The 72,089-nt window shown below is 42.9% G+C and overlaps 1 protein-coding gene across 1 annotated transcript; it reads right to left on the bottom strand.

Annotated features, from left to right (window-relative positions):
- Window positions 1-28,535: 28,535 nt before the first annotated feature.
- On the bottom strand, window positions 28,536-35,821 carry LOC139155598 (serine/threonine-protein kinase PDIK1L). Its single transcript, XM_070730798.1, has 3 exons — window positions 35,730-35,821; window positions 32,786-33,087; window positions 28,536-31,869 (listed from the first exon to the last, which is right to left on the bottom strand). The coding sequence occupies exons 2-3, from the start codon at window positions 33,068-33,070 to the stop codon at window positions 31,129-31,131; spliced, it is 1,026 nt and encodes a 341-aa protein (XP_070586899.1). The 5' UTR covers window positions 33,071-33,087; window positions 35,730-35,821; the 3' UTR covers window positions 28,536-31,128.
- Between the last annotated feature and the right edge of the window lie 36,268 nt (window positions 35,822-72,089).

The raw sequence follows: 72,089 nt of genomic DNA, 5'->3' as shown, positions 1-72,089 counted from the left end.
GCAAGGTATATTTGTGTATATGTTGGGCTTTTAATAAGGGTTTTTAGTTCTTTTAAATATTAGATTTGTTATATGTTGTTTTATTGTTGTTGTTAGACACCCTGAGTCTACGGAGAAGGGCGGCATACAAATCTAATAAACAAATAAATAAATAAATAAAATATTTAATCTTGGTGGGGAAGCACCAACCATGGAGAACAGAAATTTACTCTTCTCCCCCTCCCCTTTTCTCTTTCAGCCATGGAGCCACAAACCGATGTAGTCTTCAAAGTCACAATTGTCATCCTGATTGGATACCTGTTCACCTGTCTCTGGCACCTATTGCGCTATTGCAAATAAGTGGCTCCTGATCGGGGTAGTGGCGTCACCACAACTGAGGGAGGCCTGGGGCCCTGGAAAGCCCCCCCCCCCCCCACAAATCCTGGTTGGGCTAATAGCAGGAAGGATAGACTCCCTCGGGGCTGGAAGGGACCCTGAAGGTCTTCTAGCCCAACCCCCAATCTATAAGAATGAACTTTGTTATCCTTTTGAGAAAGCAATGGAGCACTCACTGATATTTTGTTCTTTTTGTCTTCTTCAATCCACAGAAGGCGATGGGACCAAGTGCCACCAGAGACACCAATTGAAGATGTGGAGGCCCACATCATCTTTGTTGCCCCCTACATCCCGGATCCCTCCCAATCCCGCATCTCCCTGGTTCAGGAGTAGGATGACAGTCCCCCTTCTGTCAGTCTTCCCTCTGTCAGTCTTCCCTCTGTCAGTCTTCCCTCTGTCAGTCTTCCCTCTGTCAGTCTTCCTTCCGACAGTCCTCCTCTTGAAACACCCAACAATGCAATGGTCGGTAAGTATTTGCATTAATTTGGTCATCAATTTTCCTTTATTTTTCCATTTGAAATATCTTCCTGTTTTTATTGTTGGTGTTATTTAATTCTTCCAGCATTTTGTGCATTTGCACTTCCTGTTTTGGGTAGGGGTGCTTGGAGGTGGAAGCTAGCGGGAAAGAAAAGTAGGAGCCTTTAATGTGAATGTGGTTGCTTATTTATTCTTTTGTTTCTTTCTCCATTATTAAATATTCAATCTGTGCTTTTTTTGCCCAGGATCTGATGAAAGCGACCATTGCATTGTCGAGCTGGGAGTTGCGGGAATTGGAGGCTTCCGGGATGAGGTTTTAATTGTTTAATAAATTATATCCAAGTTGTTTAATAAATTATATCCAAATTGTTTAATAAATTATATACAAATGTAAAATATGGACTAATGTGTTATTTGTTATAGATGCATTTATATGGGTTGAAAATCCTTACTCTGACTATTGTATTGGCAGTTCTGTGTTAGCAATACTTCAGAAGAGAAGGATTTAGGGGTAGTGATTTCTGATAATCTCAAACTGGGTGAGCAGTGTGGTCGGGTCATGGAGCCAGAAAACGATAGATTCTTCATAGTCATAATTGCAATACTTGTGACGTACATTTTTATCTGTCTCTGGTACTTATTGCGCTACTGCAAGTAAGTGGCTCCTGATCGGGGTTTTGGCATCACCACAACTGAGGGAGGCCTGGGGCCCTGGAAAGCCCCCCCCCCAAATCCTGGTTGGGCTAATAGGAGGAAGGATAGAGCCACCAGTTGAAGATGTGTAGGCCCACGTCATCTATGTTGTCCCCTACATCCCGGATCCCTCCCAAAACCGCATCTCCCTGGTTCAGGAGGAGGATGACAGTCCCCCTTCTGTCAGTCTTCGTTCTGTCAGTCTTCCTTCAGACAGTCTTCGTTCTGTCAGTCTTCGTTCTGTCAGTCTTCGTTCTGTCAGTCTTCCCTGTGACAGTCCCCCTTCTGTCAGTCTTCCCTCTGTCAGTCTTCCCTCTGTCAGCCTTCCTTCCGACAGTCCTCCTCCTGAAACACCCGACAATGTAATGGTGGGTAAGTATTTGCACTAATTTGGTCATCAATTTTCCTTTATTTTTCCATTTGAAATATCTTCCTCTTTTTATTGTTGGTGTTATTTAATTCTTCCAGCATTTTGTGCATTTGCACTTCCTGTTTTGGGTAGGGGTGCTTGGAGGGTGGAAGCTAGCGGGAAAGGAAAGTAGGAGCCTTTAATGTGAATGTGGTTGCTTATTTATTCTTTTGTTTCTTTCTCCATTATTAAATATTCAATCTGTGCTTTTTTTGCCCAGGATCTGATGAAAGCGACCATTGCATTGTCAAGCTGGGAGGTGTGGGAATTGGAGGCTTCCTGGATGAGGATCAAAATTGACAGATGTCGCTTCCACATCGTCACTTGCTGGTTCTGGTGACACTTACTACCCCTTCTCTATTTTGTAAATAGTTTTTGTAAATATTTCAACTGTTAAATAGGGAAATTGTAAATAGTTTTAATTGTTTAATAAATTATATACAAATTATTTAATAAATTATATACAAATGTAAAATATGGACTAATGTGTTATTTGTTATAAATGCATTTATATGGGTTGAAAATCCTTACTCTGAGTATTGTGTTGGCAGTTCCGTGTTAGCAAAAGCTTCAGAAGAGAAGGATTTAGGGGTAGTGATTTCTGACAATCTCAAAATGGGTGAGCAGTGTGGTCGGGTCATGGAGTCAGAAAACGATAGAGTAGGAAAACGATAGATTCTTCATAGTCATAATTGCCATACTTGTGACGTACATTTTTATCTGTCTCTGGTACTTATTGCGCTATTGCAAGTAAGTGGCTCCTGATCGGGGTAGTGGTGTCTGTCACACTGAGAATTGCCAGCCAACAGAGACATTCAGTATTTGAAGGATTTGATGTGTGCCTTCCCCGTCTGATCACACCCCCTCATACATCACTCCCACAATTCATATCTTTTCCTACATGTCACATCCGCCTGCTTACATAGGCAAGCATTCCAATCTATTCTCCATTCTCTGTTCAGCCATGTTCTGGCTACTTGATAAGTGCCGCTCCTGGCACAATTTACTTGTTTACTAAATAAAGTTTGTTTTACTTTGATTCCTGTCTGCCGAGACTCATTAAAAATCTATCCATCCCAACAGTGTCACCACAACTGAGGGAGGCCTGGAGCACTGGAAAGCCCCCCCCCCAAATCCTGGTTGGGCTAATAGGAGGAAGGATAGACTCCCTTGGGGCTGGAAGGGACCCTGAAGGTCTTCTAGCCCAACCCCCAATCTATAAGAATGAACTTTGTTATCCTTTTGAGAAAGCAATGGACCACTCACTGATATTTTGTTCTTTTTGTCTTCTTCAATACACAAGAGGCAATGGGACCAAGTGCCACCAGAGCCACCAATTGAAGATGTAGAGGCCCACGTCATCTTTGTTGCCCCCTACATCCCAGATCCCTCCCAATCCCGCATCTCCCTGGTTCAGGAGGAGGATGACAGTCCCCCTTCTGTCAGTCTTCGTTCTGTCAGTCTTCCCTCTGTCAGTCTTCCCTCTGTCAGTCTTCCCTGTGACAGTCACCCTTCTGTCAGTCTTCCCTCTGTCAGTCTTCCCTGTGACAGTCCCCCTTCTGTCAGTCTTCCCTCTGTCAGTCTTCCCTGTGACAGTCACCCTTCTGTCAGTCTTCCTTCAGACAGCCTTCCTTCCGACAGTCCTCCTCCTGAAACCCCCGACAATGTAATGGTGGGTAAGTATTTGCACTAATTGGGTCATCATTTTTCCTTTATTTTTCCATTTGAAATATCTTCCTGTTTTTATTGTTGGTGTTATTTAATTCTTCCAGCATTTTGTGCCTTTGCACTTCCTGTTTTGGGTAGGGGTGCTTGGAGGGTGGAAGCTAGCGGGAAAGAAAAGTAGGAGCATTTAATGTGAATGTGGTTGCTTATTTATTCTTTTGTTTCTTTCTCCATTATTAAATATTCAATCTGTGCTTTTTTTGCCCAGGATCTGATGACAGCGACCATTACATTGTCGAGCTGGGAGGTGCGGGAATTGGAGGCTTCCGGGATGAGGATCCCCCAACCCCCAATCTATAAGAATGAACTTTGTTATCCTTTTGAGAAAGCAATGGACCACTCACTGATATTTTGTTCTTTTTGTCTTTTTCAATCCACAGGAGGCGATGGGACCAAGTGCCACCAGAGCCACCAATTGAAGATGTGGAGGCCCACGTCATCTTTGTTGCCCCCTACATCCCGGATCCCTCCCAATCCCGCATCTCCCTGGTTCAGGGTGAGGATGCCAGTCCCCCTTCTGTCAGTCTTCCCTCTGTCAGTCTTCCCTCTGTCAGTCTTCCTCCTGAAACACCCGACAATGTAATGGTCGGTAAGTATTTGCACTAATTTGGTCATCAATTTTCCTTTATTTTTCCATTTGAAATATCTTCCTGTTTTTATTGTTAGTGTTATTTAATTCTTCCAGCATTTTGTGCATTTGCAGTTCCTGTTTTGGGTAGGGGTGCTTGGAGGTGGAAGTTAGCGGGAAAGGAAAGTAGGAGCCTTTAATGTGAATGTGGTTGCTTATTTATTCTTTTGTTTCTTTCTCCATTATTAAATATTCAATCTGTGCTTTTTTTGCCCAGGATCTGATGAAAGCGACCATTGCATTGTCGAGCTTGGAGGTGTGGGAATTGGAGGCTTCCGGGATGAGGATCAAAATTGACAGATGTCGCTTCCACATCTTCACTTGCTGGTTCTGGTGACACTTACTACCCCTTCTCTATTTTTGTAAATAGTTTTTGTAAATATTTCAACTGTTAAATAGGGAAATTGTAAATAGTTTTAATTGTTTAATAAATTATATACAAATTGTTTAATAAATTATGTACAAATGTAAAATATGGACTAATGTGTTATTTGTTATAAATGCATTGATATGGGTTGAAAATTCTTACTCTGAGTATTGTATTGGCAGTTCTGTGTTAGCAAAAGCTTCAGAAGAGAAGGATATGTAATATTTCTCTTAGAATTCTTGCCAATAAATAAATAATTATATTATAATTATAAATTAATTGCCCACTCCTTCCTTCCTTCCTTCCTTCCTTCCTTCCTTCCTTCCTTCCTTCCTTCCTTCCTTCCTTCCTTCCTTCCTTCCTTCTCCTGGAGAAAAGCTTCTATCTCTCTGATTTTCTCTGCCTTTTATTTCTGCTTTTGGGTAGTTCTTTACTTCTCTTTCAAAATATTCCTTTCAGGTGCCTCTCTTCAACTGACCTACATTGTCAGTTGAGAAAACATAGTGGAGGCTTTGCCTGAAAGTAGCTTTGGTTTCCTTTTCTTCCTCCTGCTTCCCTTTCCCCCCCTGAGAGGTGGGGGGGGGGTTGCTTAAATTTCTTGGAAAAGCCAATGAAACCAATGAACAATTAAAAAATGGGAATTTATTGGACTTTTGCAAAAGGGCATGGAAAGAGAATTTCTTCTTCCTTCCTCCATTTCTCCTTCTTCTTTCTTTCCTCCTTCCATTTCTCCTTCCTTCCTTCCTTCCTTCCCTCCTTCCTTCCTTCCTTCCTACCAACCTCCACGGGCCGGTCACAAACAGCGGGCGGGCCACATCCGGCCCCTGGGCCACACTTTGCCCAGGTCTGCATAAGACAGTGATGCCGAACCTATGGCACAAGTGCCACAGATGGCCTGCGGAGCTTTATCTGCCCTCTGGAGGCTGGAAATGGCCTCTTTCCCAACTTCTGGTGGGCCCAGTAGGCTCGTGTTCCGCTCTCCCCAGGCTCCAAAGGCTTCCCCCAAAGGCTCTCTGGAAGCCCCCTGATTCAGGTGACCTGGCGAGTGCAGATAAACCCCCAGGTGTCTTCATGGCCTCCCAGAGGGCTCACGACTGACCTCCCAATGCTCACCACCCAACGATTCTGCAAAGAGGATAAACCTTTCCATTCAACCCCCCACCCCCACCCCAAGAAAACCGGGCTGCCTTTTGAAAAGCCCCTTTGGGATCTGGGCTGAATGGGGCTTCTGGGTCCTTACCATCCCAGAAGAAGGAAAAGGGGTGAAGGGGAAAAGCCGTTCTTTTCGGCTGCCCCTCGGGTCTGGTGCCTGAGCTTCCCTTGGCAAATAGGAGCGGAACCTGCCAGGCCTGTTTGGGAGGAATTTGGTTTTTGCCATGGGGGGTGGATATGATTGGATGGCCTAGTCCAGTGTTTCCCAACCTTGCCAACTTGAAGAAATTTGACTTCAACTGGAATTCTGGGTGTTGAAGTCCAAATTTCTTCAAGTTGCCAAGGTTGGGGAACACTGGACTAGTCCATGGACACAGGTGGGATTGAACCAAGGCTTGGGTGGTCGCTTCTGGGGAAGCCCCACAGAGCGTGGCCCTCCGAGGGTCCACATTGGGGGCTCTGCTTCGTGACCCAGGCGAGAACACCAAAGGGGGCTTATTCTTGGCCTTCCATCCCTGAGCAGGAGGGGGATCTGAGCATTGGCTGCCAGGGCTGGGACAGAGTTGGAAGGGGCCTTGGATGTCTCCTAGTCCAACCCCCTGGTTAGGCCGGACCACCTTCACCTCTGCTGAGTGCCCCTCAACTCTTCCCCTTCCCTTGGGAGCTGAAGGGTGGGTGGGGGGATTCCAAGAGAGGGGGGGTCAAATGTTGAGTAGAGGCAGACTTGTTGTTTGGTCTCTAGGTTAGCTGGATACCCGGATTCTATTGGGATTCTTGTCAGTTACTCACTTCAACTGATTTGCTCGAGGAGTAAGGAGCTGGAGCAAAGAGCTGGAGTTGCAGTTACAGTTTTTGGAGTGAAAGAAACAATCCCATCGAAAAAGAAAGACGACTGAGTGGTAAGCAGGACTTTATACCCAGATTCTTTTGGGATTATTTTCAGTTACTCACTTCAACTCATTTGGTGGACAAAGAAGCAGCTTGGAGAAAGAGCTGGGAGTTGAAGGTGGAGTTTTTGGAGTGAAAGAAACAATCCCAGAGAGAGGAAAGACGACTGAGTGGTCAGCAGGACTTTATACCCGGATTCTTTTGGGATTATTTTCAGTTACTCACTTCAACTCATTTGGTGGACAAAGAAGCAGCTTGGAGAAAGAGCTGGGAGTTGAAGGTGGAGTTTTTGGAGTTAAAGAAACAATCCCAGAGAGAGGAAAGACGACTGAGTGGTCAGCAGGACTTTATACCCGGATTCTTTTGGGATTATTTTCAGTTACTCACTTCAACTCATTTGGTGGACAAAGAAGCAGCTTGGAGAAAGAGCTGGGAGTTGAAGGTGGAGTTTTTGGAGTTAAAGAAACAATCCCAGAGAGAGGAAAGAAGACTGAGTGGTCAGCAGGACTTTATACCCGGATTCTTTTGGGATTATTTTCAGTTACTCACTTCAACTCATTTGGTGGACAAAGAAGCAGCTTGGAGAAAGAGCTGGGAGTTGAAGGTGGAGTTTTTGGAGTGAAAGAAACAATCCCAGAGAAAAAAAAGACGACTGAGTGGTCAGCAGGACTTGATTTTTAGTCCTGGCAATTTTTTCCCCTTCTTTCCATAGGAGTTCCACCTTGAGGGGGTTTAGGACATTTTGCCTATGCCAGATGGACAAAGCTCTTTCCTCCGCAGCAGCTGACCGACCGCTGCCTTCTCTCCCTCGGCCAAAGGCCCCTAGCTTTTGGCCCCAGACCTTTGGTCACAAAAATCCACATTGAGCCACAGCCAATTTAGCAGCCCAAGAATTTGACCGGAAGACCAATTCTCCTGCTTGTGAAGAGGGTTGGACTAGATGGTCTCTGAGGTCTCCTCCCTGTTTTTTATTGTTGTTGTTAGACGCCCCGAGTCTAAGGAGAGGGGCGGCATACAAATCTAATAAACAAATAAATAAAAAAAAATAATAAAATAAATATTTAATCTTGTTGGGGAAGTACCAACCTTGGAGAACAGAAATTTACTCTTCTCCCCCTCCCCTTTTCTCTTTCAGCCACGGAGGCAGAAGATTCGGCAGTCTTCATAGTCACAATTGCCATCCTTGTGACATACATTTTTATCTGTCTCTGGTACTTATTGCGCTATTGCAAGTAAGTGGCTCCTGATCGGGGTAGTGGCGTCACCACAACTGAGGGAGGCCTGGGGCCCTGGAAAGCCCCCCACAAATCCTGGTTGGGCTAATAGGAGGAAGGATAGACTCCCTTGGGGCTGGAAGGGACCTTGAAGGTCTTCTAGTCCAACCCCCAATCTATAAGAATGAACTTTGTTATCCTTTTGAGAAAGCAATGGACCATTCACTGATATTTTGTTCTTTTTATCTCCTTCAATACACAAGAGGCAATGGGACCAAGTCCCACCAGAGCCACCAGTTGAAGCTGTGTAGGCCCACGTCACCTTTGTTGTCCCCTACATCCCGGATCCCTCCCAATCCCACATCTCCCTGGTTCAGGAGGAGGATGACAGTCCCCCTTCTGTCAGTCTTCTCTCTGTCAGTCTTCCCTCTGTCAGTCTTCCCTCTGTCAGTCTTCGTTCTGACATTCCTCCTCCTGAAACACCCGACAATGTAATGGTCGGTAAGTTTTTGCACTGATTTGGTCATCAATTTTCCTTTATTTTTTTTATCTGAAATATCTTCCTGTTCTTATTGTTGGTGTTATTTAATTCTTCCAGCATTTTGTGCATTTGCACTTCCTGTTTTGGGTAGGGGTGCTTGGAGGTGGAAGCTAGCGGGAAAGAAAAGTAGGAGCCTTTAATGTGAATGTGGTTGCTTATTTATTCTTTTGTTTCTTTCTCCATTATTAAATATTCAATCTGTACTTTTTTTGCCCAGGATCTGATGAAAGCGACCATTACATTGTCGAGCTGGGAGGTGCGGGAATTGCAGGCTTCCGGGATGAGGATGAAAATTGACAGATGTCGCTTCCACATCTTCACTTGCTGGTTCTGGTAACACTTGCTACCCCTTCTCTATTTTTGTAAATAGTTTTTGTAAATATTTCAAATGTTAAATAGGGAAATTGTAAATAGTTGTAATTGTTTAATAAATTATATATAAATTGTTTAATAAATTATATACAAATTGTTTAATAAATTATATACAAATTGTTTAATCAATTATATACAAATGTAAAATATGGACTAATGTGTTATTCGTTATAAATGCATTTATATGGGTTGAAAATCCTTACTCTGAATATTGTATTGGCAGTTCCGTGTTAGCAAAAGCTTCAGAAGAGAAGGACTTAGGGGTAGTGATTTCTGACAATCTCAAACTGGGTGAGCAGTGTGGTCGGGTCATGGAGTCAGAAAACAATAGAGCAGTATGGTCGGGTCAGCCATGGAGCCAGAAAACGATAGATTCTTCATAGTCACAATTGCCATACTTGTGACGTACATTTTTATCTGTCTCTGGTACTTATTGCGCTATTGCAAGTAAGTGGCTCCTAATCGGGGTAGTGGCATCACCACAACTGAGGGAGGCCTGGGGCCCTGGAAAGCCCCCCCCCAAATCCTGGTTGGGCTAATAGGAGGAAGGATAGAGCCACCAGTTGAAGATGTGTAGGCCCACGTCATCTATGTTGTCCCCTACATCCCGGATCCCTCCCAATCCCGCATCTCCCTGGTTCAGGAGGAGGATGACAGTCCCCCTTCTGTCAGTCTTCCCTCTGTCAGTCTTCCCTCTGTCAGTCTTCCCTGTGACAGTCCCCCTTCTTTCAGTCTTCCCTCTGTCAGTCTTCCCTCTGTCAGTATTCCCTTTGACAGTCCCCCTTCTGTCAGTCTTCCCTCTGTCAGTCTTCCTTCCGACAGTCCTCCTCCTGAAACACCCGACAATGTAATGGTCGGTAAGTATTTGCACTAATTGGGTCATCAATTTTCCTTTATTTTTCCATTTGAAGTATCTTCCTGTTCTTATTGTTGGTGTTATTTAATTCTTCCAGCATTTTGTGCATTTGCACTTCCTGTTTTGGGTAGGGGTGCTTGGAGGTGGAAGCTAGCGGGAAAGAAAAGTAGGAGCCTTTAATGTGAATGTGGTTGCTTATTTATTCTTTTGTTTCTTTCCCCATTATTAAATATTCAATCTGTGCTTTTCTTCCCCAGGATCTGATGAAAGCGACCATTGCATTGTCGAGCTGGGAGGTGCGGGAATTGGAGGCTTCCGGGATGAGGATCAAAATTGACAGATGTCGCTTCCACATCTTCACTTGCTGGTTCTGGTGACACTTACTACCCCTTCTCTATTGTTGTAAATAGTTTTTGTAAATATTTCAAATTGTAAATAGTTTTAATTGTTTAATAAATTATATACAAATTGTTTAATAAATTATAAATAATTGTTTAATTGTTTAATGGTTCTGGTGATGCTTGCAACCCTTTCTCTCTTTTTTGTAAATAGTTTGTAATTTAATTTAAATATAGTTGATCAAGTTTCAAATGTTAAAAAGGGAAAGGGGGAAAGGGGGTCCATAAATTGTAAATAGTTTTTATTAAGTTTCTGATTTAATAAATAACGATATAGAAATGGAAAATATGGACTAATGTACTATTTGATATATATGCATTGACATTTGTATGGATATGTGTTGAAAATAAAATCCCCCCCCAAAAGGTGGCAAGACCTGGCTTGAAAAGGGTGTCACCCAGAGGGGGGCTGCTAAGGTGTGTTCGCTCTGAGTGCTGGGAGAGCCCAGTACAATTACACTACTGCACCTGGGCAGGTAGCAAAATTGCGCGCCGACATGCAGGTGCATGTCCCTCTGTGCTGTTGGGGGGCAAAGGGGAGACAAACAAGGAGAGTGTCTTGGCCACCCAGAGTGGTTTTTTAAAAAGAACAAAGGAGGCATTAAAAATATAAAAATAAAATGTTGTGGCAACCGGTGGAAAGATGCCCAAAATGAGGATGGTGGCAACCATGACATTGTCAAGCAGGGAGGTGTGGGAATTGATGTCTTCTGGGATGGGGGTTCCATAGTGATGGGGGCCGCCTCCTCAGCTTCACCTGCTGGTTCTGGTGACACTTGCAACCCCTTGAAGGCAAAGACCAAGGTGGGTACAGACCCCAAGGACAAACAAGGTCAGTATCCAGGATCTCCAGGGACGTTCTTGGATGGCCGCAACAGACTGGAATATTTATATATTGGACTTGTAGGCCGATCACAACCGATAAGAAAGGACAGCAATATTTTCTTTGCATTTATTTTTGTTGACTATAGATTTGGTTTTGTTGCTTAGGTAGAATACTCAATATTAACTAGGTGGCAGATATTTTGATAGATCGATAGATTAATAAGATTGTTAGATAATATTATATATATATATAATATAATTTTTTAAAATTGTTATTGTGATATGTTCAAGTACATAATGCAATGCCTCATCTTAACCATACGATTCCAAACTGCTGTTGTTCAACCATTTTTTAAAATTAAATAGGGGTTTATGAATAAAGGGCAAAAATATAGTTATGAAATTTATATGATGCATGCAATACTGGAAGGTATATACTTTATTTGTGCAATCTGTATTTGTGAAGGTGGAGAAAAATAAACAACTCAAAAAGAGAATAAATCAGCATCTAAACACCAATAGCTTATTGGACCCAAACCAGCATGGCTTTACTGAATGCAAACATGTCAGACTAATCTCATTGATTTCTTTGACTATGTCACAAAGGTGTTGGATGAAGGTGGTGCCGTGGATGTTGCCTCTCTGGACTTCAGCAAAGCCTTTGATACGGTTTCAAGAGAAGCCTTGCCAGCTGTGTCCACCTCTTCATAGCATAGCAAAGCTTCCCTGTTGTTTCTTCCTCCTGGGCAGTTCATCCTGACCCGGGCCTCCCTTGCTCCTCTTTTTCCCCCTGGGGGCCACCACAGGAAAGCCAGTGCTGGCCTTCCTAGCTGCATACTTTGGATTTCCCCAGGGTGCCCACCTCCCTTTCCCACCTTCCCTTCTCGACTTCTCCAGCCCTTCTTTGCTTCCTGGGCATCGGCTTAGCCAGGGCACCCCATGGGGGAGAACCTGAAGTTTTAGGCCCAGTCCCCCAATCCCCAAGCCTCTGTTTTGGGCCCAGGACTCCTCAACATCTCCATCAATGACTTAGACGAGGGGATATCAAATTTGCAGATGACACCCAACTATTTATTTGTTTGTTTGTTTATTTAGTTCAATACACAATGAGGGTTTTAGTGGGTATGTATCTATATACACATAGTAAAATACATGATGAAGGTTATAGAGGAGATACTCATAGTAAAATATATCTAAGAAATAATAGAAAAGAAGATATAGTAATAGAACATATCAATGAAAGAGTAGAAGAAGAAATATAGGACTAGAAGAAAGGAATAGGAGATATAGGAGAGCAATAGGATTAGTGCACTTGTACTCGCCCCTTACTGACCTCTTAGGAATCTGGATAGGTCAACTGTAGATAATCTAAGGGTTAAGTGTTGGGGTTAGGGTTAGGGTTAGCAATGATAGCCAACACTCCAGAAGATAGGCGCAAATATGAGGTGACCAGACGTCCTGCTTTCAGCGGGACAGTCATGATTTTTAACTATTTGTCCCGCTGCATTTTTTAAAAGTCCTGATTTTTGGAAAGAATCACCTTTACTTTTGATGCACATAATCAGGCTTTCTTTTGAGAGAGCGCGGCCTCGCAAGGAGCCAGTGCCTCTCCAGGGCCTAGCTTCTAGGAATTGTAGTTTGAATGTCCTGAGGCCACGATTGTTTTGAGTTGACAAGAAACTACAGCTACCAAAATGCTCTGCAACTTAATAGGAAAAGTCAGGCTGTGTCCGTTAATTAAAGGCGTAGGCGCTTAATTTTAGCTCTGCATGTTTTTTCCCAGTCAGATTCCTTATAATTATGTTGGATCACAACATAATTGTGATTAAATAGGGGTTTATGAATAAAGGGCAAAAATATAGTTATGAAATTTATATGATGCATGCAATACTGGAAGGTATATACTTTATTTGTGCAATCTGTATTTGTGAAGGTGGAGAAAAATAAACAACTCAAAAAGAGAATAAATCAGCATCTAAACACCAATAGCTTATTGGACCCAAACCAGCATGGCTTTACTGAATGCAAACATGTCAGACTAATCTCATTGATTTCTTTGACTATGTCACAAAGGTGTTGGATGAAGGTGGTGCCGTGAATGTTGCCTCTCTGGACTTCAGCAAAGCCTTTGATACGGTTTCAAGAGAAGCCTTGCCAGCTGTGTCCACCTCTTCATAGCATAGCAAAGCTTCCCTGTTGTTTCTTCCTCCTGAGCAGTTCATCCTGACCCGGGCCTCCCTTGCTCCTCTTTTTCCCCCTGGGGGCCACCACAGGAAAGCCAGTGCTGGCCTTCCTAGCTGCATACTTTGGATTTCCCCAGGGTGCCCACCTCCCTTTCCCACCTTCCCTTCTCGACTTCTCCAGCCCTTCTTTGCTTCCTGGGCATCGGCTTAGCCAGGGCACCCCATGGGGGAGAACCTGAAGTTTTAGGCCCAGTCCCCCAATCCCCAAGCCTCTGTTTTGGGCCCAGGACTCCTCAACATCTCCATCAATGACTTAGACGAGGGGATATCAAATTTGCAGATGACACCCAACTATTTGTTTGTTTGTTTGTTTGTTTGTTTGTTTGTTTGTTTGTTTATTTAGTTCAATACACAATGAGGGTTTTAGTGGGTATATATCTATATACACATAGTAAAATACATGATGAAGGTTATAGAGGAGATACTCATAGTAAAATATATCTAAGAAATAATAGAAAAGAAGATATAGTAATAGAACATATCAATGAAAGAGTAGAAGAAGAGATATAGGAATAGAAGAAAGGAATAGGAGATATAGGAGAGCAATAGGACTAGTGCACTTGTACTCGCCCCTTACTGACCTCTTAGGAATCTGGATAGGTCAACTGTAGATAATCTAAGGGTTAAGTGTTGGGGTTAGGGTTAGGGTTAGCAATGATAGCCAACACTCCAGAAGATAGGCGCAAATATGAGGTGACCAGACGTCCTGCTTTCAGCGGGACAGTCATGATTTTTAACTATTTGTCCCGCTGCATTTTTTAAAAGTCCTGATTTTTGGAAAGAATCACCTTTACTTTTGATGCACATAATCAGGCTTTCTTTTGAGAGAGCGCGGCCTCGCAAGGAGCCAGTGCCTCTCCAGGGCCTAGCTTCTAGGAATTGTAGTTTGAATGTCCTGAGGCCACGATTGTTTTGAGTTGACAAGAAACTACAGCTACCAAAATGCTCTGCAACTTAATAGGAAAAGTCAGGCTGTGTCCGTTAATTAAAGGCGTAGGCGCTTAATTTTAGCTCTGCATGTTTTTTCCCAGTCAGATTCCTTATAATTATGTTGGATCACAACATAATTGTGATTAAATAGGGGTTTATGAATAAAGGGCAAAAATATAGTTATGAAATTTATATGATGCATGCAATACTGGAAGGTATATACTTTATTTGTGCAATCTGTATTTGTGAAGGTGGAGAAAAATAAACAACTCAAAAAGAGAATAAATCAGCATCTAAACACCAATAGCTTATTGGACCCAAACCAGCATGGCTTTACTGAATGCAAACATGTCAGACTAATCTCATTGATTTCTTTGACTATGTCACAAAGGTGTTGGATGAAGGTGGTGCCGTGGATGTTGCCTCTCTGGACTTCAGCAAAGCCTTTGATACGGTTTCAAGAGAAGCCTTGCCAGCTATGTCCACCTCTTCATAGCATGGCAAAGCTTCCCTGTTGTTTCTTCCTCCTGAGCAGCTCATCCTGACCCGGCCCTCCCTTGCTCCTCTTTTTCCCCCTGGGGGCCACCACAGGAAAGCCAGTGCTGGCCTTCCTAGCTGCATACTTTGGATTTCCCCAGGGTGCCCACCTCCCTTTCCCGCCTTCCCTTCTCGACTTCTCCAGCCCTTCTTTGCTTCCTGGGCATCGGCTCAGCCAGGGCACCCCATGGGGGAGAACCTGAAGTTTTAGGCCCAGTCCCCCAGTCCCCAAGCCTCTGTTTTGGGCCCAGGACTCTTCAACATCTCCATCAATGACTTAGACGAGGGGATATCAAATTTTCAGATGACACCCAACTATTTATTTATTTGTTTGTTTGTTTGTTTATTTAGTTCAATACACAATGAGGGTTTTAGTGGGTATATATCTATATACACATAGTAAAATACATGATGAAGGTTATAGAGGAGATACTCATAGTAAAATATATCTAAGAAATAATAGAAAAGAAGATATAGTAATAGAACATATCAATGAAAGAGTAGAAGAAGAGATATAGGAATAGAAGAAAGGTATAAGAGATATAGGAGAGCAATAGGACAGGGGACGGAAGGCACTCTAGTGCACTTGTACTCGCCCCTTACTGACCTCTTAGGAATCTGGATAGGTCAACTGTAGATAATCTAAGGGTTAAGTGTTGGGGTTAGGGTTAGCAGTGATAGCCAACACTCCAGAAAATAGGCACAAATATGAGGTGACCAGATGTCCCACTTTCAGCGGGACAGTCATGATTTTTAATTATTTGTCCCGCTGCATTTTTAAAAAGTCCTGATTTTTGGAAAGAATCACCTTTTACTTCTAGTAATTGTAGTTTGAATGTCCTGAGGCCACGTTTTTGAGTTGACAAGAAACTACAGCTACCAAAATGCTCTGCAACTTAATAGGAAAAGTCAGGCTGCGTCCGTTATTTAAAGGCGTAGGCGCTTAATTTTAGCTCTGCATGTTTTTTCCCAGTCAGATTCCTTATAATTATGTTGGATCACAACAAACTGTCCCAAAAGCTGAATGGGGTGACTGGGATTTTATCTCAACCTGTTTGGAACATACTGGGAAGGAGAATATTGAAATACACAATCACATCTTAAATGGGGCCGAAAGACAAATAAAAGATGCTGTTTTGTTTTAAAACTTTATCTTGGAAATGGGTGGGATGGTGATGGACGATGTCAGAGTGTTACTCATATACTTTTCCAACAATTGCTGGATTTTCAATAAGACAAAGTAGGAAAATTAGAATCTTACAAACAAGACGGTTTAAGAAATGAAGTCCACTAGTCTGGGAATCCAAATTCCTATATTACCTCAGACAGTTGGCCTTTGCTTAAATACACCCAATGAAGAGCAGAACATCAATATATAATTGTTGAAGTGGACACAATTGAAACGATGTCTTTGTAACTCCAGCGCAGGTACCAAAACCTCTCTTTATCAACCACTAACCCTAACCCTATTCAGTTGTGAGATCAGGACAGATGAAATAAACGGCCATTTTTAAACTCACTGGAGAGCAAAAACGGAACAAAAGCAGGGGTAAAATCCAGCAAGCTCTGACAGATTCTGTAGAACTGCTAGCAGAAATATTGAATAGTTTGGAGAACCTCCAAATCTCTCTTCTGTCTGGCCCCAGAGTGAGGGGGGAATAAGGATTTTGAAGTATCCTACTCCTGCCATGTCTACCAAGCCACTTCCATGCCCACCAACCCATGCCCACAGAACAGATATTTTTAAAAAATGGATCTCAGCAGTGAACAACAGCCCTCTTTTTAGATTGTTTGTTTGTTTCTTTGTTTGTTTGTTTAATAGACCGAGTTTTTAACCAAGGAACCACCACCCCCATCAATGATGTCCCACTCTACCAATGTTAAAATCTGGTCCCCTTATAATCTAGGCTGCATTAACAGAGGGAGAGGATCAAGATCATGTGAAGCGTTAATACCACTTTATAAGTGTAATAAAGGCTCAGACCGATTGAATTAGCAGTCTTTTATTGCTGACAAAGGGCAGTCTCTAAACGTTAGGAAGCTAACGAACTCTAGGCGGGAAATTTCTGAGGTAAAGTGGGGCGTGTCTAACTGTTTATACTATCTTCCCTCAGCAACAGGCTCAGCAGCCAATCAACACAGAGTATGTAAAACTGAACTTTCCCCTTTTACAAGAAGCATGTTTACATATTTAACAATAAGGCCTTGGTAAGGCCACACTTGGAATCCTGCATTCAGTTTTGGTCACCACAATGCTAAAGGGTGTTGAGACGCTAGAAAAAGTGCAGAGAAGAGCGACAAAGATGATGAGGGGACTGGAGGCTAAAACATGGGAAGAACGGTTGCAAGAACTGGACATGTCCAGTTTAATGAAGAGAAGGACTAGGTGAGACATGATAGCAGCCTTCCAACATCTCAGGGGTTGCCACAAAGAAGGAATCAACCTATTCTCCAAAGCACCTGAGGGTAGAACAAGAAGCAATGTGTGGAAATTAAACAAGGAGAGCTGCTAGTTAGAACTAAGGAGACATTTCCTGACAGTCAGAATGGTTGGCCAGTGGAACAGCTTGCCTCCAGAAGCTGTGAATGCTCCAATACTGCAGGTTTTTAAGCAGATGTTGGATAACTATCTATCTGAAGTAGTGTAGGGTTTCCTGCCTAGGCAGGGGGTTGGGCTAGAAGACCTCCAAGGTCCCTTCCAACTCTGTTGTTGTTGTTGTTGTTGTTGTTGTTGTTAAGTTACTTTTCCACTAAAAATGGGCCCTGGTGTTTTTCAACCTCAGCGGCTTTAAGATGGGTGGACTTCAACTCCCAGAATTCTCCAGTCCGCCTTGATTGCTAGGGAATTCTGGGAGTTAAAGTCTATTAAAGTTGCTGAGGTTGAGAAACACTTGTTCTGCGCTCTTAATTTTTATCCTATTTTGCTTTTATGTCGTGGAACCCAAGGTTAGAATATAATATGTGGAGTCAGCCTTTGGAAATGTCTGTTTGCCTGAATTCCCGGCCCAGAGTGACTGGTTTGGCCATTTATCCCTGATTTGGGCAGTTCAATTGGAGGAGAGATTCCTGGGGTGTCGGTCCGGAGGGGGGGGGGGGCTTTTCATGGCTGATTCAAAGCTGCCCGAGCTGCAAAGGCTTCAGGTGGATTATGGGGAGACTTTTTATTCCCTGAACCGGGAGGCCTTGAATGAAATCTGGGAATGGGAATCTTCCAAAGCAGCTCTTGAATCCCTGCAGAGGGACTCTGGGTGATGTACAATCAAAACATTCCAGGCATAAAACATTTTAATAAATATAACCTTAACCTTTGGTCTTCTCCAGACAGGACGCACCTGGGCACCTGGTGCAACGGCATCTTTGGGGAAGGCAGCTGGTAAGTCCAAATGGCAGCTATGACTAAACAGCCCTCAATCTTAAGAGCTGGCATGGCACAGTGCTTAGAGTTCAGCACTGAAGGCTCCTTCAGCTACTGCAAGCTGTAGTTCAGCAGTTCAAATCTCACCACCGGCTCAAGGTTGACTCAACCTTCCATCTTCCGAGGTGGGTCAAATGAGGACCCAGATGGTAGGGGGAAAGAGGCTGATTCTGTAAAACGCTTAGAGAGGCCTGTAAAAGCACTAGGAAGCGGTAGATAAGTCTAAATGCTATTGCTATTTTTCCGGCTCTGCCTTAAATGCACCAAACTTGCTGGAATTGCGTGGCCGTTTTGGTGGCACAGGTGTGGCGGTCATCTTGATTTTTGTGACTTCCCTATTGGTATGCCCACTTTCCCTTCCCCCACTAACATTCTACTTTCTTCTCTGCCACCAGAGTTCTGGAGGGGCCGGCAAATGTTGTTGAAGTCGAGGCCCCATTCGGGTCTTTCCTGCTGGTCCTTAAAAGGGTGCAAGCCACAGCTTTATCTCAGAGGGTCTGCAGCTGCAGAGTCAGAGGTGAGCTGCTCAGGGGGAATGGTGAGGTGGGCTCGCCCCCATGGCTCTGAGTGCTGGCGCAGTCCAGTGCAATTCTACTACCGCACCTAGGCAGTGTCTGCACGTGATTTTGTTACCTGCCCAGGGGCCATGGCAGAATTGCCCTGGACTCTGTCAGCACTCAGGGCCACGGGGGCGAGCACACCTGACCGTTCCCCCTTAGCAGCCCATCTCTGGGCAGAGTCTCTGCCAAGATCAGATGAGTTGGAAAGGTGGGGGCTGGTGAGGGGGGAGGAAGAGAGCCAGCAGTGGGCTGTCAGTCTCGCCCTCTTTCTCCATCTCGGCCTCTTTAAGAGGAGGGCTCGGCTTCCCCTCCCATGATGGATTAGGGCAGGGATGGCCAACCTTTTTTTCCTCAGGTGCCAAAAGGCCGTGGATGCACGCTATTGTGCATGTGCGAGTGCCCCCCCCCCCCCCATAATTCAATGTATGGGGAGGGCGAGAACAGCTCCCCCTGCCTTCCGGAGGCCCTCTGGAGGCTGGAAATGGCCTCTTTCCCAACTTCTGAGGGCCCCAGTAGGCTCGTGTTCCGCCTTCCCCAGGCTCCAAAGGCTTCTCCCAAAGGCTCTCTGGAAGCCCCCTGATTCAGGTGACCCAGAGGGTGCAGATAAACCCCCAGGAGTCTTCAAGGCCTCCCAGAGGGCTCACGACTGACCTTCCCATTGCTCACCACCCAAAGACTCTGCAAAGAGGATAAACCTTTCCATTCCCCACCATTCAGTCAGAACTGAAAAAGTTTCTTATATGAGAAGCAAAAAGTTTTCAAGGGGAAAAACCCCCAAAAATCCCTTTTTTGAAAAGCCCCTTTAGGATCTGGGCTGAATGGGGCATCCCTGAAGAAGGAAAAGGGGTGAAGGGGAAGAGCCGTTCTTTTCGGCTGCCCCTTGGATCTGGTGCCTGAGCTTCCCTTGGCAAATAGGGGAACCTGCCAGGCCTGCTTGGAAGGAATCCGGTTTTTGCCATGGGGGGTGGATATGATTGGATGGCCTAGTCCATGGACACAGGTAGGATTGAACCAAGGCTTGGGTGGTCGCTTCTGGGGAAGCCCCACAGAGCGTGGCCCTCCGAGGGTCCACATTGGGGGCTCTGCTTCGTGACCCAGGCGATAACACCAAAGGGGGCTTATTCTTGGCCTTCCATCCCTGAGCTGGAGGGGGATCTTTGCGTTGGCTGCCAGGGCTGGAACAGAGTTGGAAGGGGCCTTGGAGGTCTCCTAGTCCAACCCTCTGGTTAGGCAGGACCCCCCTCCCCTCTGCTGAGTGCCCCTCAACTCTTTACCTTCCCTTGGGAGCTGAAGGGTGAGTGGGTGGGAATCCAAGGGAGGGAGGGGTCAAATGTTGAGTAGAGGCAGACATGTTGTTTGATCTCTAGGTTACCTGGATAACGGGATTCTATTGGGATGCTTGTCAGTTACTCACTTCAACTGATTTGCTCGAGGAGTAAGGAGCTGGAGCAAAGAGCTAGAGTTGCAGTTGGAGTTTTTGGAGTCAAAAAAACAATCCCAGCAAATTGTTGGCGTGAGAAGGAAGGAGTTGGAGGAAAGAGCCACAGTGTTGGAGTAAAAGGAAGAATCACAGTGAAAAAGAAAGAAGACTGAGTGGTAAGCAGGATTTTTAGTCCTGGCAATTTTTTTTTTCTTCCTTCCATGGGAGTTCCACCTTGAGGTAACCGCCTTCTGCTGCACGAATCCCAGCGACCAGTTAGGTCCCACAGAGTGGGCCTTCTCCGGGTCCCGTCAACTAAACAATGTCGTCTGGCGGGACCCAGGGGAAGAGCCTTCTCTGTGGCGGCCCCGACCCTCTGGAACCAGTTCCCTCCAGAGATCAGAATTGCCCCCACCCCCCTTGCCTTTCGTAAGCTCCTTAAAACCCATCTCTGTCGTCAGGCATGGGGGAATTGAATTATTCCTTCCCCCCAGGCCCATACAATTTATGCATGGTATATTTGTGTGTATGTTGGGCTTTTAATAAGGGTTTTTAGTTCTTTTAAATATTAGATTTGATATATGTTCCTTTATTGTTGTTGTTAGACGCCCCGAGTCTACGGAGAGGGGCGGCATACAAATCTAATAAACAAATAAATAAATAAATAAAATATTTAATCTTGGTGGGGAAGCACCAACCATGGAGAACAGAAATTTACTCTTCTCCCCTTCCCCTTTTCTCTTTCAGCCATGGAGCCACAAACCGATGTAGTCTTCAAAGTCACAATAGCCATACTTGTGACGTACATTTTTCTATGCCTGTGGTTCCTGTTGCGCTACTGCAAGTAAGTGGCTCCTGATCGGGGTAGTGGCGTCATCACCACACAAGGGAGGCCTGGGGCCCTGGAAAGCCCCCCCCCAAAAAAAATCCTGGTTGGGCTAATAGCAGGAAGGATAGACTCCCTCGGGGCTGGAAGGGACCCTGAAGGTCTTCTAGCCCAACCCCCAATCTATAAGAATGAACTTTGTTATCCTTTTGAGAAATGGACCACTCACTGATATTTTGTTCTTTTTGTCTTCTTCAATCCACAGAAGGCGATGGGACCAAGTGCCACCAGAGCCACCGATTGAAGATGTGGAGGCCAACGTCATCTTTGTTGCCCCCTACATCCCGGATCCATCCCATTCCCGCGTCTCCCTGGTTCAGGAGGAGGATGACAGTCCCCCTTCTGTCAGTCTTCATTCTGTCAGTGTTCCTTTTGACAGCCTTTCTTCCGACAGTCGTCATCTTGAAACACCTGGCAATGTGATGGTTGGTAAGTATTTGCACTAATTTGGTCATCAATTTTCCTTTATTTTTCCATTTGAAATATCTTCCTGTTTTTATTGTTAGTGTTATTTAATTCTTCCAGCATTTTGTGCATTTGCACTTCCTGTTTTGGGTAGGGGTGCTTGGAGGTGGAAGCTAGCGGGAAAGGAAAGTAGGAGCCTTTAATGTGAATGTGGTTGCTTATTTATTCTTTTGTTTCTTTCTCCATTATTAAATATTCAATCTGTGCTTTTTTTGCCCAGGGTCTGATGACAGCGACCATTGCATTGTCGAGCTGGGAAGTGCGGGACTTAGAGGCTTCCGGGATGAGGATCAAAATTAACAGATGTCGCCTACTCATCTTTACCTGCTGGTTCGGGTGACACTTGCAACCCCTTTTCTTTTTTTTTGTAAATAGTTTACATTTTAATTTAAATATAGTTTCAAATGTTAAAAAGGGAAATTGTAAATAGTTTTTATGTAAAATATGGACTAATATGTTATTTGTTTTAAATGCATTGACATTTGTATGGATATGGGTTGAAAATCCTCGGAGTGCTGTACTGCAGGCCATTGAAGCTGACTTGACGGTCAGCGGTTCAAATCTCATCACCGGCTCAAGGTTGACTCAGCCTTCCATCCTTCCGAGGTGGGTAAAATGAGGACCCGGATTGTGGGGGCAATAGCCTAGCTCTGTTAAAAAAGTGCTATTGCTAACATGTTGTAAGCCGCCTGGAGTCTAAGGAGGAGGGCGGCATAAAAATTGAATAAATAAAATAAAAATAAATAATAAAAAATATTATTTTACTGAAAGAGTAGTAGATCCTTGGAACAAACTTCCAGCAGACGTGGTTGGTAAATCCACAGGAACTGAATTTAAACATGCCTGGGATAAATATATATCCATTGTAAGATAAAATACAGGAAATAGTATAAGGGCAGACTAGATGGACCATGAGGTCTTTTTCTGCCGTCAGTCTTCTATGTTTCTATGAAAATAAAAATAAAAAAATCCCAAAAAAAGGTGGCAGAACCTGGCTTGAAAAGGGTGTCACCCAGAGGGGGGCTGCTAAGGTGTGCTCGCCCCCATGGCTCTGAGTGCTGGCGTGGCCCAGAAGGGGTCCCCTTGCAGGCTGTACCTTTCCCAGGTGATGCTGAGCAGGCTCACCTCTGCGGGCTTCCTTGGACGGCCCCCCCTTCTCCTCTCAGCTTCCCTCCCGCCAACTGGTCCTCCTGCCTCCTTTGGGAGGTCCCCTTCCCACATTTAACCACAGGTTGTGTTTCCAGCAGCTGTTGCAACTGAGGCAAATGACATCTTCCTTGTGCCAGCTGAGAGGAGAATCTTCTTGTCAGTCCCCCCCAGAGGTTTTCTTTGCTGGGAGCCTAGTGGGTGGAGCAGCTCCACAGCTTCCAAAGTTGGCGTTTTTGGGGGTGGGGGGACAGAAAAGATGAGGAACCAAGCTAGAAGGGAAGAGGGCGGCATACAAATCTAATAAATAATAATAATAATAATAATAATAATAATAATAATAATAATAATAATAATAATAATAAAAATAAAATATGGATCATCGACATTACAATCCCAGGAGACAGCAGAATTGAGGAGAAGCAGCTAGAGAAATTAGAGAAACACAAAGATCTAAAAATCGAGCTGCAACGACTCTGGCATAAGCCAGTGAAAGTGGTCCCAGTGGTCCTTGGCACGCTGGGCGCAGTGCCAAAGGATCTCAGCGGACATTTGAAAACCATCGGAATTGACAAAATCTCCACCTGTCAATTGCAAAAGGCCGCTTTACTGGGATCGGCAAACATAATTCGCCGCTACATCACGCAGTCCTAGGTGCTTGGGAAGCGCCCAACTGGTGATGAAATACGAAATCCAGCATAGTGATCTCGTTTGCTGTGTTGTACTGACATAATAATAATAATAATAATAATAATAATAATAATAATAATAATAATAATAATAATAATAGGCAGCAGCCAAGACGGGCGATTCTGCTCTGCGTTGGTGGAGAAAGAAGAGAAGCTGGGGATCCATGCCAGCTGTCCTCCCTGTCCTCCCCACATCCTGGAGGGCCTCAGAAGAGACTTCAGCTGACCATGGGCTCCCTGTGTGGCTCTAGGTGCCACAGAAACAAGATCGCGGCTGCCCAGGTCATCTCCGTCTCTGGCCCATCAAGCAGACGTCAGGGTTCCAAATAGCATCCAGAACTAAATCAGAGTCCAAGGCAAAGGATTCTCCAAAGTTCCAATTTATTATTAGAGCCATGTTGGCACATCTGGGAGAAACTCAAGTTTTCTCCATCCAGCTGAAAGTTCAAGCCCTTATTCCCACCCCCCCAAGTCCATCACGTTGACCAATCTTCATCTGCTAACTTGGCAGAAACTCCCATCTCCTCCAGTGCAGGTGCAGGAGTGCAAAGATAAAGGATGACCTTTAGTATCTAGAAGGAATTTGTTATGGCTACATACATACAGCCAGAGGTGGGCTGCTAAGGTGGAAGAGAGATGTGTGCTCACCCTTTGGCTCTGAGTGCTAGCGGAGTCCAGCGCAATTCTGCTACTGCACCTGGGCAGGTAGCAAAATCACACGTGGACACACACACACAATGTATAACATGTGCTCAGTGATCCCACCACCAGAAAATCAATCATACCCCATCACCGGTGATTTTTATTTATTATTTTTATTTATTAGATTTGTATGCCGCCCCTTTCCGTAGACTCGGGGCGACTCACAACATAATAAAACAATTCATAACAAATCTAATAATTTACAATTTAAAGTATTTAAAGTAGTTAAGAAAACCCCATTATTAAGCAGATATACATACAAACATACCATACATAAATTGTATAGGCCCGGGGGAGATATCTCAGTTCCCCCATGACTGACGACAGAGCTGGGTTTTGAGGAGTTTATGAAAGGCAAGGAGGGTGGGGGCAGTTCTAATCTCTGGGGGGAGCTGGTTCCAGAGTCGGGGCCACCACAGAGAAGGCTCTTCTCCTGGGGCCCGCCAACCGACATTGTTTAGTTGACGGGACCCGGAGAAGACCCACTCTGTGGGACCTAATCGGTCGCTGGGATTCGTGCAGCGAATTGGGGGTATTTCTTGTATAAATCATTTAAACCCAAGAGTAAAATATTTCTTGACATATTATAGAGTGATTCCAACTTGTTTCTTACAGCTTGGTCTCTGATCCTACTCGCCATATATCGTCTTACCTTGTCCCATCGCCCCATCAGCTGTTGCAAATCAGTTTCATTCATCAAATTCATCCTTTTATCCATAATCTCGAATCGAATGTGGTCCACCATATACGTATACCAATTTTGCATTGTCCATTTTGTCGCGTCTTTCCACCCCAAGAGTGCGAGTGGAATCCAGCACAATTATACTACTGCACCTGGGCAAGGAGTGAAATCACCTGTGAGGTGCTGGGCTTCCACCTTTCGGCCTCTCGCGCAACTGCAGTGCTGCACCCGGCTGGAGCTTCCCTGGCAGCGGTGGCAGGTGAGCTTTGGGGCCCAGCAGAGGGCGTCCCAGCTGCCTAACCTCCGTCCCGGCCCAGCCAGCGGGCCAGTGCCAGCCCCTCGGCCATGCCCAGCGCAGTGCCAGCTGCTGCCATCAGTGCCTCCCACTCGCAGCCGCTCAGAGCTGAACGCCTCACCGCCGCCCCGCAGCTACTGCCCGGTGCCCTCCTGCTCCTACTTTGATGCCTGCTTTGCAGCACCGCCTTCACTGCCTGCCCCGCTGCCCTGCGCCTGCCACAGCTGTCCGGTCCCCGCTGACCCTGCGTGCCCAGCTCGTCCCCGAGCCCTTCTGGGTGCCCAAGAGCTGCAACGGAGGAGGTGGCAGCATGGTGTACAAGAGAGAAAAAGAAAAAGAGAGATAGCAAGAGAGAGAGAGAAAGAAAGAGATGGAGGGAAGGAGAGAGAAAAAGAGACAAGGAGGAAGAGAGAAAAAGAGGAAGGGATGAAGAGAGTAAGAAAGAGGGAGGGAGGGAAAGAGAGAAATAGAATTTTTTTGCGGATTTTTTTTTGCTAAACTTTTTTTGCCGCCGCCCCCCCGCCCCCCCCCCCCTCTGCTCAATGGTGTCCCTCTTTCCAAATCTTAAAATCTGGTCACTTTAGCCTAGTAGGCTAGGGTTTTGCCTTCCCCAGGCTCCAAAGGCTTCCCCAATCCCCCAGAGGCTCTCTGGAAGCCAAAAACGCCCTCCCAGAGCCTCTGTGCAAGCCAAAAATCAGCTGGCCAGCACACACATGCACGTTGGAGCTGAGCTAGTTCAAGGACTCATGTGCCAGCAGATATGGCTCTGCGTGCCACCTGTGACACCCATGCCATAGGTTCGCCATCACTGTTATAGATCATCAAGCAGAGGAAAATAAAAGTTGAAACGAATTCTAGAAAAATGTACCACCTAGGGGCTATAAACGGTACTGCAACAATCCCCAGCTCAACCCCTAAATTGCTCAACCCCTAAATTATGAAAACAACACTTTTGAATCATCCACCTCCTCCTCTCTTCCCGTTTTTGCATTAACCCAGCTTGCTTAACATGCCATCTTGAAAAGCAAAGACCTCCCATTTCTTTTTATCATGCCTACTCGTCTATTGATTTTATAGGTTGTCCAGCTGCAAGAATTCAGAGGAACATCACAATTTCTCAAAGCTTTGTGATGTTGCAGTTTATCTTGGTGGAGAAAATGTTTCTTGGTTTTAAAAAGGAATGACTAGATAACCTGTCAAAATACTGTCTCACAGTAGCATTATTAAGTAGGCGTGAGAAAGCAAACTACGTATGAAGATCTCCAGGAAATAGAGCATAGATTTCATTATGGATGAAGTAGATTTCAACATAAGGCTGCACAAAGCTACATATCATCTTAAAACATAACATTATTTGTTCGGATTTGAACCCAGTCACTCTGATTATAAACATGGTTTATGGTTTAGGTCATTGTGGGTTAACAAACTATGATTCAAATGAACAATACAGGTTGGAGAAACTGTTTAAAATAGATTAAACTGCTTGTAGTTTTCTTAGTAGCAACATGGAAATGTTTGGAGTCGTCTTCTTCCAGAATATTTTTCTTACAGTACAGTGGTGCCTCTACCTAAGAATGCCTCTACTTATGAAGTTTTCTAGATAAGAACCGGGTGTTCAAGATTTTTTTTGCCTCTCCTGAAGAACCATTTTCCACTTACAAACCCAGATGTCTGAAACTAACTGGAAAAGACAGGGAGAAGCCTCCATGGGGCGTCTCTAGGAATTTCCTGTGAGAAAACAGGGCCGGAAAAGGCAGGGAGAAGCCTCCATGGGGCCTCTCTAGGAATTTCCTGTGAGAAAACAGGGCCGGAAAAGGCAGGGAGAAGCCTCCATGGGGCCTCTCTAGGAATCTCCTGGGAGGAAACAGGGCCAGAAAAGACAGGGAGAAGCCTCCGTGGGGCCTCTCTAGGAATTTCCTGTGAGAAAACAGGGCCGGAAAAGGCAGGGAGAAGCCTCCATGGGGCCTCTCTAGGAATCTCCTGGGAGGAAACAGGGCCAGAAAAGACAGGGAGAAGCCTCCGTGGGGCCTCTCTAGGAATCTCCTGGGAGGAAACAGGGCCAGAAAAGACAGGGAGAAGCCTCCGTGGGGCCTCTCTAGGAATCTCCTGGGAGGAAACAGGGCCGGAAAAAGTGGGGAGAAGCCTCTGTGGGGCCTCTCTAGGAATCTCCTGGGAGGAAACAGGGCCGGAAAAGGCGGGGAGAAGCCTCCGTGCGGCCTCTCTAGGAATCTCCTGGGAGGAAACAGGGCCGGAAAAGGCAGGGAGAAGCCTCCGTGCGGCCTCTCTAGGAATCTCCTGGGAGAAAACAGGGCCGGAAAAGGCAGGGAGAAGCCTCCATGGGGCCTCTCTAGGATTCTCCTGGGAGGAAGCAGGGCCTCTACCCTCCCTGTGGTTACCTCAATTGCACACATTATTTACTTTTGCATTGATTCCTATGGGAAAAATTGCTTCTTCTTACAAACTTTTCCGCTTAAGAACCTGGTCACAGAGCAAATTAAGTTTGTAAGTAGAGGTACCACTGTACTATCTAGTCTAGCCTTTAACAGGAGTATTTTTCGGTAGATTTAAGTACTAAATAGAAATTTTCTGGTATATCCCTAATAACTAACCCAGTCTGATGCTACTTGGTTTGAAGACAGCCAGGTACTCTACCGGCATATGCAAAAAAACTGTTTAAAAACCTACTTTTTAAAGCATTCAAAATACAAACCTAACATGTTTAACAACAATGAGTTGTGCGGGTACCTTCAACTGGATTTTGAACTGAACAGTCTGACTTTTCATGCGGAAAGTGTTCAAAGGACATAAACTTCAGATGTTGTTTAGCTTCCTCTATGAAAAATTTATCTAGCTAACCGCACCAGGCAACGGTCTATCGTTACGCTGCAGTTTCAACCAGAAGCCCTCATTGGCTGGTGAACCAGGAAGAGCAGAATTTGAAATGTTCTCAGAAAACAAACGAAAGTAAAAAAACATGACACTGAAATTCTGCAGGCTGCTACACAAAGCTGCATCTCCGACTGGTGTAGATAAGCACACAAGCGTTAGGGCAGGGGCAAGTACGTTGAGGCAGTATAAGCAAGAATTTATGAAACCTGAGCTGCAAAAAGCTAGCGTTCAGTTCCACAGACCGAATTCACAAGTTTCAAAAGTGAAATGGACCAGCTCCTTTCAGATACTAGAAGTAGGGAGTGCTAATTTAATGTCAGAATATACTCTTATGTCATAGACAGAACTTGATTTTTGGGAACAGTGTTGCAAATCAGGGTGTGTACATTAAGCTCTGTATTTTTTTCAGATAAATTGAACAGTGAACAAAATTACTCATCAATTTTTTTACAAACAGAACTACTATCAGAGAGTCTATGTTACGCTAGCTCAGGTGTCTTCAAATTTGGCAACTTGCGGACTTCAACGCTGGGGCTGAAGTCCACAAGTCCTAAAGTTGCCAGGTTGGGGGACTCGTGCGCTAGCTAAACCCGAACAGGCAATCAAATTAAGCTTTGTGCCTGTTGATGAGGCACAATAAGGACATTACTTGAAGAACAGGTATTTAAGAAGCAGAACAGTAATCCTAACAATGACAGAATGCTTGAGAATTAAGAGTGAAGCCAAGCTTGTAGACTAATTGACAACAACTACTCATTGGTCAATTCAGACTTTTATTTTATTTTTTAAAAGTTATGAACTCAATAAATTACACAATAATCCCCCCCCCCCGAATAAATTTTTCACAAAATAAAATTTACAATTTATAAGAGAAAGCTTTGAAACTCCTTTCTCTTTGAAGTGCTGATGAGTTTTTTTATTTTATTTTATCTTACGCTGGTGGATTGTTCTGTGACTGCAACAATGGATTTCAAATATTTTACAGGAAATCAAACCAAACACGATCAACAACAAAAATCACACACAGAGATTTTAAGGGACAATTATTCAGTAGATAATAAATGGAACAATCAAGTTGACATTCAATGCCAACATACTAAGCACCAATAACAGAAGTGACCAGAGAAGTTTCCCCAACTTTTAAAAATAAGAAACAAGTGCACTTTTAACATGAACTGTGTAACTGGGCAATATGTAATTTGCTCTGTTTGTAGCTTCTGCACTGCACTAAAAAGAACACCAAATAATATGTCCAAAAATCTGAAAGACTTGTTAGGTGCCAAGAAACTGTATGTAGTAATCAGACTAGTTAGGACATATGTGGTTGAGAGTTGCTGGTTTTTCTAATATATAAGGACTGTAAGTATCCTGCACTCATTCTTTATGTTTGACACAAAAAGTACGTAACTGTTCAGTTGATGGTACATAGTGTCATTGAGCACAGGAAACCACAGAAGTGTCATCCTATGTGCAATGCAATCTTGTCTCTAAAGGCACAAAACGGTGCTTTAAAGAATGAAGACGTTTGTTTACTTTGAAGCGTTGATATTCTAAACGTATGTAAGTCAAGCTCTTGTCTTATCCTCTCAGTTAAAGGGCAAACATTACCAGGATCTTCAGCTAAAACAATTTAGCAATGCAAGCCAGTTATATGTTACCCTAGTTGAAATTTTCTTAAAATAGATCTGTTATACTGATATATGTTATTTTAATGAAAAAAATTGATTTCCCCCCCCAAAATTGCATCAACTATTAAAGTAACAATCCTATGCATACTTACCTCACTGAACTGTGAGACTTGCTTACTATTAGCAAGAAAAGGATTATACTACATGACTGATAACTACACTGAACAACCCCTCCCCCCATCATTTATTTTTCAAGTTTTAGAAATATATCCTCTTGAATGTCCCCTTGTTTAATGTGGACATAGCAGCTAAGGAGTAAACAAATACCTTTCTTACCTAATTTTCAGATTCTAGGAATATCAAACAAGGATTTTAAAACATAATTTCTACAGTGCTTCTCTTAAGAAAACATAGGACAATTCACTTTCTGGTTTCTGTGCTGTAGCTGATGGCATTGGGACAGTTTCAACCTGTACAATAAAATATTTTTGACATGAAGACATATACTACACTATTTCCTCTCATGAAATTTAGCTACCAGTATTTATTCATAAATTGAGCCTTCATTTGCTTATTGCACCAGATTTGTCATTCTTTTCAACTGTATGTATGAACAGGATGCTGCAACCTGCAAACCAGTAGCCTGTGAGAGAAGCCGGTTGCTGACCGCTTCAGACGGAAACAAAAAGAGATATTCAGCTTAGCAGTACAGACTCCAGTTAGGATCCAGTACAGTGGGCAAAAGTAATGCCATTAATGTCACATCAGTGGCTTTATCCACTACAATGGTAGTGGGATGAACATTTAGGCTTTGAGTTGGGACTAATTATACACGATGCTCTCCTTGTATGTATTTAAAAAACAGTGGCCAATTTTCTCTAATTTTCACCCAAACAGAAGTAATGAATCTCTGCCAAACAACAAACTAAATCTTGAGGGAACCATAATTTGAAGATTAAAAAAACCCCAAAGCCTTTTTTTTTTAAAAGAAAATGTCAAATACAAAATAATTATCTGGTTATCCTTGAAAAATATACCTAAATATATGGTATCATGACAAAATGTTGGCACCTCAACGGGAATGAGCTATCAGCTTATTTAATACAACCTTCCAAACTACGATTTTCCCTACAGTGCTTGAATCAGAGGTGCCTTGTGCATCATACTGTAGACCTCATTTTGTGTCATCACACTGTTTTAAGGGGAAGGGAATGGGCACAGAAGCTGGGGCATCAAAGAATGGGTCACAATCATTCAATTCTACGAAATCTATAAATTTGGAACATATCATTTCCATATTGGAAGGGGTTACATCACTCACAGTGACATAAATATATATACATTTACTCTACAAAGTTGACTGATGATTTGCATTGCCAGCATGCAAGTCTTCTCCTTCAAGGGCATTCAAGATTCTGCAGTAAGAAACTGGAATGTTTGAAATATTCCATAAAGTATTCCTAGAAAACCATTGCCCAACTTGTTAATTTTCCTGATAAGTTGGAAAGCTTTTTACAGATGTAGCTCGGGAATATACATATTTGGATACTGAAACAAGAAGAGCAACCTTTTTGCTTAGCGTACAAAAATAAAGAGAAATGCAATGGGGGAAACATATGGAGCCCTGACTCTTAAAATGTGGGTTAGTCTGGTTTTTGCTTCTTTAAATGCTGCACCATTGTTACACACATTTCTGCCAAAAAAGCAAAGTACTTCAGAAGTCACGTGTCCCAACTGCTGTCTTTAAAAGCAATTTTGACTAACCGGAGTTCGAGTTCAAAAGCATCTGGCCGGTCTTGTGGGTTAGCAGCAAGCATTTCCTTAATCAGCTGTTTCATGCAAGCATTCATTTTCTTTTTCTTAACAGGTATGAGTAGTTCCATTTTTGGATTTTCCAGCAATGCCTCTCCAACAGGTACAATCTCAGTCCCTTGTTTCACGTAACTGCCCAGGAGTTCTTTCTTGGTCTCTGTGTCCACAAAAGTGATCCTTTCTAGCATTGCCCAGATTATAATCCCCAATGCAAAAATGTCTGCTTTGGCAGTGTAGTGCCCTTCCCAAACTTCAGGAGCCATGTAGAAGTCTGTGCCACAAGCAGTGGACAGAAAACATTTATTTACATTCACAGGCTCTTCTGGGTTTTGTCCTGATGCTGAACAAACCTTGCTGAGGCCAAAGTCAGCTACTTTCAAAGTAGGTTCCAAGTCACTCGCATCCATCCTGCTTTGAGAGATCAAGATGTTGTCAGGCTTGAGGTCACGGTGGATGATCTGGTTTTTGTGCAGGAAAGCCAGGGCACTGCTGAGCTGAAGCATAAAACTAGTGTTGGTCTTACGGCTGGGTTTTCGGGCCAGGAGGTATTCATTCATATCGCCTCCGTCACAAAAATCCATCACAAACCAAAGATAGTAGGCACTTCTGGGGTCAAAGGCAATTTCACCCTTCAAGGAGGTCTCTACAAGCTACAATACAAAGATAGTTCATGAATATATCGAACAAACATTATTCAAATCCCAATGTACAGCACACTAGTCAAACCGTGAGTGACAATTTTTTTTTTGAAGTGGTCTAACATAAAAGCTATTGAAAGTATTAATGTACCTTTTCCAAGGAGATCAATTTTTCTTTACAATGCTACAAAATTTACTCAATGTATAACCCACCTAGGACATTCAATTGTCTCTGGGTACTTGTTTAAGCAGAAATGTGGGTTGTACATTAGGTAAATAAATTTTGTAGCATTGTAAGGAAAAATTGTTCCCCCTCGGAAAAGATGCATTAATAATCCTTTCAATAGCTTTTATCCGAGACTACTTTTTAAAAAAAATCAGCATTGTGGTAAGAAATAGCTTGATCAACTCTAATGAAATTTGCTTTGTTCTTTGAACTCAATTGTAAGACCCAATGTTCTTCAGTGGAGGCAGAAGTGAAGTGCTCCCAGTTTGGGCCTGCCTGCCGGTCGGGTCATCAGAGAGCCAGTTGCAAAGGCAACACGAGGCTTCCCCCTCCCGCTCAGATGCAGCTATTTGGGTTCATTTCAACCCTGAGTGGAAGTACACTCTATTCTTTCCTTGAACCTTAATGTTGCTTAGTGGCAAGATTTTTGAAATATCTAAAACTATATCAAACATAGAAAAGCAAGAATATCTTTCCCCCTAGGCTTCTACAATTTATGCATGGTATGTTTGTATGTATGATTGGTTTTATAACAAGGGTTTTTAGCTGTTTTAGTATTGGATTTTTACATTCTGTTTTTATCACTGTTGTTAGCCACCCCGAGTCCACGGAGAGGGGCGGCATATAAATCCAATAAATAAATAAATAAACTGATTTTTTAAAACTTTTAAAGCAATGTCTGTTATCATTATCTTCATTTACCTGTAAATAAAGCGAAGAGCTGGAACCATGGGACATCTTCTGAACCATGCAGTCTTTCTGCAATATGCATTCTTCCAAGTGGATTACATTTGGGTGTTGGCTTTTAATACTACTAAGTGCCCAGAACTCCCGCAAGGCCAGTTCTACGTTCTCTGGTGCATGACACTGAATTTTCTTCACCGCAACACGTGCAGAGGTTTTCCTTACTACAGCTTCATATACCACACCATAGCTGCCACGACCAACCTCTCTTATTAGATCGTATTTTGGCTGGCTACTCACCATTTTCAAGGTCAAGGTGTCTAGAAATAGAAACACATACAAAAAATGTAGCTGTTTTCTCATATCTTAAGATAAAAATGGAGTTTTTGTTAATCTAGCCACTGTAGCTGACAAAGTACAGCACGATTAATTGCATACACACACACACACAAACTCCAGAAATGGGCACCTTTTTTCTATGAAATGGATAAGACTGAATAAATTAGCATAGTGGAAGATATGTTTTAACTATCTTTTTCTTATGGCAGATTTCTTAAATCAAATGAAACAAGGAATGCTGCTAAACATCCACCAATAATAGAAAAAATGACTTGCAGGAGAATGTATTATACACATAACATATTTGAGCAGAGAGCTGTGTTGGGTAATTCATAGCCTGACATAAATCCATTTTTAAAATAAAAATGTAAATAAATTGGGTCAATCTGTACAACAGCAAAGCATATTTCCTGCAAATACAAATTTAATGGACTAAATATCAACTCTTGCTCATACCTTTGCTCAGTTCTGAAAACTCTAGTAGGGTTGGCTAGAATTTTACCGGCCACATTCTAAAGATAACAATGCAGGTTTACAGTTGTTATGGAAATACCTTCTTAGAGGCAAAATTATTCCACCAAGCAAATGGCTTCCACCAATTCAAATTGCTCATTTGAACTCACTGACAGGCTCCCCATCTATGCCAAGTCAAGCATATTATACTCCCATGAAGCAAAAGAAGCACCTGAATGGAAGAGGCCCAAATTCCTTGGTCCTTGACTTGCGACCACAATGGAGCCCAAAATTTCTATTGTTAAGTGAAACATTTGCTATGTGAGTTTTGTCCCGTTTTACGACCTTGCTTGCCATAGCTGTTAAGTGAATCACCACACTTGGTGAGTAACCTGGTTGTCAAGTGAATCTGGCTTCCCTGTTGCCTTTGATTATCAGGAGATTGCAAGAGCAACCGTCATAAGTGTGGACCAATTGCCAAGCATCGGAATCTTGATCACGTGACCATGGGGATGCTTCAGAGGCTGCAACTCTGAAAAATGGCCATAACTCACTTTTTTCTCAGTGGTGCTGCAACTTTGAACTGTCACTAAATGAACTGCTGTTAAGGAGGGGTGGATTGCTAGCACCGGCCACTGCTTCAGTTGTCGCATGTGTAGGCGCTATGTGTGCGCATGCACATCCCAAGCGTGCGCACAAACAAAAATACAAAAAAAGATGGCGGCAGCCATATGACTGGCACCAGTAGCAGTCGTGTATAAATTGCCCAATCTGTCAGCCACTACCAGCAACTCACTATTGGTTATAAGTTGAAGACCACCTATAACAGTGATGTCAAACCTTTTTTTCCCTCGTGTGCTGAAAGAGCGTGCGCGTGTGTTATCGCACAAGCGTGAGTGCCCATACCCATAATTCAATGCCTGGGAAGGGCGAAAACAGCTTCCCCTGCCCCACGGAGGTCAGAAATGTCCTGTTTCCCAAATTCTGATGGGCCAGTAGGCTCTGTGTGAGTCAAAAATCAGCTGGCCGGCACACACATGCACATTAGAGTTGAGCTAGGGCAACAGCTCATGTGCCAGTAGATATGGCTCCGCGTGCCACCTGTGGCACCCATGACATAGGTTCGCCATCGCTGAACTATACTCAATTCAGAAGAACTGTCAACATTTCGATATGAAATTTAACCCCAGAGGAAGCCAATTCCCTCTTTCACAACATGGAAGGAGATCCATCCCTTTATCTCGGCTGAGCCTGGGCATGTTTATTTACTGTGTATTATGTATATACAGTATACCATAATATAAGATCAAACACCAGAATAATATACATGTTGCACAGAATATGATGTACATATGGAAATGTATGACTAGGGTTTTTTTTTCTCTCTCTAACAACTTGCATAATATTCTCTATATTATTCATGCTGTCTTGTTTTCTTGTATGGACTGCAGCAGTAGAGGCTAAACCAACTTCCTTGGATACATGACCTGCAATGACAATCAAAGGCCTTGAACCGGAACAGGCCCCACCGTGGCTGGCTGGCTCTAATCTACCTGCCTCCACAAAGGGGGACTCGAAAGGGCACCAACCCCTCCCGCTCCACCAAGGGGAAAGAAGCCGAAAACAGCCCCATTTGTGGGCCGGCCGCGTCTCAGCTGAGCCCGGCGGGGGAAATCTCTTCGGCCATAGGACAAGCCAACACGCCGCCTTTAAAGACCCGAACCCGTCAGTCTACCCACCGTCGACCGCGGGCCCCGAGCTCGCCCTTGGGCCGCCAAGCGCTTGACGGGCTGTAGCCGCCCAGAGCGTCCCCGGCCGGCCTCATTCTCCCACCGCCGCACCGCACTTGACAGCCCGGCGTCAGGCGAGGGCCGGGATTTGACAGCCGGATTGGGACACGGCCGGCCGGCTCGCAGCGACCCGCTTGGCGTGAGGAGGAAAGCAGGCGGCCGTGTCAGCAACAGCAGCCTCGCCCGCAGCGCCCGGGCCCGACGACACGGTCGCCTAAGAGCCAGGCAGGCCGCTTCGCCTCAGGTTCCTCCTCAGGCCCAGCAGAGAGGCGCGCACAAGCTGCCCGCCATGCACTCTGGGCCTGTCAAAAGAGGCGCTCCTCGCCGTCTCGGCTTTCCCCGACACGGGCCGAAGCGTCGCTTTTCAGGTTCATTTTTACCTCAGAGCTGCCGCGGAGCTCTCTCCTCATGGCCGCCATTATCGGGCTCCCTTCCCCCCCTCCCCCCACCTTTACTTTCTCCCGGGTTCCCTGACACACCCCCTTCTGGGCCCGACGCGCGCACCCCGAGGGGGGCGGTCCCGCGCGACGGGAAGTCGGCCCGGGCGCTGGCCGGCGCCGCGCCTCCCATTGGTTCACGGGAGGAGGCGGGCCTTTTGGCGTCCATTCCGCCATCCGATTGGGGAGGGCAAGGGGAGCGCGCGCCCTTTCTCATTGGCTGCCCTGCCGCTCGCTCACACTCTCGCTATATATAAGGTTCGCGCGCTCGCCCGGGGACCCTGCAGAATGGGTTTGTTGCATGGTCGCATGCGGTGTTTTACATGCAAGGAGCGTTTTGCGTGGTGTTGCGGCACTCAAATGCGGCGCTGCTGCGGTTGTTGGCTTCCTTGGATCGGGACCGGGGGAAAAAACCCCAAAACAACCCGCATGGGTTTTAAATTGCATCGTGGGGATCGTTACTTGGAAGTCGGCTTGCTGCGCTTGGGCATCTCGTGGGCGATGCGCGGAGGATGCACGACGGATTTTCCTGGGGGAGGTTTGGCTTGCAAGGATGAAGGCTTGTGCCAGCGGTTCTCCATCGCGCACGCTGCGTTTCTCTCCCCGGGAGCTGAAGACCGTCTCTGGGGGCGCCTTGCTAGGTTGTTCACCTCTTTTTTCCAGCCTCCCCATCCGTTGTATTGGCAGTTCTCTGCTAGCAAAAACTCCAGAAGAGAAGGAGTCTTCGCAGAGGGGCAGCATTCAAATCTAATTTTTAAAATTATTATTGTTGTTGTTGTTGTTATTATTATTATTATTATTATTATTATTATTATTATTTAGGGGTAGTGATTTCTGACAGTCTCCAAATGGGTGAACAGTGCGGTCAGGCGGTAGGGAAAGCAAGTAAAATGATTGGCTGCATAGCTAGAAGTATAATAACAATTTATTTATTTATTTATTCAATTTTTATGCTGCCCTTCTTAGACTCAGGGCGGCTACAACATGTTAGCAATAGCACTTTTTAACAGAGCCAGCCTATGGCTCCCACAATCCGGGTCCTCATTTGATCCACCTCGGAAGGATGGAAGGATGAGTCAACCTTGAGCAGGTGATGAAATTTGAACCGCTGACCTTCAGATCTACAGTCAGCTTCAGTGGTCTGCAGTACAGCACTCTACCTGCTGTGCCACCCCGGCTCCTAAATTAATAATAATTTAATAATAATAATTTATTAGACTTGTATGCCGCCCCTCCCTGAAGACTTGGGGCGGCTCACAAAAAAAATGGAACAATACAGATACAAATCTAATAAGGGAGATTGTGATCCCGCTATATAGAGCGCTGGTGAGACCACATTTGGAATATTGTGAGACCTCACCTACAAAAAGATATTGACAAAATTGAACGGGTCCAAAAACGGGCTACAAAAATGGTGGAAGGTCTTAAGCATAAAACCTATCAGGAAAGACTTAATGAACTCAATCTGTATAGTTTGGAGGACAGAAGGGAAAGGGGGGGACATGATCGAAACATTTAAATATGTTAAAGGGTTAAATAAGGTTCAGGAGGGAAGTGTTTTTAATAGGAAAGTGAACACAAAACAAGGGGGCACAATCTGAGGCTAGTTGGGAGAAAGATCAGAAGCAACGTGGGAAAATATTTTACTGAAAGAGTAGTAGATGCTTGGAACAAACTTCCAGCAGACGTGGTTGGTAAATCCACAGTCACTGAATTTAAACATGCCTGGGATAAACATAAATCCATCCTAAGATAAAATACAGGAAACAGTATAAGGACAGACTAGATGGACCAGGAGGTCTTTTTCTGCTATCAATCTTTTATGTTTCTTTGCTCACCACCCTTTGCACAAAGCCTATAGTGAGGATCTTCCCGCTGGATTCTATTTGCATCTCTCGCCTTTGTTTTCCTTCCTCTTAATTTGGTGCATATTGAATACTTAACAATTTAGCTGATTGAACTTAAAGAGAAGCGATGAAAAAAATCCGGTTTTCATCCACAAATGGTCCATTATTGTTTTGTTAGTGTTGGGCTGGTAAGGTGGCATTTTTGGGTGGCCGCCTTTTTCGCCAAGCACCAATCCTTGGAGAGATGTTCCTTTGTATTGCTGCAGGGAAATAAAGGTTGAAATCTGACAGGTGAGATTTTAGCCACACTTCTCTTGCAGCTGAAAAATACAGCTGTTCATATTTTGCCTGAAAGGGACACACAGGGCTTCTCATTTGTCTTTTTAAAAATAATTTTTATTGTTTTTAAAAACAATATAGTAACAGGACACAAACATTTTTACATTTCTGTAACATTGGAGGAGAAAAAATTATATGCATGTATGTCTGTCTACCACATTATTAATCTATCACAATAATTTCCATTGGTGTTAATATTTACAATTACTATTTATTACTGTTTGTTTTATTTCTAGCCACTTAAAGATTTTTTTCCTACATGGTGGTAAACTCTTGTCAATTCTGTAGTTCATAAGTTTTGTCATTTCAGCACATTCCATCAATTTGTTTGTGTTCTCTGTAGGAAGATTTCCGTCCTTTGCTTCTCATTTTTCATACCTGCTTGAGAAGAGATCTTATCTAGACGGAATCTGCACAGTTTATTTTATTTATTTATTTTGTCCAACGCATAATAATACACAATGAAGGTTATAGTGGATATACTTGAAGTGAAATATATCAAGGAGAGAATAGAGGAGAAAATATAGGAATAAAATATATCAATGAGAGCATAGAAGAAAAGATATAGGGATAGAAGAAAAGATATAGGGATAGAAGAAAAGATATAGGGATAGAAGAAAAGATATAGGAGATATAGGAGAGAGAATAGGATGGGATGGGAGGCACACTAGTGCGCTTATGCACGCCCCTTACTGACCTCTTAGGAATCTGGAGAGGTCAACCATGGATAGTCTAAGGGTAAAATATTGGTGTTTAGGAGATGACACTACGGAGTCCTCACTTTCTTACCTATGAGCTTTAGGGAGGGCCCCCTCGTCCTAGTATTGTGTGATAGAGAAAACAATTTTTCTCTATCCACCTTTTCTATCCCATGCATGATTTTATACACTTCGATCAAGTTTAAACGCTGTCTTTCAAGGCTGAAGAGACCAAGGCGTTGTAACCTGGTATCATAAGGGAGGTGCTCCATTTCCTTTATAATATTTTAAATTGTAAATTATTAGATTTGTTATAAACTGTTTTTATTGTGTTGTGAGCCGCCCCGATTCTACGGAAAGGGGCGGTATACAAATCTAATAAATAAATAAATAAAATAATTCTTGTTGCCCTTTTTTGCACCTTTTCCAGTTCTATTATATCCTTCTTGAGGTGCGGTGTCCAGAACTGTACACAGTACTCCAAGTGTGGTCTCACCATCAATTTGTACAGCGAGTATCTCCTGCTTGAGCAAGAAGTTGGGCTTGTAGACCTCCAAAGTCCCTTCCAATATTGTTATTCTGTTATTTCTGTTAAGATGAGGCTGTTTCAGAATATCTGTCAGAAGAGGGCGCCTACGAGCTTCAGAAGGAACTTAAGTTGGTATCTACCACAATAAAGGAAAGGCAGAGGAGTTTAATATTGATACCAACAGTTCCAGTTCTACGACATCCCTGCCTGGTTCCATTTCTGCACGGTAACGCTCAGTTTCAGAAGCATTGTAATGAACATGCTACCAACATCTTTATTTATCTAATCTGGCACCTTAACCGCTAGACCAAACTTGATTCTCAAAGAGGGAACTATATGACTTGGTCCATTTCTATGTTGGGATTGGCAGTTATCAGATTCCTTTGAACCCATGCTATGAATCAACCTCATTGGCACAAACATAGCCCTCCTTAAATGTAACGGGATAACATTTCCAAGAATTTCCAATCACGTGCTGGTTTTAGATTCTGGGATTGAAGTCCCAGCACACCTAAAGGGCCTCAACTTGTAAATACTGGCAAAAATGTATTCAAAGCCCACTGCAAAAATATAGCCAAGAAGGCTTCAGGAGTTGTAAACCTAATCCTACGTAGCTTCTGCTCTGGCAATCTCACACTACTTACCAGAGCTTACAAAACTTTTGCTAGACCCATCCTCGAATACAGCTCATCTGTTTGGAACTCATATCGCATCTCAGACATTAACACCCTTGAAAATGTCCAAAGATACCTCACCAGAAGAGCCCTTCACTCCTCCACTCGAAATAGAATACCCTACGAGACTAGACTTTCAATCCTGGGCCTAGAAAGTTTAGAACTAAGACACCTTAAACAAGATCTAAGTATTGCCCACAAGATCATATGCTGCAATGTCCTGCCTGTCGGCGACTACTTCACCTTCAACCACAACAACACAAGAGCACACAACAGATTTAAACTTAATATTAACCGCTCGAAACCTGACTGTAAAAAATATGACTTCAGTAACTGAGTTGTCGAAGCGTGGAACTCATTACCGGACTCCATAGTGTCATCCCCAAACCCCCAACACTTTACCCTTAGATTATCTACGGTTGACCTATCCAGATTCCTAAGAGGTCAGTAAAGGGCGAGTACAAGTGCACTAGAGTGCCTTCCGTCCCCTGTCCTATTGCTCTCCTATATCTCCTATTCCTTTTTTCTATTCCTATATCTCTTCTTCTATTCTTTCATTCATATGTTTTATTACTATATCCTTTTCTATTCTGTCATAGATATATTTTACTATGAGTATCTCCTCTATAACCATCATGTATTTTATTATGTGTAGTCTGCATTGGTTGCCGATCAGTTTCCGATCACAATTCAAAATGTTGGTTATGAACTATAAAGCCCTTCATGGCACCGGACCAGATTATCTCAGGGACCGCCTTCTGCTGCACGAATCCCAGTGACCAGTTAGGTTCCACAGAGTGGGTCTTCTCCGGGTCCCGTCAACTAAACTGTCGTTTGGCGGGACCCAGGAGAAGATCCTTCTCTGTGGCGGCCCCGGCCCTTTGGAACCAACTCCCCCCAGAGATTAGAAGTGCCCCCACCCTCCTCGCCTTTCGTAAGCTTCTTAAAACCCACCTCTGCCATCAGGCATGGGGGAACTGAGATATTCTTTCCCCCTAGGCCTTTACAATTTACGCATGGTATGTTTGTATGTATGTTTGGTTTTTATAATAAGTTTTTTTTAGTTATTTTAGTATTGGATTGTCACATGTTGTTTTTATCACTGTTGTTAGCCGCCTCGAGACTACAGAGAGGGGCGGCATACAAATCCAATTAATAATAATAATAATAATAATAATAATAATAATAATAATAATAATTATATATATATATATCCCCACTAAAACTCTCATTGTGTATTGGACGAAATAAATAAATAAATAAAAATAAAATAAATTAACAACCTTAAGAGGCATGGACTTCAACTCTAAAGCCCAACTCCACAGCTCTTAAAATTGTCAAAGAACTTTAGAAATGCAGGGAGACTACAGAATTTGTTGGGTGGCTTTGTCTAACACAGTGTTTCCCAACCTTGGAAACTTGAAGATATTACTGGCTGGGGAATTCTGGGAGTTGAAGTCCAAATATCTTCAAGTGGCCAAGGTTGGGAAACACTGGTCTAACAGACCCGCCCCCCAAAAAACTCTCAACAACTTAATGATGAAAATAAAAATAAAGCAGATTTCCTATCTGGCAAGAACCTTCAAACTTTTTAAAGAACACATTGGCGGCAAATGAAGCCAATCCCGTTCATTAAGAATATTCATATCCTTCTGGGTAGTCATTTGACACCCCTAACCAAGGGTCTTTTTATAGCTTGAGTGCTCTTACACCAGCTTGCATAACAGGTGATGGTCAACTGGTTAAGCCTTTTCCAAGTAGCAAAGTTTGTTGATTGGCCTTCGTTATGCAGTTTTTAAAGGCCCAGGCTCTGAGAAAGAAACCTTACCCTTGACCACCTATCAAACCCTAGAGATGGGGGCATATAGGTCCTGCCCTAGTTAGCTTCCTGCCATCTTTGAAAGATATAGCAATGTGTTGCTGCTTGCTTTTATTTTGCATATCATATATCAAAGGTAGAATTCAGACGGCACAAAACCCTATATTTTTGCAAGACGTCATTGCTCATTTGCTAAAACTCTGAACCATAGCAGTGCATGTCCATAACCCTGGGGGAGGGAATTATTGACCCCCTCAGAGAGGGTCTGCAACTTGGGCGTCCTCCTCGATCCACAGCTCACATTAGAGAAACATCTTTCAGCTGTGGCGGGGGGGGGGGGGGCGTTTGCCCAGGTTCGCCTGATGCACCAGTTGCGGCCCTATCTGGACCGGGATTCACTGCTCACAGTCACTCATGCCCTCATTACCTCGAGGTTCAACTACTGTAATGCTCTCTACATGGGGCTACCCTTGAAAAGTGTTCGGAAACTTCAGATCGTGCAGAATGCAGCTGCGAGAGCAATCATGGGCTTCCCAAGGTATGCCCATGTTACACCAACACTCCGCAGTCTGCATTGGTTGCCGATCAATTTCCGGTCACAATTCAAAGTGTTGGTTATGACCTATAAAGCCCTTCATGGCATCGGATCAGAATATGTCCGGGACTGCCTTCTGCCGCACGAATCCCAGCGACCGGTTAGGTCCCACAGAGTCAGCCTTCTCCGGGTCCCGTCGATTAAGCAATGTTGTTTGGCGGGACCCAGGAGAAGAGCCTTCTCTGTGGCGGCCCCGACCCTCTGGAACCAGCTCCCCCCAGATATCAGAGTTGCCCCCACCCTCCTTGCCTTTCGCAAGCTCCTTAAAACCCACCTCTGTCGTCAGGCATGGGGGAATTGAAATTTCTCTTCCCCCTAGGCTTATAGAATTTATACATGGTATGTTTGTATGTATGAGTGGTTCTTTAAATTGGGGGTTTTAAAGATTATTTTTAATATTAGATTTGTTTACATTGTCTTTTATATTATTGTTAGCCACCCCGAGTCTTCGGAGAGGGGCAGCAAACAAATCTAATAAATACGAATACAATACAAATGTACTGTAAATACTTCATAGAGTAAGGGATATGCACATGGATCATTTAAGTATGATAATGAGGACAACAGAGTTGGAAGGAACCTTGAAGGACTTCTAGTCCACCCCCCCCCCCTTTCAGCAGGAAATCCTACAGTACTTCAGACAAATGGTTATCCAACATCTTCCACTGTTGGAGCATTCACAACATCTGGAGGCAAGCTGTTCCATGAATTAATTGTTCCAACTGTCAAGAAATTTCTCCTTAGTTCTAAGTTGCTTCTCTCCTTGTTTAGTTTCCACCCATTGCTTCTTGTTCTATCTTCAGGTGCTTTCGAGAATAGCCTGACTCCCTCTTATTTGTGGCAACCCCTGAGATATTGGAACACTGCTATCATGTCTCCCCTGGTCCTTCTTTTCATAAGACTAAACATACCCAGTTCCTGCAACCGTTCTTCATATGTTTTAGCCTCCAGTCCCCTAATCATCTTTGCTGCTCTTCTCTGCACTCCTTCTAGAGTCTCAACATCCTGATCTAACTTCATGGAGCATTTAAGAGAGATCTAAAGTGGGAGGTAATTCCAGGGAGACTTTAAATAGCCGACCAAACAGTTGCTATGACAGGGGATTTGATTTGCTTAATAAAATATACAGTAGATGTTCAAGCTCAAGGTATTTGAAGAGTGCTTGCAAACTTCAGATTGCGCAGAATGCAGCTGCGAGAGCAATCATGGGCTTCCCAAAGTATGCCCATGTTGCACCAACACTCCACAATCTGCATTGGTTTCCGATCAGTTTCCGGTCACAATTCAAAGTGTTGGTTATGACCTATAAAGCCCTTCATGGCATTGGACCAGAATATCTCCGGGACCGCCTTCTGCCGCACGAATCCCATTGACCCAGTTAGGTCCCATAGAGTTGGTCTTCTCCGGGTCCTGTTGACTAAACAATGTCGTCTGGTGGGACCCAGGGGAAGAGCCTTCTCTGTGGTGGCCGCGACCCTCTGGAACCAGCTCCCCCCGGAGATTAGGATTGCCCCCCGGAGATTAGGATTGCCTTTCGTAAACTCCTTAAAACCCATCTCTGCCATCAGGCATGCGGGAATTGAGACACCTCCCCCAGGCCTATATAGTTTATGTATGGTATGTTTGTGTGTATGTTTGGCTTTTAAATAAGAAGTTTTTAGATATTTTTAAATATTAGATGTGTTACTGTATATTGTTTTTATTATTAGTGTGAGCCGCCCCGAGTTTATGGAGAGGGGTGGCATACAAATAAATAAATAAATAAATAAATAAATAAATAAATAAATAAATAAATACTCAGAGTTGAGTCTGGTGTTTGAAGGCCACAGTTCTTACCAGTGTTCCCTCTAATTTTTTTTTTTTTTGGGGGGGGGGGGCGGAAAAGTATAGTGTCTGAGCAGCACAGAAATAATAAATAAACAAACAAACAAACAAAAAACCCACCCTGTTTGGCCTCAGAGAATTTCAAAATAAAATACTGTACTGTGTGTCTATAACAGTGAGCTCATAATAGGGCAACTCCATCAATATCAAAATGCCACTTAAATAGTTGAGCTAGTTTCAAACTAGATTTGGATTTTCTTTCTCTCTTCCTTACTCCCATTCTTTTTCTTTCTCTTTTCCTTCCTCTCTTTTTTCTATCTGTTTCTCTCTCTTCCTCTCTTCCTCTCTCTCTCCTTCCTTCTCACTCTTTCCCTCTCGGCTTCTGGGCAGGTTTGGAAAACTCTGAGTTGATGATGATTTTTAAGTGAGCCATGGCTCACTGCTCAGCTTAGAGGGAACTATGGTTCCTACCCCTTGTATTAATGTGTGCAGCTTGTACTACATAATCTTAAACACAATTTTTTAGAATGAAATGGTACATACTACCAAATAATATGCTTGACCATCTCCCTTGTTGAGAACATTAAATTGGTTTTTTTTAAAGTGTATCAATGAACTGAGAGTCTGGTTGAGTTGGCACACCTCTGATATAAGTTGCTCAACTCTTCGTGGAAAATGAACCTCAAAAGGCTCCAAGAAATTACAATATTACTTAGAACAAAAACAACAGTGGAGTTTGTGTATGACGGTAAGCGAGTGCTTGTGATGTTAGAATGCATCATAAAGAATAAGCTTCTAGTCTCAACATGATCATAGATCTACCTAAGTGACTTTATATAAGTCATAAGCCCTTTGATGATCCTGGCCCTACATATAGCAAATCTAAGAAAAATACATGCATGACTGTCATTTTTGTAATAATTTTTAAATGGGGTTTCAGTTTTAAATAATGTTTTAGTCTTAGATAATGTTTGACTTCTTTCTATCGTTTTGTATCTATTTGCAGTGGTCCCTCTACTTAAGAACTTAATTTGTTCCGTGACCAGGTTCTTAAGTAGAAAAGTTTGTAAGTAGAAGCAATTTTTCCCATAGGAATCAATGTAAAAGCAAATAATGCATGAAAACCCATTAGGAAAGAAATAAAAGCTCAGAATTTGGGTGGGAGGAGGGGGAGGAAGAAGAGGAGGAGGACAGTCGTTGCCCAGAGTGAAGGGAGCATTTCTTTGTTTATTCATTCTCCAAGCACCCAGAAAAAGGAAAATGCTCCGTTCACTCTGGACTGCCAAAGCCTCCTTAAGCGCCGCTGGCAGCCCAGAAAAATCCGAGATGGCTGGGATTAAAGGGGGAATGGCAGGAAACTGGCTGGGCCTTCGTGCCGCTCTCAAATGTCCTGGGAATTTTTTCCGGGCTCAGGTTCTTATGTAGAAAATGGTTCTTGAGAAGAGGCAAAAAAAGTCTTCAACACCCGGGTCTTATCTAGAAAAGTTTTTAACTAGAGGCGTTGTTAGGTAGAGGTACCACTGTATATTGTATTTATATTGTTGTAATCCACCCTGAGTCCTTCGGGATTGGGCGGCATAGAAGTCAAATAACTAAGTAAGTAAGTAGGTAGGTACATAGATAGATAGATAGATAGATAGATAGATAGATAGATAGATAGATAGATAGATAGATAGATAGATAGATAGACAGACAGACAGACAAACAGACAGACAGTTAGGCAGATAGACAGTTAGACAGTTACAGATAGAAAGATAGACAAATAGACAGACAGACAGATACACAGATACACAGACAGACAGACAGATAGACAGTAAGTTAGGCAGATAGACAGACAGATAGGCAGATAGACAGATAGACAGTTAGACAGATAGACAGTTAGACAGATAGACAGTTAGGCAGTTAGGAAGATAGACAGTTAAGCAGATAGACAGATAGACAGTTAGGCATATAGACAGTTAGGCAGATAGATAGACAGATAGACAGATAGACAGTTAGGCAGTTAGGAAGATAGACAGTTAAGCAGATAGGCAGATAGACAGATAGACAGTTAGGCAGATAGATAGACAGATAGACAGTTAGGCAGTTAGGAAGATAGACAGTTAAGCAGATAGACAGATAGACAGTTAGGCAGATAGACAGGCAGATAGATAGACAGATAGACAGTTACGCAGATAGACAGATAGACAGTTAGGCAGATAGACAGTTAGGCAGATAGATATAGACAGTTACGCAGATAGACAGATAGACAGTTAGGCAGATAGACAGTTAAGCAGATAGACAGATAGATAGACAGATAGACAGTTAGGCAGATAGACAGACAGATAGACAGATAGACAGTTACGCAGATAGACAGATAGACAGTTAGGCAGATAGACAGTTAGACAGATAGACAGTTAGGCAGATAGACAGTTAAGCAGATAGACAGATAGACAGACAGTTAGGCAGATAGACAGGCACTTAGGCAGATAGTTAGGCAGATAGACAGTTAGGCAGTTAGGCAGATAGACAGATAGACAGTTAGGCAGATAGACAGTTAGGCAGATAGACAGATAGACAGGCACTTAGGCAGATAGTTAGGCAGATAGACAGTAAGTTAGGCAGATAGACAGACAGATAGACAGTTAGGCAGATAGACAGATAGACAGTTAGACAGATAGACAGTTAGACAGATAGACAGTTAGGCAGTTAGGAAGATAGACAGTTACGCAGATAGACAGATAGACAGTTAGGCAGATAGACAGTTAGGCAGATAGATAGACAGATAGACAGTTACGCAGATAGACAGATAGACAGTTAGGCAGATAGACAGTTAGGCAGATAGACAGATAGACAGTTACGCAGATAGACAGTTAGGCAGATAGATAGTTAAGCAGATAGACAGATAGATAGACAGATAGACAGTTAGGCAGATAGACAGACAGATAGACAGATAGACAGTTACGCAGATAGACAGTTAAGCAGATAGACAGATAGACAGACAGTTAGGCAGATAGACAGTTAGACAGATAGACAGTTAGGCAGATAGACAGTTAAGCAGATAGACAGATAGACAGACAGTTAGGCAGATAGACAGGCACTTAGGCAGATAGTTATGCAGATAGACAGTTAGGCAGTTAGGCAGATAGACAGATAGACAGTTAGGCAGATAGACAGTTAGGCAGATAGACAGATAGACAGGCACTTAGGCAGATAGTTAGGCAGATAGACAGTTAAGCAGATAGACAGATAGACAGTTAGGCAGATAGACAGTTAGGCAGATAGACAGTTAGGCAGATAGACAGATAGACAGTTAGGCAGATAGACAGTTAGGCAGATAGACAGATAGACAGTTAGGCAGATAGACAGATAGACAGGCAGTTAGGCAGATAGACAGTTAGGCAGTTAGGCAGATAGACAGATAGACAGTTAGGCAGATAGACAGTTAGGCAGATAGACAGATAGACAGGCAGTTAGGCAGATAGTTAGGCAGATAGACAGTTAGGCAGATAGACAGATAGACAGTTAGTCAGATAGACAGTTAGGCAGTTAGGCAGATAGACAGGCACTTAGGCAGATAGTTAGGCAGATAGACAGTTAAGCAGATAGACAGTTAGGCAGATAGACAGGCAGATAGACAGTTAGGCAGATAGACAGATAGACAGTTAGGCAGATAGACAGTTAGGCACATAGACAGTTAGGCAGATAGACAGATAGACAGTTAGGCAGATAGACAGATAGACAGGCAGTTAGGCAGATAGACAGTTAGGCAGTTAGGCAGATAGACAGATAGACAGTTAGGCAGATAGACAGTTAGGCAGATAGACAGATAGACAGGCAGTTAGGCAGATAGACAGTTAGGCTGATAGACAGGCAGTTAGCCAGATAGACAGTTAGGCAGATAGACAGATAGACAGTTAGGCAGATAGACAGGCAGTTAGGCAGATAGACAGTTAGGCAGATAAACAGATAGACAGTTAGGCAGATAGACAGATAGACAGGCAGTTAGGCAGATAGACAGTTAGGCAGTTAGGCAGATAGACAGATAGACAGTTGGGCAGATAGACAGTTAGGCAGATAGACAGGCAGATAGACAGTTAGGCAGATAGACAGATAGACAGTTAGGCAGATAGACAGGCAGTTAGGCAGATAGACAGTTAGGCAGATAGACAGATAGACAGGCAGATAAACAGATAGACAGTTAGGCAGATAGGCAGATAGACAGATAGACAGGCAGTTAGGCAGATAGACAGTTAGGCAGATAGACAGATAGACAGACAGTTAGGCAGATAGACAGTTAGGCAGATAGACAGTTAGGCAGTTAGGCAGATAGACAGATAGACAGGCAGTTAGGCACATAGACAGATAGACAGTTAGGTTGTTAGGCAAATAGACAGATAGACAGTTAGGCAGATAGACAGATAGACAGGCAGTTAGGCACATAGACAGATAGACAGTTAGGCAGATAGACAGTTAGGTTGTTAGGCAAATAGACAGATAGACAGATAGACAGTTAGGCAGATAGACAGATAGACAGATAGACAGGCAGTTAGGCACATAGACAGATAGACAGATAGACAGTTAGGCAGATAGACAGTTAGACAGCTAGACAGACAGACAGATAGACAGATAGACAGTTAGGCAGATAGACAGTTAGGCAGATAGACAGATAGACAGATAGACAGTTAGGCAGATAGACAGATAGACAGATAGACAGTTAGACCGATAGACAGTTACGCAGATAGACAGTTAGGCAGATAGACAGTTAGACAGATAGACAGATAGACAGTTACAGATAGACAGACAGACAGACAGATAGACATAGACAGATAGACAGACAAACAGAAAGACAGACAGACAGACAGACAGACAGACAGATAGATAATATAACTCAGTCCTGAGCCAAGTTTGGAACAGGAACTAAGCCAGATCTCTCATTTACGAACAACAGCTGAGTCTGGCTGGGATTTAATTGAAGCCTGTTTTGATCCACCCAGTATCTCATGGCCTCCAGAGACCAGGTCATAACCTCCAGAGCATCTCCAGGCTGGCCTGCGCCGGTGATGTACCGCTGTGCATCATCGCCGTTCTGATCAGATCTCATCCCAAGCCAACATTTAGCTTCTCCCAGTAGTATCACACCAGCGGTGGGTTTAATAGTGGGGGTCCTGCCACTATGGCTAATCGCGCACAGCTCTGGCGCACAAGTGCGGGTTCGAGCACAATTTTGCTTCCTGCACCTGGGCAGGTAGCAGAATTTTGCACAGGGATGCACATGCGTGCATGTTTCAGTGAGGGTTTTTTTCCCATGGAAGCATACACGGAAGCAAAAACCCTGGCTGAAGCACGCGCGCACCTGTGCCACAGTGCAAGATTTTGCTACCTGCACAGGTGCAGGAAGCAAAATTGCGCTCGGACCCGCACTCGTGCACCAGAGCTGCACACAGTTAGCTACACCAAGAGGAACACACTACTGGGTGGGTTCCTCCCAGTTCGGACCGGTTCACTTGAACCAGTAGTGACCTGCTGGTGATGTCACGATGGTGTCACCCACCCGGTTTGGTCGGTCTCAGTCTGTAGGCGCCGCTATCTTTTATTTAAATAATAATCATTTTTTCCCGTTTTACCCCCCAAATTTTATGAGCACGCGCACAAGCTGAGTTTCCAGCAGTCTGCATGCCACCCTGTTTTCGACTGAATTTTGATCAAGTGATTGTCGGGATGCTATGATGGTCATCAATGCAAGGATGTCCTTGGGGATTGGGCGGCATAGAAGTCGAATGAAGGAAGGAAGGAAGGAAGGAAGGAAGGAAGGAAGGAAGGAAGGAAGGAAGGAATAAATATTTTCCTCCACTTCCTAGAGCAGTGATGGCAAACCTTCTTTTCCTCGGATGCCGAAATAGCATGCATTGTTGTTGTTGTTGTTGTTGTTGTTATTATTATTATTATTATTATTATTATTATTATTATTGCCAATACAACACAGGAAACGAGATCACTATGCTGGATTTCGTATTTCATCACCAGTCGGGCGCTTCCCCAGCACCTAGGACTGCGTGATGTAGTGGCGAATTATGTTTGCCAATCCCAGTAACGCGGCCTTTTGCAATTGACAGATGGAGATTTTGTCAATTCTGATGGTTTTCAAATGTCCGCTGAGATCCTTTGGCACTGCGCCCAGCGTGCCAAAGACCACTGGGACCACTTTCACTGGCTTATGCCAGAGTCGTTGCAGCTCGATTTTTAGATCTTCGTATTATTATTATTATTATTATTATTATTATTATTATTATTATTAATTAGATTTGTATGCCGCCCCTCTCCACAGACTGCTATCACACAAGCACAAGTGTCCACACCCATAATTCAATGCATGGAGAGAGCAAAAACAGTCCGTCCCACCGGGAGGTTCTCTGGAGGCCGAAAACGGCCTGTTTCCCAACTTCTAATGGGCCCAATAGGCTCGTGTTTCATCCTCTCCAGGCTTCAAATGCTACTCTGGAGCTGGGGGAGAGTAAAAGCGCCCCCCCCCATCCTCCCGGAGACTCTCTGGGAGCCAAAAATGCCCTCCCAGAGCCTTTGTGCAAGCCAAAAATCAGCTGGCCAGCACACACATGCACGTTGGAACTGAACTAGGGCAAAGACTTACGTGCCAGCAGATTTATTTATTTATTTATTCGATTTTTATGCCGCCCTTCTCCTTAGACTCAGGGCGGCTTATGTTAGCAATAGCACTTTTTAAACAGAGCTAGGCTATTGCCCCCACAATCCGGGTCCTCATTTTACCCACCATGGAAGGATGGAAGGCTGAGTCAACCTCGAGTCGGTGATGAGATTTAAACCGCTGACCTGCAGATCTACGGTCAGCTTCAGCAGCCTGCAGTATAGCACTCTACCTGCTGCGCCACCCTGGCAGATACAGTTCCATGTGCCACCTGTGACACCCGTGCCATAGGTTCACCATCACTGTCCTAGAGTACTGTTTTGTTTCATTAAGTTATCTGCAAATATAGGCAGCTTCAACCAGCTAATCCCCTTATATAGAGCGCTGGTGAGACCACATTTGGAATCCTGTGTTCAGTTCTGGAGACCTCACCTACAAAAAGATATTGACAAAATTGAACGGGTCCAAAGACGGGCTAGAAGAATGGTGGAAGGTCTTAAGCATAAAACGTATCAGGAAAGACTTCATGAACTCCATCTGTATAGTCTGGAGGACAGAAGGAAAAGGGGGGACATGATCGAAACATTTAAATATGTTAAAGGGTTAAATAAGGTTCAGGAGGGAAGTGTTTTTAATAGGAAAGTGAACACAAGAACAAGGGGGCACAATCTGAAGTGAGTTGGGGGAAAGATCAAAAGCAACATGAGAAAATATTATTTCACTGAAAGAGTAGTAGATCCTTGGAACAAACTTCCAGCAGACGTGGTTGCTAAATCCACAGTAACTGAATTTAAACATGCCTGGGATAAACATATATCCATTGTAAGATAAAATACAGGAAATAGTATAAGGGCAGACTAGATGGACCATGAGGTCTTTTTCTGCCATCAGTCTTCTATGTTTCTATGTTTCTAATCAATTAAAAATAATTGCTTTGGAAACTTTTGAAAATAATTGCAAATCCCTTGCAAGTTGATCGGAGCTCTCCATATTCGTTTCATTTGGTCTGGTTTATTTAACTCTGGTCTTCTTTCTAGGCTTTGTGCTCAGCCTAAATTTATTAATGATAAACTCAGTTCAGTTGTGTTATTTCTTACAGTACAGCCACCTTCTTACTGAGACAGGAAAAACAGCAGCTGTTGCTATGTCGAAGGAGGCATTTTAGTTCATTTCTAGGGCAATTTGTTTACTTTGGTAAATGGCATTTGTTCACACCCTTGTATCTTGTTTGATTTTGGTCTGCAGGGTTGATTAAATATGATCAGCCTGCAATTTTTAATGTATTTAAGTGTGGAAAAGCATTTTGCTATGGCTGGGCCAAGGACATTGCTGTCAACAGCAATCATGGAAGGCTAAGAATATCTAATGTGTGGTAGCTTATGCAAAATTGATGTTTTGGAAATCTTGCACACAACCTTGTAGGGTTTTTTAAACAATTAATTGGATTTGTATGCCCCCTCGTCCGAGGACTCGGGGTGGCTCACAACATCTCAAAACAATATACATATCTAAAAAATCCAATTAATATACAGTGGTACCTCTACTTAAAAACGCCTCTACTTAAGAACTTTTCTGGATAAGAACCGGGTGTTCAAGATTTTTTTGCCTCTTCTTAAGAACCATTTTCTACTTAAGAACCCGAGCCCAGAAAAATTTCCTAGGAAATTTTTAGAGCGGCATGAAGGCCTGGTGAGTTTCCTGCCATTCCCCCTTTAATCCCGGCCATCTCGGGCTTTTCTGGGCTGCCAGAGGAGCCTTTCGGTGGCGCTTAAGGAGGATTCGGAGAGGGGCGGCATACAAATCCAAATAATAATACTGTAATAATAATAATAATAATAATAATAATAATAATAATAATAATAATTTAGCAGCCCAGAGCGAACAAAGCATTTTCCTTTCTCTGGGCACTTGGAGAGGGAATAAACCTCTGCCAGCGCCCAGAGAAAAGAAACACTCCCTTCACTCTGGGCAGCGACTGTCTTCCTCCTCTTCTTCCTCTTCCTCCTCCCACCCAAATTCCAAGCTTTTATTTCTTTCCTAATGGGTTTGCACACATTATTTGCTTTTATATTGATTCCTATGGGAAAAATTGCTTCTACTTACAAACATTTCTACTTAAGAACCTGGTCACGGAACGAATTAAGTTCTTAAGTAGCGGTACCACTTTAGCTAAAAAACTTTTAAAACTGTAATAACATTTAAAATCATTCATTCCCATTCACACAGTAAGACATACTACACTCATCAGCCAGGGGACTGGGCTCTAAGGGCCTCAAGCCTGGTGGCACAGATAGCTCTTTAAACTTTTATGGAAGGCGAGGAGGGTGGCGGAAGTGCGAGTCTCTGTGGGGAGCTGATTCCAGAGGGCCGGGGCCCCCACAGAGAAGGCTCTTCCCCTAGGTCCCACCAAGCGACATTGTCTAGTTGAGGGGACCTGGAGAAGGCCGACTCTGTAGGACCTAACCGGTCGCTGGGACTCATGCAGCAGAAGGCGGTCCCGCAGGTAATCTGGTCCGATGTCACGTAGGGCTTTATAGGTCATAACCAACACTTTGAATTGCATAAGGGGCGTGCCTAAGTGCACCAGTGTGCCTTCCGTCCCCTGTCCAATTGTCTCTCCTTATCTCATTTATCTTTTCTTCCTTTCAAATATGTTCACCCTATACTTTTATATCTTTTCTTCTATTCTTTTCTTTACTTATATTACTACATATCTATTATGTTCAATGTGTATTATGTATTGGACAAAATAAATAAATAAATAAATAAATAAATAAATAAATAAATAAATAAATAAATCTGGAAACCAATCGGCAGCCAATGCAGTTTGTGGACTGCTGAAGAAATATGGGTATGCCTTGGAAGGCCCTTCACATCTCATGCAGCTGCATTGTGGACGATTTGAAGTTTCTGAACACTCTTCAAAGGTAGCCCCATGTAGAGAGCACTGCAGTAGTCCAACCAACCTTGAGGTTTTAATACATTAGTAACAGGGGTGGGTTTCTCCTAGTTCGGACTAGTTCACCCGAATCGGTAACAACAATCTGGTAAGGTCACGATGACCCTGTTTGGTCGGTGCCAGTACGTGGGCTTTTAAAAAAAGAAATAATTTATTTTTGATTTTTTTTCTTCTGAGCATTTGCGGAAACCAAGTTTCCAGCACTGTGCATGCAGTAGCATCTTGTTTTCGGCTTCCCCCTCCCCTCCTTGGCAATGTCCATGTGCCCAGGCCCATGGGGCGCACCCATGCGGTGCATGAGGAAGCAAACCCATGCGGTGCATGATGAGCCAGGGTGGCGCAGCAGGTAGAGTGCTGTACTGCAGGCCACCGAAGCTGACTTGTAGATCTGTAGGTCAGCGGTTCAAATCTCATCACCGGCTCAGGGTTGACTCATCCTTCCATCCTTCCGAGGTGGGTCAAATGAGGCCCAGGATTGTGGGGGCAATAGCCTAGCTCTGTTTAAAAAGCGCTATAGAAACATAGAAACATAGAAACATAGAAGTCTGACGGCAGAAAAAGACCTCATGGTCCATCTAGTCTGCCCTTATACTATTTTCTGTATTTTATCTTAGCTATTGCTAACATGTTGTGAGCCGCCCTGAGTCTAAGGAGACGGGCGGCATAAAAATTGAATAAATAAATAAAATAAATAAATAAACCGATAGTAAGGTAAGTTAGAACCCCTGATTAGTACATTTTCTCACAAAGAGAATTTCTATCTATTTAGGAAACAGACTCTGCCCTCATCCCAAGGTTACTAAGGACAGAGCCAAATTTCCTGGTACAATGTGTAGTTATTCCAAAAAGATTGAAGGCATTAGAGTGTCATTGTTTCTTCCATTAGCTGACCACTATATCTTGTTTGAATATGTGCTGTATCAATATTATAAATGTCAGAGCCCTGTTTGCGGGGTAATACTGTTCTTGTGCCAGCTGTTAGTACAGTCTGTGGCTTAGAAAACATTATGTTCTTTTTTTAAAAAAAAACCCTAAACATTCATATCCTTTATCAAATGTATCCAGTTATTAACACACTAGCAGGGAATGAGTTCTATGGAGACAATTCATAGTATACTGTATATGCATTAGATCAGTATTTCTCAACCTTCAGAATTCTCCCAGAATTCAATTCTTAGAATAGCTGGCTAAGGGATCTATCTATCTATCTATCTATCTATCTATCTATCTATCTATCTATCTATCTATCTATCTATCTATCTATCTATCTATATACCTACCTACCTACCAACCTACCCACCTACCCACCTACCCACTTACCTACCTTATCTGTCTGACTATCTATCTACCTACCTACCTACATATCTAATCTATCTATCCATCCATCCATCTACCTACCTACCTACCCACCTACCTACCTACCTACCCACCTACCTTATCTGTCTGTCTATCTACCTACCTACATATCTAATCTATCTATCTATCTATCTATCTATCTATCTATCTACCCACCTACCCACCTACCCACCTACCTACCTACCTTATCTGTCTGTCTATCTACCTACCTACCTACCTACATATCTAATCTATCTATCTACCTATCTACCCACCTATCCACCCACCCACCTACCCACCTACCTACCTTATCTGTCTGTCTATCTATCTACCTACCTACATATCTAATCTATCTATCCATCCATCCATCCACCCACCCACCTACCTACCTACCTACCCCCTACCTACCTCATCTGTCTGTCTATCTACCTACCTACATATCTATCTATCTATCTATCTTTTATTTTTTTATTTATTTGGTCGTGTGTATATCAGGCTGTGATCACTGTTGGAAAAAGGTTCTTTTACTGTAATTTCTAATCCATAAATTGAGTTTGAACTGTTCTAGAAGACAAGGTCAAGGCAGTTGTTGAGTCTAGTGTTGTTGGTTACTAGCTGTTGTTGATCCAGTCCCAGATTAGGTACAGCATTGTACAGAGTTGAATGGATAGGTTCTGTTGTCCATTCATTAAGGGACTGTACAGTACATTATAAATTCGTTAACTTACACTACTGTTGTACATTCATTAAGGGACAGGTCAATACATTCTTTAACTTACCTCGCTGTCGGTTTTCTTCCTCTACTGCTATGTGGGCACACCTTACGGGTGCCAATTTCTTTTATTAAATCCCCCAGGGCCAGAAATTCATGCAAAAAAAAAGAGAGAAAGAAAGAAATTAGAATTTTTTAATATATATATATATATATATATATATATATATATATATATTAAAAAAAGATGGCGGCATCCACAAACCAGCACTGACTGAACTGGTTTCATGACATCATTGTGACATCACCAGTGGGTTGCTACCAGTTCAAGTGAACTGGTCCAAACTGGGAGGAACCCACCTCTGTTAAAGGACCATTTGATAAGATGAAGATCAGTGATTCCCAACCTTTTTTTGGCCATGGCCCACCCAAGCATCTCTCAAATTCTGATGCCTCCCTACATGACATATAATTCTTAATATTAAAAAAGTAAATTCTACACATGCAGAGGAAGCCTAGAACAGTGTTTTTCAACCAGTGTGCCGTGGCACACTAGTGTGCCGCGAGACATGGTCAGGTGTGCCGCAAAAAAGGAAACTCAGGTTTCGGTCTCACAACTTTTTGCTAAGAGAGAGAGAGAGAAAGAAAGCAAGAGAGAGAGAGAGAAAGAGAGAGAAAGAAAGCAAGAGAGAAAGAAAGCCAGAGAGAGAGAGAAAGAGAAAGAAAGCAAGAGAGAAAGAAATCAAGAGAGAGAGAAAGAGAGAAAAGGAGAGGAAGGGAGAGAGAGAGAGAGAAATGAGCAAAAAGGGGAGGAAAAAAGAGAAATGAGAAAATGATTGAGACAGAGAGAGGAAAGAGAGAGAAACAAAAGAGAGAGAGAAGTGACTCTTGATTTAAAGCATATGATAAAAAGCACCCAAAGAATAAGAGAGAAAAAAACCCCCAGCCCTCACCTGTTTTTGGAAATGGTTCAAGAATGTGCACGCACACACACACAAGGGGGGGAGGAGACAGGGATGGAAAAAGAGGAGAGTGTCTTAAGGTGTTGTTTTGGTTGGTGGTGTGCCCCAGGAATTTGTAAGTGTAAAAAATGTGCCGCAGCTCAAAAAAGGTTGAAAATCAATGGCCTAGAAGGCCATTAACATGGTTTCAACAAGGCTCCAATTGCCCCCATTAAAAATCAATTTGTCCCCCTGATGGGCGTGGACCCCACCCTGGGAACCACTGATGTAGATTTAGGTCACCAAGAAAGATGAGAGGGTATGGGCTGGACCGCAGGGGTCCCCAAACTTTTTACACAGGGGGCCAGTTCACTGTCCCTCGGACTGTTGGAGGGCCGGACTATAAAAAAAAACCTATGAACAAATTCCCATGCACACTGCACATACCTTGTTTTAAAGTAAAAAACAAAATGGGAACGTGCTATTTAGAGGGGGGAGAAGGTTTGAAATTCATATATGAAATTCATAATGGTTAATAAGTTAGAAATATAATTAGTGTTGCACTTTTTGAAGGAACATTAAGGAGGAAATTTAATTTTAAAAAATGAATGTAACTGGATGACAAAATTAGGGGAAAAAACTTTTGCAACTTTTTTGATGATTGATATTAGTTACTAACAAAATACTGCATTTTATTCATGGAAAATTAGATGGTACACTGTGTTGTTTGAATGTATGTTGAGAGAAAAATTTTAAAAAATTACCTCCCCCAAAACTATCCTTCCTTCCTCTGTCCCTCCATTCATTTCATCCTTCCTTCCTTCCTTCCTTCCTTCCTTCCTTCCTTCCTTCCTTTCTTCCTTGTTCCCTCCATTTTCTCTTTCCTTCCTTCCCTCTCCACTTCTCCTTCCCTCCCTCTCTTTCCCTTTTCTTTCTTTCTCTCTCTCTTTTCCTTGTGCTCTTGTCACTCACCGGCGGGCTGGATAAATGGCCTCAGTGGGCCGCATGTGGCCCGCAGGCCATAGTTTGGGGACCGCTGGGCTGGAGGTTGGCTATGTTACAAGTGAAGTTGATTTATTCGTATGTTCGATGTCATAGTCTGGAGCTCTGTAACATAGTGGAAATTGTAATTCAGGTTAAAGTTGCCAAGTATGGAGAAAAACATTGCATTATATTTTGGGTAAGGCTGCTGTCTACAACAGTGCAAGCTGTGGGTTGTACAGATTTGCACATCATGTGAATTTGTGGTTCATTTAATTATGGCTGATTACAATTGGCTTCACACAAAAGCTCAGCCATAAACTCTGGCTCAAAAATCACAGTAATTGCATTTGCACAAAAACATGAAGCCCAAATTAAAATAACCATGTAATCACATTATGGTTTAGGGTAATGTGTAATTGTTGACTTGGAGCTATGAATTTGTAGCTCAGCACATGCATGTGTTTGTCCTGAAAAAAAATTGTTTCTTTGGACTGTTATTTAATAGATCCAGATGTAGAAGCTAGTTTCAGGGTGCCATCCCAAGTTTTTTTCCAATCTGCCTTTTGCAATATTAGGAAAATGAGCTTTTCCTTCTTTTTTAAAAAAAATAATTTTATTGTAATTTTTTTTGAAAAATACTTTATTAGTTATTTACATTTAAAAAGGGGTATACACAATGTAACAATACAACATTCCCTTCATGGCAGCGGACCAGGGCATCTATGAGACCGTCTTCTGCCGCACGAATCCCAGCGACCGGTTAGGTCCCTTCTTTTTTTAAAAAATAATTTTATTGTAATTTTTTTAAAAAAATACTTTATTAGTTATTTACAACATTCCCTTCATGGCAGCGGACCAGGGTATCTATGAGACCATCTTCTGCCGCACGAATCCCAGCGACTGGTTAGGTCCCACAGAGTGGGCCTTCTCCGTGTCCCGTCAACAAAACAATGTCGTTTGGCGGGCCCCAGGGGAAGAGCCTTCTCTGTGGCGGCCCCGGCCCTCTGAAACCAACTCCCCCCGGAGATTAGAATTGCCCCCACCCTCCTAGCCTTTTATAAGTTACTTAAAACCCACCTCTGCCATCAGGCATGGGGGAACTGAGATATTATTTCCCCCTAGGCCTTTACAATTTATGCATGGTATGTTTGTTTTTATGTATGTTTGGTTTTATAAATAAGGGTTTTTAAATTGTTTTAGTACTGTATTAGTTTTACTATTGGATTTACATGATGTTTTGTACTATTGTTGTTTGCCGCCCCGACTCTACGGAGATGGGCGGCATACAAATCCAAATTTAAATAAATAAATACACATTTACAAAGTGCATAAAATTACATAATTATTTATCCATAGAAATTCATAGAAAGAAAGGAAGAAAGAGAGAAAGGACAAGGGGGATAACAATATACATATATACACTCAAGACGAAATAAGACATACATGGGTTGTTTTGGTATCAGAGCTTAATATTTACACCTGCTAAATTGCAGGCTAATTGTTTTTGCAGTTTATTCATTTATAACAATTTTTTTCCCTCTTGTTTATTATTACACATATATCTTGTTAATTTATCTATTAATGTATCCATTTCTATGTGATTGCTTTTATATCCTCTATATTTTTCTATGGTATAATAGTGCCTTGCAATGGTAATATTTCTTTCGTTTTTCTCTCTTAGATTAGTAACTTTAATAACATTATCATCGTACTCATTATTCTTTTCTTTTATTTTATTTTTAGTAATCCAGATATACCACCTGTCCCAAGTATTGTGAAATTCCTTAATATCTTTATCTTTATCTATCTATCTATCTATCTATCTATCTATCTATCTATCTATTTATTGGATTTGTTTGCCGCCCCTCTCCGCAGACTTGGGGCAGCTTGTAATCCTGTAGTTCATATGTAAGCTTTGTCCTTTCTACTACCTCATATATTTTTGTTATTAAATTAAGCAATGTCGGGACGGTTTCCCGTTTCCAGATTTGGGTATATATGATTCTTGCCGCGGTGGTTATGTGTAGAATCAGATGTCTGTCATTTGTTGTAACTTTATGCCTGATTATTCCAAGAAGGAAGAGTTCCGGTTTTAATGGTATTTTTATTGTAATTTTTTAAAAACATAACAACCAAAAAAAACCTAGACAAACATTTACAAAGTACAAAAACAAAACAACAACAACAACAAACAACATCGTTACAAATAATAATCAATGTATAATTTACATCATCGTGAAAGGAGAGAAAATAAAGGGTGCCATCCCAAGTTCTTTCCAATCTGCCTATTGCAACATTACAAAAATGAGCTTTTCCTAACTCATATTTTCTTCTGCAAAATGAGTGTGCAATAACCCTGTTAAATCAATAAGGGCAGATAGCACAAATCACGGACAGGTGATTAATTCAGTGTTTGGGATCAATCCATAACCAGAACATTGACCTCTCTCATAGCAGGCAAAGGGTGGCCTGCAGCATTACCCAGAAGGAAGGTGAGCACAAGGTAACAGATCTCACTTTTCCTGGCCAGATATGTGAGAATTAGATCAACACCTCTCCAAGCCACAGCTGAGACTTTCCCAGGCTTCTTTGATCAAAGGTTGCTCAGCTGTTTTGAAAATTGTCCTTACTTTTTTTTTCCTTCAAAGGTTTTTTTAATTTTTCTCCACCTTCACAAATACAGATTTAACATATATATATCTTCCAGTATTGCATACCCCATACAGAGTTCATAATTATACATTCTTACCCTTTATTCATAGACTATTACTATTATTATTATTATTATTATTATTATTATTATTATTATTTATTGGATTTGTATGCCGCCCCTCTCCGCAGAATCGGGGCGGCTAACAACAGTAACAAAACAGTATAATCCAATACTAAAAACAGTTAAAACCCATTATATAAAAACCAATCATACATACAGACATACCATGCATAAAATTTTAAAGGCCCAGGGGGAAAGAGTATCTCAGTTCCCCCATGCCTGGTGGCAGAGGTAGGTTTTAAGCAGCTTACGAAAGGCAAGGAGGGTGGGGGCAATTCTAATCTCTGGGAGGAGTTGGTTCCAGAGGGCCGGGGCCGCCAAAGAGAAGGCTCTTTCCCTGGGTCTTGCCAAGCGACATTGTCTGGTTGACGGGACCCGGAGAAGACCCACTCTGTGGGACCTAACTGGTTACTGGATTCATGCAGCAGAAGGCGGTCCCTGAGGTAATCTGGTCCGGTGCCATGAAGACACCTATTTAATTTTTCTAAATTATTAAACAAAAGTAGCCTGCCCATTTAATTACTCTTTCTTGCACACACCCCTTCCTCTTTCCTTCTTTCCTCCTCCTCCTTGTTTTTCCTTCACTCCTCCTAGACCTCTCTCTCCCTCTTTCTTCTTCTCTCTCCACCTCTCACTCCTTCCCTCCCTTCCTTTCTATTTATTTTTTATTTTATTTTATTTATTTATTTTGTCCAATACACAATACACATTGAAGAGAATAGACATTTAGAAACATAGGCAGAAAAAGACCTCATGGTCCATCTAGTCTGCCCTTATACTATTTCCTGTACTTTATCTTAGGATGGATATATGTTTATCCCAGGCATGTTTAAATTCAGTTACTGTGGATTTACCAACCATGTCTGCTGGAAGTTTGTTCCAAGGATCTACTACTCTTTCAGTAAAATAATATTTTCTCACGTTGCTTTTGATCTTTCCCCCAACTAACCTCAGATTGTGTCCCCTTGTTCTTGTGTTCACTTTCCTATTAAAAACACTTCCCTCCTGGACATTATTTAACCCTTTAACATATTTAAATGTTTTGATCATGTCCCCCCTTTTCCTTCTGTCCTCCAGACTATACAGATTGAGTTCATTAAGTCTTTCCTGATACGTTTTATGCTTAAGACCTTCCACCATTCTTGTAGCCCGTCTTTGGACCCCTTCAATTTTGTCAATATCTTTTTGTAGGTGAGGTCTCCAGAACTGAACACAGTATTCCAAATGTGGTCTCACCATCGCTCTATATAGCGGGATCACAATCTCCCTCTTCCTGCTTGTTATACCTCTAGCTATGCAGCCAAGCATCCTACTTGCTTTTCCTACTGCCGGACCACACTGCTCACCCATTTTGTAATAATATATGTAAAGAAAAGGATAGAAGAAAAGATATAAAAATAGAGGAGAAGATACTGTATATGAAAGGAAGAAAAGATAAATGAGACAAGGAGAGACAAATGGACAGGGGACGGAAGGCACGCCCCTTAATGACCTCTTAAGAACCTGGATAGTCTAAGGGGGAAATGTTGGGTGTTAGGGGTTGTTACTACTGAGTCAGGTAATGAGTTCCACGCTTCGACAACTCGATTGCTGAAGTCATATTTTTTACAGTCAAGTTTGGAGCGGTTAATATTAAGTTTGAATCTGTTGCGTGCTCTTGTGTTGCTGCGATTGAAGCTGAAGTAGTCATTGACAGGCAGAATGTTGCAGCATATGATCTTGTTTGCAATACTTAGATCGTGTCTTAGGCGTCGTAGTTCTAAGCTTTCTAGACCCAGGATTGTTAGTCTACTTTCGTAGGGTATTCTGTTTTGAGTGGAGGAGTGAAGGGCTCTTCTGGTGAAGTATCTTTGGACATTTTCAAGAGTGTTTATGTCTGAGATGTGGTATGGGTTCCAGACAGATGAACTGTATTCAAGAATGGGTCTGGCAAAAGTTTTGTAGGCTCTGGTGAGTAGAGTGAGATTGCCGGAGCAGAAGCTACGTAAGATCAGGTTATCAACTCTAGAAGCCTTTTTGTCGATATTGTTGCAATGGGCTTTGGCACTTAGGTCATTTGATATTAGTATTCCAAGGTCTTTTACTGAGTGGGGGTTGGCTGTGAGATTTTGTTTATTCAGTTTATATATATGAGGTTCGGATTCTTTTTGCCGATGTGGAGGATGGAGCATTTGCTGGTTGATATTTGAAGTTACCAGGTGTTAACACAACTTCCTCTTCAGACCTCTAATAGCTTTCCTGGGTGTCCCGACCTGTCAGGTTAGAATAATAGAAAGAGAAATCTAGTTTGACACCCCTGGTGTAGAACAACCTCTCAACACTCAACACATAATAGAACTCTTAAAAAGAAAAAAAGAACATTATTTCTCTCCTCTTTCAGATTTCCCAAACAGATGACAAAAAAACCTGAATTGCTTGAGAAACGATATACTGTAGTGGACTGAGAGATTGGCACTTGGTTCCTGGAAATTTGAAACAAACAGTTTCTGGGCTTTGAAATAATTATCAGCAGAAGAGCAACGTGATCTGCACCATCGTGTGTTTCTATTCCTGGATTCTTCATGAAGCAAGTTCCTTGCTACGTCAGTTTGTGTCCGACATAGTTTACTTCCAAAGTGTTTATCTACAAAGAACGGCAGCCTTTGTCATGGAATTATCTCTCTAACAGCTCATGCAGCATTGGAAACTCTTTTTTCCTTGCGAAAGAAATTCTTTAGAGGTCACTCCTAAATTCTTTACAAGGAGTTGTTTGTTGGGGACAATATGCCTATTCTCTGTAAACCGCTTAGAGTGGGCTGTAAAGTACTATAAAGCGGTATATAAGTCTAAATGCTATTGCTATTATATTTATATATATACATATATATTTATATGTTTTCGTAGATTTTCATGGGTAGAGGTATGTAGGTCTTGGCATATTCAGGTCTTATTCAGGTCAGCCTTACATGGGAAAAGACCTGAATATGCCAAGATATAAATACATACATGCATACATGCATGCATACATACATACATACATGCATACATACATACATACATACATACATACATACATACATACATTTGTTTTTTTGTTTTATTGATATGTATATCAGGTTGACATTAGAATTGTTTGATCTGCAAATTGCTTGATCTGCTGAGAAATTTTATAGCTGAAAACTGCAGAAAATGGCACACAGTGTATTTTACATGCAAGATTAGACAACATTGCCACCAATAATAATAACAACAATAACAATAATTTATTAGATTTGTATGCCGCCCCTCTCTGGAGACTCAGGTCAGCTCACAACAAAATGATCCATGAATTTATAAATTACACTTGTTGCGTCCACATAATATTGAATCAAGTCAATCACATGATCAAAACATTTAAATATGTTAAAGGGTTAAATAAGGTCCAGGAGGGAAGTGTTTTTAATTGACAAAATTGAACGGGTCCAAAGACAGACTACAAGAATGGTGGAAGGTCTTAAGCATAAAACGTATCAGGAAAGACTTCATGAACTCAATCTGTATAGCTGGAGGACAGAAGGGAAAGGGGAGACATGATCGAAAGATTTAAATATGTCAAAGGGTTAAATAAGGTTGAGGAGGGAAGTGTTTTTAATAGGAAAGTGAACACAAAAACAAGGGGACACAATCTGAAGTGAGTTGGGGGAAAGATCAGAAGCAATGTGAGGAAATATTATTTCACTGAAAGAGTGGTAGATCCTTGGAACAAACTTCCAGCAGACATGGTTGGTAAATCCACAGTAACTGAATTTAAACATGCCTGGGATAAACATATATCCATCCTAAGATAAAATGCAGAAAATACCCTGTTTCCCCGATAGTAAGACACCCCCGATTGTAAGACGTATTGGGGGTTTCAGGGGGGTCGGCTAATATAAGCCGTACCCCGAAAGTAAGACATATGTCTTACTTTCGGGGAAACACGGGGGTATTGCCGCCTCCCTCTCATCTAGCTGCGCGCCGCCTCCTGCCCACTTCCGCACCGTCCCCCTCTCCATACGTCGCCGTGTCTGCCACCTCCCTCTGATCTTAATGAGCGCCGCCTCCTGCCCACTTCCGCGTCGCCCCCCTCTCCATACGTCACCGCGCCGTCCCCCTCTCCATACGTCAACGCACCGTCCCCTGCACTTGTCACTGCCGCCTCCTGCTTAAAATACGGTAATGCACACAGTATTAATCATACATCAGTAAAACATACACACTGGCATACTGGGGTATCATCTGCTGTCTTGTGGTGAATACAATACTGTTCAGATGTTAATTTTATGGTTAAAACAAAAAAATTGACAATTTTTTTTCCAATATAAGACATACCCCGAAAGTAAGACATAGTGGGGCTTTTGGGGATAAAAAGAAAGTAAGACACTGTCTTATTTCAGGGAAACACGGTAGTATAAGGGCAGACTAGATGGACCATGAGGTCTTTTTCTGCCGTCAATCTTCTATGTTTCTATGTTTCTAACTGTTGGGTTTTTTAATATAATTTTATTATTAGATTTGTTCCATTGTTATACTGTTTTTATTACTGTTGTGAGCCGCCCCGAGTCTTCGGAGAGGGGCTGCATACAAATCTAATAAATAAATAAATAAATAAAATAATAATAACAACAACAACAACGCTGGATAGGACTCTAGAGTTGGAAAGGTGGTTTCTATGTTATCTTTCTTCAGTCTTAATGTGGGTGGCCGATGGCAAAATAATCCAGGCAGAGTTTCAAGCGTTTGAAGAAGTCCAGGTTCCTTGACCTTTGGCCTAGATGGGAGCCCTGGCGGTAGGTAAGGTCACCTTCTCCTCTTCTACCCTATTGAGATCCTCTTTGCGTGGCTGGGGTTGAGTCACGGGGGAATCCCGGCCCTGAGGCCAGCAGCAATTGTAGCTTGCATGAGAGATGAAAGGTGGTGTTGGATCCCCAGAAGAGTGAGGACAAACGAGCAGAGCCAGCTGTCCTACTAAGTTGCTCTCCAGTTGCTTTCTTACATGACACTGGAATGATCCCCAGGGATGCCAATCTGCTTAACACCGGTCCTGCTGGCATAAAACTCCTCTGAGTCACAGGGCTAAAATTAAGTGGTTCCCCCCAGGCGCTTGCTGACCACCAATACTTACAGGTCTCCGTGTCAGTCTGGAATAATATAACCTGTTTATCGCTTGAGTCCTCCAGATAAATTAGAACATGGTACCCTGGTCAAAGTGGCCGGCTTTCTGTATCCTTGTTTGTAGAGCAGGAGTTCTTAACCTGGAGTCAGTGGGTTGATTTTTGATTGCTTCTTTAGTATCCTATGACTATCACTAAGTGCTGTATGTTATGACTCATGGGGAATGTATTTATGATGACTGTAATCATGATTTATCTCTTATATCTTTTATGTACGCTGATAGCTTATGCACCAAAGACAAATTCCTTGTGTGTCCAATCACACTTGGCCAATACGTCCTTCAGGAGTTGGGCAGCATATAAGTATGATCAATCAATCAATCAATCAATCAATCAATCAAGCATATATTTTATTATGTTCTGTTCTATACTATTCTATTCTAATTTTCTTTTCTATTCTATTCTAATATTCCATTCCCATTTCCATTCCCATTCTCTATTCAATTCAATTCAATTCTATTCTATTCTATTCCTACTCCTACCCCTATTCTATTCCCATTCCCTATTCCAGTGATTTTCAACCTTTTTTGAGCTGCGGCACATTTTTTACATTTACGAAACGCTGGGGCACATTGAGCGGCGTGGGGTGGGTCTAAAAAAAGTTTGGACAAAAAATTATCTCTCTCTCTCTTCCTCCCTTTTGCTCTATTTCTCTCTCCCTCTTTCTCTCCCTTCTTTCCTCTTTCTCTCTCCATCCCTCTTTCTTTCTCTTCCTTCCTTCCTCTCTTTTTCGCTCTTTCTCTCTCCTTCCCTCCCTCTTTTTCTCTCTGTCTTGCTCTCTCTCTTTCTCTTTCTCCTGCTTTCTTTCTCTCTCTTTCTCTCTCTCTTGCTTTCTTTCTCTCTCTCTTGTTCTCTTTCTCTCTCGGTCTCTCTTTCTCTCTCTTGCTTTCTTTCTCTCTCTCTCTTGCTTTCTTTCTCTCTGACCTTCGCGGCACACCTGACTATGTGTTGCGGCACACTAGTGTGCCCCGGCACACTGGTTGAAAAACACTGCCCTATTCTACCCTATCCTCTCCTATTCCTATTCTGTTCTATTCTGTCAAGGCATTTGGGAACTTGGGTCAGGAAAAATTACAACTTTATTTTACCCTCTAGCAGAAAACTTTATTGAAAAAAATATTGTGGGGATGTGGCCTGCACAAGCGAAGAAGCCCAGAGTCTCTGCCCTGTGCGTGAGGGAGCAAAATGCTTTCAAGCCAACTGAAATTTAAAGATCTCTCTCTCCTCTGCACTCTATTTTTAATCACCTCTTCTTCAACTGCTGAAAGGCCTCCGGGCCATGCACTGATGGGTTTTGCAGACAGCAGAGCTGCGGGTGGGACAAAATTAGACCATTGATATTGACCGCACTTGTTGCCCGTGTCTGGGAACTGGTGCTCGGCAGCGTTTCTTTTATTAAACACTTCTGCCTCAGTGACAGCTGGCCAAGCCTATGGACATGGCCTCCTAAAGGGAAAAGGATTTTCTCTCCTAGTCTTTTCAATTTAGAATTCTAGATTCTAGAATTCTTTATGGGCCATGTGTGATTGGACACACAAGGAATTTGTCTTTGGTGCAGATGCTTGCAATGTACATGAAAGAAAACAATTCATTTCATTTCATTTATTAGATTGGTATGCCGCCCCTCTCTGCAGACTCGGGGAGGCTCACAGCAATAATAAAAAACAATATTTATTTATTTACTTATTTACTTATTTACTTGCTTACTTGCTTATTTGCTTATTTACTTATTTGCTTACTTATTTACTTATTTACTTATTGTTAGAGTTGAAAGGGACCATGAAGGCCATCAAGTTCAACCCCCTGCCCAAGCAGGAACCCTATAGCACACCAGTCAAGTGGCAGTTCAATCTTCTCTTTAAAATGTCCAGAGTGTTGGAGTTCACAAAGTCCGCTGGTAGGTTGTTCCATTGGTTGATCGCTCTGACCGTCAGGAAGTTCCTCCTTATCTCCATGTTGAATCTCTCCTTGGTCAGCTTCCAGCCGTTGTTCCTCGTCCGGCCCTCTGGTGCCCTGGAGAATAAAGTGATCCCCTCCTCTCTGTGACATCCCCTCATATACAATGGCAAATCTAATAATTAAAATATCTAAAAAACCCTTATTTAAGACAATACATCCACACAAACATACCATGCATAAAGTATATAGACCAGGGGAAATGGCTCATTTCCCCCATGCCTGACAGCAGAGGTGGGTTTTAAGAAGCTTACAGGAGGCAAGGAGGGTGGGGGCAATTCTAATTTCTGGGGGGAGTTGGTTCCAGAGGGCCAGGGCCATCACAGAGAAGGCTCTCCCCCTCAGTCCCGCCAGACGACATTGTTTAGTCGACGGGACCTGGAGAAGGCCAACTCTGTGGGACCTAATCGGTCTCTGGGATCATGAGGTACAACACTTAATGATTGTTATAGGGGTCAATTAGGGGTATGCAAATTTTAGCAGCATCCTAATGTACAGAACACTTTACACATGCGCAGAGGGGCTTTTGGCAATCTGCAGTGACTGGAGGACTAGTTCAGAAGTGTCGGGACCATCGGTCATCACTGCTGGTTCGGCGAGCAGTAGCAAATTTCCCCTACCGGTTCTATAGAACTGGTTCAAACAGGCAGCAAGCCTGGTTGGTTATGGCTTATAAAGCCCTTCCTGGCTTTATAGCATCGGCATGGCATCGGACCAGAATATCTCCGAGACCGCCTTCTGCTGCACAAATCCCAGCGACCGATTAGGTCCCACAGAGTGGGCCTTCTCCGGGTCCCGTCAACTAAACAATGTCGGTTGGCGGGCCCCAGGGGAAGAGCCTTCTCTGTAGCGGCCCCGACTCTCTGGAACCAGCTCCCCCCAGAGATTAGAACTGCCCCTACCCTCCTTGCCTTTCGCAAACTCCTTAAAACCCACCTTTGTCATCAGTCATGGGGGAACTGAGATATCTCCCCCGGGCCTATATAATTTATGTATGGTATGTTTGTAGGTATGTCTGCTTAAAAATGGGTTTTTTAAACTATTTTAAATTTTAAATTGTAAATTATTAGATTTGTCAGGAACTGTTTTTATTGTGTTGTGAATCGCCCCGAGTCTACGGAGAGGGGCGGCATACAAATCTAATAAATAAATAAATAAACCTATCCTGCCGATTTAACAATTAGTTCGGTCATTGCATGCTTTGCAGTTTCATGAAAAAGTTCCTTCCATATTGTTGCTGAGGAGTAACACAGCTGAGGCCCAGCAATCCACTCTGCTGTGTAAATCAATTGGGAAAATAAGACACACCGGAGTATGAGACGCGTTGGAGCATAAAACGCACTGGAGTATAAGACACACCTTAGTTTTGGGGAGAAAAATAGAGAAAAGAACCTGCTTACCAGCTATTCATCTGGCTAGTCTCCTTAGTCTGGTCAGCTTCAGCACACTATTTTATCCCCTGTCAGGGTTTTTTAAAAAACCTTATTTGGAGAGAGTAACAATGAAAGAGCCTGCAAGCCAGTTAGAGCTGGGAACATCGTTAGCACCTGAAAAGAAACATTTGGAGCAAGTTAGACCAATGAGAAAAACCCTGCAAAGATTTAGGTCTTGGAAAATATTCTTCGCAGAGAGTAACAATGAACGAGCCTGCAAGCCGGTAAGAGCTGGGAACATCGTTAGCACCTGGTTAGAGCTCAAAAGAAACTTATTCAGAGCAAGTTAGAGCAATAAAAAAAACCCTGCAAAGAATTAGGGCTTGGAAAACATTCTTTGCAGAGAGAAATAATGAAAGAACCTGCAAGGTAAGAGCTGGGAAGATTGTTAGGGCTGAAAAAAAAGGCTACATTCAGTGTATAAGATGCACCCAAACGATCAGCCTCTTTTAGGGAGGAAAAAAGGTGTATCTTATACTCTAAAAAATGCGGTAGATCAGTAAAGTGCATCTGATCATTAGAGTGAAGCGATTCACTCCCAGCTGTTTGTCGGAGCTACCGGTTCACCCAAACCAGTCCAAACCGATAGAATCCCACCCAGTTGGGGTTTGCTGCTCCCACCACTACCGCAGTGCTGTGCATGCCACCCTGCGTGTAGTCTGTAGCTTCTTCATTATCTTTTATTGTTTTCAAGACCATCCTCCATTGCAAATCTGTAGCTCTCCCGATGATCCTCTCTGGCTTACAGAAGTAATGAAAACTTTGCTTCTTTGCTGCGGATGGTTAAACTTTCAGGGGTCCCGTTAAGTGTCCCGACAGAGGGGTCCAAATCTACAGTAGGGAGGAGGGGAAGCCATTCACAGCTGTTGTTTTGGCTGGATGTTTTTGTAATCCCACCTTCACTCCCTTTCGAGGTTCATCAACTGATCGGTCAGCTGAGATCCTTGGCTCCTTGTTCAGGGACTGAGTGGGTGGGGGGTGTCCGTTGAGTCATTTTGCAATGAAATGCAAGGGTGCCTTTGAGCAATCCTAAGTTCTTGACTGTTTGCCAAGCAAGGCAACATCTCTGGGTGTGCAAAGTGGGGCTTGCTAGACATGATGCAGCCGGTACCTGAAATCCCTTTGTATGTATGTATGTGCAGTGAAGGGCTACCAAAATTTTTATTACCACACTGTAGGTGTGGCTTATGCAGGAGGCCCTGCATTTTCTTTCAACATTTTTCAGTGCAAATTGGGTGCTCTGGGGTGGGGCTTTATTTTTGCTACCCACTGCCTCCCCCCCCAGTCTGGGCAGTAGCCCACCCATGGTATGTATGTATGTATGTATGCTCACAGTCACTCATGCCCTCATCACCTCGAGGTTTGACTACTGTAATGCTCTCTACATGGAGCTACCTTTGAAGAGTGTTCGGAAACTTCAGATCGAGTACAAGTGCACTAGAGTGCCTTCCGTCCCCTGTCCTATTGCTCTCCTACATCTCCTATACCTTTCTTCTATTCCTATATCTCTTCTTCTATTCTTTCATTGATATGTTCTATTACTATATCTTCTTTTCTATTATTTCTTAGATATATTTTACTATGAGTATCTCCTCTATAACCTTCATCATGTATTTTACTATGTGTATATAGATATATACCCACTAAAACCCTAATTGTGTATTGGACAAAATAAATAAATAAAATAAAAAATAAATTGTGCAAAATGCAGCTGCGAGAGCAATCGTGGGCTTCCCCAGGTATGCCCATGTTTCACCAACACTCCGCAGTCTGCATTAGTTGCCAATCAGTTTCCGGTCACAATTCAAAGTGTTGGTTATGACCTATAAAGCCCTTCATGGCACCAGACCAGAATATCTACGAGACTGCCTTCTGCCACACGAATCCCAGCAGCCGGTCAGGTCCCACAGAGTTGGCCTTCTCCGGGTCCCGTCAACTAAACAATGTCGTCTGGCAGGACCCAGGGGAAGAGCCTTCTCTGTGGTGGCCCCGACCCTCTGGAACCAGCTCCTCCCAGAGATTAGGATTGCCCCGACCCTCGTTGCCTTTCGTAAACTTCTTAAAACCCACCTCTGCCATCAGCCATGGGGGAACTGAGACATCTCCCCTTGCCTATGTAATTTTATGCATGGTATGTTTATGTATGTGCTTTTTAAATAATGGGGTTTTTAGGCTTTTAATGTTAAATTGTTATTTTAGACTCTTAATATTAGATTTGTTATTGTATATTGTTTTATCACTGCTGTGAGCCGCCCTGAGTCTGCGGAGAGGGGCGGCATGCAAATCTAATTAATAATAATAATAATAATAATAATAATAATAATAATAATGCATGTAAGTATCCTCAAATCCCCAAAACTTTAACCTTAAACTGTCTACTGTTGACCTCACCCCCCATTCCTATGAGGTCTGTAAGGGGCGTGCATAAGCACACCTATGTGCCTACCATCCCTGTACTAATGTTCCCATGTAGTCAAAACCATCTCATGTATACGTGTTCATACTTTTACTGTAATATTATATATGCTTGACAAACATAAATAAATAAAAATAAAAGTATACAGTGTTCCCTTGATTTCCGCGGGGGATGCGTTCCGAGACCGCCCGCGAAAATCAAATTTCCGCAAAGTAGTGATGCGGAAGTAAATACACCATTTTTGGCTATGGACAGTATCACAAGCCATCCCTTAAGACTTTAAACCCTTAAATTACCATTTCCCATTCCCTTAACAACCATTTACTCACCATTATTACTGGTACTCACCATTAAATAAGACACTTAGTGATCCTGATATTTATAAACATAATTATTTATTAACATTTTTTTTTTGTTATTTATTTGCAAAAATTATTAGTTTGGCGATGACATATGATGTCATTGGGTGGGAAAAACCGTGGTATAGGAAAAAAACTGCGAAGTATTTTTTTAATTAATATTTTTTGAAAAACCGTGGTATAGGCTATTCGCGAAGTTCAAACCCGCGAAAATCGAGGGAACACTGTACACGTGCACACACACACACATACTACTCAAAAAAATAAAGGAACACTCAAATAACACATCCTAGGTC

Source organism: Erythrolamprus reginae, unplaced genomic scaffold, assembly GCF_031021105.1.
Source record: "Erythrolamprus reginae isolate rEryReg1 unplaced genomic scaffold, rEryReg1.hap1 H_31, whole genome shotgun sequence".
Lineage (NCBI taxonomy): Eukaryota > Metazoa > Chordata > Lepidosauria > Squamata > Dipsadidae > Erythrolamprus > Erythrolamprus reginae.
This window is presented reverse-complemented; position numbering and strand designations above follow the sequence as displayed.

Bases quoted from the DNA above. Each gene is read 5' to 3' on its own strand.
- LOC139155598 (XM_070730798.1), bottom strand. From the start codon at position 33,070: ATGGTGAGTAGCCAGCCAAAATACGATCTAATAAGAGAGGTTGGTCGT. The intron at 31,870-32,785 runs GTAAATGAAGAT...TTTGTATTGTAG, and splicing joins GCTCTTCGCTTTATTTACAG to CTTGTAGAGACCTCCTTGAA.